Here is a 72,089-nt window from a genome sequence, read left to right on the forward strand (position 1 = left end):
GTTAATAAAACTGTTCATTGTTAATAAAACTGTTCATTGTTAATAAAACTGGAGTGATGTCAGATTGTTAATAAAACTGTTCATTGTTAATAAAACTGGAGTGATGTATGATTGTTAATAAAACGGTTCATAGACCAATTATTGTATATTGTTAATAAAACGGTTCATAGACCAATTATTGTATACTGCGTCCAGTTCTATAAGCTGCAAATAGGTTGAAATGAAGTAGTTTGAAACAACGACTTGAAATATAGGTATTTTCAACGTTCAACCAAAACCGAACGTAGTCTTGACGTCATTATATAGTTTTTTCAAAGATATGAAAAATACTTATTTTCAACGACCTAAAAGAAGAAAAAAAATCGTCTCTCAACTAAAACTGAATGTTGGACGTCGGACAAATGTTATTGAAAAGATGACTATGCAGCCCAATGTCAAAACAGTTTTAATGGGTCCAAATCGATAACCAATACGCATAAACAGTTTGTGATATTGAAAACCTAAACATAAAATGTACTATCTACACAATCATCTGAAACAATAATCATATTATTATTATTTTTTAATGAGCACTTAATAAACTGCACAAGCAGTTCGGGCGGCAGGTAGCCTATTGGTTAGAGCGTTGGTAAACGAAAGGTTGCAAGATTGAATCCCTGAGCTGACAAAGTAAAAATCAGTTAACCCACTGTTCCTAGGCCGTCATTGAACATAAACATTTGTTCTTAACTGACCTGCCTAGTTAAATAAATAAAATAAAAAACAAGCATCTAAAACACTTGTTTTGACAACTGGCAATAAATCACTGATATCTATTAGGGGGGAAATCAGGTTGTACGTGCTGTTGAAACTAACAAAAATAACAAACAAAAACATGGAAATGGGAGACATATTTTACCTCATAGGTTAGAGGACAACCGACAGAAGACAGTCAGCTACATTTTGGAGTGACGCATTGAAATTTCGGGGTCTCCAAAACGAAGAGAAACACAACACATATTTAGCATCACTCACATCAATATCACGTTGAAATCAATTGCACAAGAGGGGGAGATGAGGTTGCACGACCTGATAAAACTATCAGCTCAAAAAACACACGGAATAATGTGTACATCACTGGTTAGTGATAGCTCGCTACATTTTGAAGTGTTGCATTTTGATTCAAGTAGGTCGCCAATGCAGTAAGTGTAATGCAACAAGTTCTTGTTAATCACAAATAGTACTTTCATTTCAGAACCTGGATTTTTCCCCTGATGAGGCTAATATCCATATCACACTGAAATCAATAGAACAGGGGCAAAATATTAGGGTTCTACATTGTCAATTAAAATACGCCTTCTACAATGTTAAAAACAATCTACATTGTGACATTATTTCATTGATATCTTGAAACAACCTATTCATGTATGTATTTTCTGATGTTTAATCAGAGATCTTTTACCAGAGTATCTCTTGTCACATTGATCACAGCTAAAGGATTTTTCTCCTTTGTGTTTTTTAAGATGTACCATCAGGCAGCTTGAGCGAATAAAACTCTTCCCACATTGCTTACAGCTATGAGGCCTCTCTCCAGTGTGTGTTCTCTGGTGTGATAGTAATGTATATAATTTTGAAAAGATCTTTCCACATTCAGAGCAGCTATAAGGTTTCTCTCCAGTGTGAATTCTCTGGTGTGATTGTAATGTATATAATTTTGAGAAGGTCTTCCCACACTCAGAGCAGCAGTGAGGTTTCTCTCCAGTGTGTATTCTCAGGTGTGCTATCAGGTTGCTTGATTGAGCAAAACTCTTCCCACATTGATTACAGCTATAAGGTTTCTCTCCTGTGTGTGTTCTCTGGTGTGATTTAAAATTTCCTGAGATAGAAAAACTCTTTCCACAGTCAGAGCAGTGGTAAGCTTTCTCTCCTGTGTGTATTCTCTGGTGTATAGTCAGATGGCTAGATGAAACAAAACTCTTCCCACATTGATCACAGCTATAAGATTTCTCTCCTGTATGTGTTCTCTGGTGTATTGTCAGACGGCTAGATGAAACAAAACTTTTCCCACATTGATTACAGCAATAAGGTTTCTCTCCTGTGTGTGTTCTCTGGTGTATAGTCAGAGAGCTCGAAGTAACAAAACTCTTTTTACATTGATCACAGCTATAAGGTTTCTCTCCTGTGTGTGTTCTCTGGTGTATAGTCAGACAGCCAGATGTAACAAAACTCTTCCCACATTGAGCGCAGCTGAAAAGTTTCTCTCCAGTGTGAATTCTCTGGTGTGATTGTAATGTATATAATCTTGAAAAGGTCTTCCCACAGTCAGAGCAGCGTTGAGATTTCTTCTCTGTGGATCTCTGCTGGTGTTTTTTGAGGGTTTCTGATGTGGAGAGACTCTTCTTTGCCTCTTCAGCTTCATGATGTTGTTGAGGCTCCCAAGAGGATCCACAATAGTCATGTCTCTCTCCTGTGTGAACGACAAAGTCAGGCAGATGGTTAAAGGCCCACAACAGCAGAAATCCACTGTTTATTTGAGCTAAAAGGTGAAGCCCATGATGTTGTGCAACAGTTTACGTCTGTAAACTGTAATTTAAATGTTGTGATGAACTTATTTGACAATTGTCTTAAGACAAATCTGCCCAGATTCAAGCCTTTCTGAAGCACTCCCAGATCATCACCAATCTTCCACAAAATTTCAGTGGGTGCGAGACACTGTGGCTTGTAGGCCTCTCCCACTGTGAAATTTGGTGGAGGATCGGTGATGATCTGGGGTGCTTCAGCAAGGCTGGAATCGGGGCAGATTTGTCTTTGTGAAGGACGCATGAATCAAGCCACGTACAAGGTTGTCCTGGAAGAAAACTTGTTTCCTTCTGATCTGACAATGTTCACCAAAACTCTTGAGGATTGTTTTTTCCAGCAGGACAATAATGCTCCATGCCACACAACCAGGTCAATCAAGGTGTGGATGGAGGACCACCAGCTCAAGACCCTCTCATGGCCCAATCTCCATACCTGAACCCTCTAATATCATCCCTCTCACCAACATGTACAGCACCAAAAAAGTACCACTTATCAGTTGATTATGGACTAACAGTCTAACAGTTTGAAGGACACAACTGATGTTATTCTAGTTAAACAGTGAGAGACAAGTTGAGTTTCATACTGGGGCTAAATGGCTAATGTAATGATGCATTAAGCCATGTATATAATATATATATATAGTACCAGTAAAACGTTTGGACACACCTTCTCATTTAAGGGCTTTAAAATAAATGTTTCTTTTTTTGTTTTTTACAATTTTCTACATTGTAGAAGACATCAAAACTATGAAATAACACATGTGGAAACATGTAGTAAATAAAAGTGTTAAATCAAAATATATTTTAGATTTTTCAAAGTAGCCACCCTTTGCCTTTCATGACAGCTTTGCGCACTCTTGGCATTCTCAAGGCAAAGGGTGGCAACTTTGAAGAATCTCAGATATATTTAGATTTGTTAAACACTTTTTTTGGTTACTACATGATTCCATTTGTGTTATTTCATAGTTTTGATGTCTTCACTATTACTCTACATGGAGAAAATAGTTTTTTTTTAATAAAGAAAAACCCTGAACTGAGTCCAAACATTTTACTGGTATATGTGGATTGCTCTGGACGCCCAGAAGACCAGACTGGTCTGAAGGTAGTTTGGTATCAGTCTAATAAATTAATGGAAGTCGACAGTATTTAGAAGTTGTTAATGAATGGAAGTCTACAGTATTTAGAAGTTGTTAATGAATGGAAGTCTACAGTATTTAGAAGTTGTTAATGAATGGAAGTCTACAGTATATAGAAGTTGTTAATTAATGGAAGTCTACAGTATATAGAAGTTGTTAATGAATGGAAGTCTACAGTATATAGAAGTTGTTAATGAATGGAAGTCTACAGTATTTAGAAGTTGTTAATGAATGGAAGTCTACAGTATTTAGAAGTTGTTAATGAATGGAAGTCTACAGTATATAGAAGTTGTTAATTAATGGAAGTCTACCGTATTTAGAAGTTGTTAATGAATGGAAGTCTACCGTATTTAGAAGTTGTTAATGAATGGAAGTCTACAGTATTTAGAAGTTGTTTGGTGTCTAAAAAAACAGGTTTAATATGTCAAATAAAATAGTTTGGTTTTTTGGTTATTAATTGTTAAGCCTACAAAATGTTTAAACTTTCAGTCTGGTAGACATTAGTCGTATGGTGTATATATATATTCAGTTGACATAACAATGGTTCGTTCTATTTGGTTTTCATCAGACCCGAGGACATCTCTCCAAAAAGTACCATCCTTGTCCCCATGTGCAGTTGCAAACCGTAGTCTGGCTTTTTTTATGGCGGTTTTAGAGCAATTCAATTCAATTCAAGCAGTGGCTTCTTCCTTGCTGAGTGGCCTTTTAGCTTATGTTGATATAGGCCTCGTTTTACTGTGGATATAGATACTTTTGTACCTGTTTCCTCCAGCATCTTCACAAGGTCCTTTGCTGTTGTTCTGGGATTGATTTGAACTTTTCGCACCAAAGTACGTTCATCCATAGGAGAAAGAATGCTTCTCTTTCCGTAGCAGTATGACGGCTGCGTGGTCCCATGGTGTTTATACCTGCGTACTATTGTTTGTACAGATGAACATGGTACCTTCAGGCGTTTGGAAATTGCTCCCAAGGATGAACCAGACTTGTGGAGGTCCACAATTCTTTTCTGAGGTCTTAATGATGTCAATTAGCCTATCAGAAGCTTCTAAAGCCATGGCATCATTTTCTGGAATTTTCCGAGCTGTTTAAAGGCACAGTCAACTTAGTGCATGTGAACTTCTGGCCCACTGGAATTGTGATACAGTGAATTATAAGTGAACTAATCTGTCTGTAAACAATTGTTGGGAAAATGTAGTGTCACAAAGTAGATGTAGACTTGCCAAAACTATAGTTTGTTAACAAGCAATTTGTGGAGTGGTTGAAAAACGAGTTTTAATGATTCCAACCTAAGTGTGTGTAAACTTCCGACTTCAACTGTATATATGATACAGCACACTGGCTGGTTCGTGTGTGTGTCTGTGTGTGGATCTGGGAAGAGGGGTGTGTCTGTGTGTGGATCTGGGAAGAGGGGTGTGTCTGTGTGTGGATCTGGGAAGAGGGGTGTGTCTGTGTGTGGATCTGGGAAGAGGGGTGTGTCTGTGTGTGGATCTGGGAAGAGGGGTGTGTCTGTGTGTGGATCTGGGAAGAGGGGTGTGTCTGTGTGTGGATCTGGGAAGAGGGGTGTGTCTGTGGCAATCCACTGATGTTTGGCATGTAGCACGTTGGCAGTGCTTGCTGGGACTTGTAGTGCAGCGCATCGCGGACGGTATGGAAGCAGGCCAAACTGAATTGACAACCCAAATAATTGCACGGGTCGGATTGGGCCCGAGGTCCCTGTGTTTGTCACGCGCTCTAGATAGTCTGTTTCCCCAGTGATCTGTAATAATAATTCACAGACAGTGATGATGTCATCTCACGGGGACGTGATCCAGATAGTCTGTTACCCCAGTCATCTGTGATAATAATTCACAGACAGTGATGATGTCATCTCAAGGGGACATACAGTTTGTTGCCATCTTGCTGCAAGTGTCTTTCAGGACATCCACCTCTCCCTGGGAGAACTGCAAACTGTTCTTAAGGTCTTGGACCTCTCTGGTCAGATCGGCCCTTCTTTTGTTAGTTGAATCCACCAGTATTTGGACAAAGTCTCTTGAAGCTATTTTCCTGTTGCTGTAACAAATGCTTGTAGACATTTTTTTGTTAATGTAAAAATATCACGTACCTGTCATAGTTAAACACCGTCCTCTACATTACTCCAACCCTTCTTTAACTTTGGGCGGCATGATGGATGCAACGTAGACTAACGCTGGTACACCACACTATTCCAGCAGGCACAGCTCGTAAAGCCGATGGAAACCGCAACAAACAGCAGGGATTTAAATATCCACAAGTACAGGACTGAGGCTAACCGCATCACGGGATCCAAATTAAACAGGCTAGTAACCAAAAATGTTTTAAAAAGGAAAAACTTTTCCAGAAAGTTTCAAAACGACTTACACCTGTCTTACAGACTGTTGACCAATCAAGTTCACCTTGTCATGCTGCGTCACGTGGTTGCTAAGCTAATAGTCACGAAATCCCTTCTAAAAACCAGTCAAGAAAAATCTGCCTATTTTCCTTGAAAGTACATAATGTCACGATTTCAAAGCTTTACTATTTTACAGAGGAGTTAATTATCACACATCTCTGAAAATATGTTGTGCTTCTTGTTCACGTAGGCTAATTCATGCTAATGTTATCTAGAATGTTATTTAGAATTTTATCTAGAATGTTATTATAATGTTATCTAGAATGTTATTTAGAGTGTTATTTAGAATTTTATCTAGAATGTTATTATAATGTTATCTATAATGGTATTTAGAATGTTATCTAGAATGTTATTATAATGTTATCTATAATGGTATTTAGAATTTTATCTAGAATGTTATTATAATGTTATCTAGAATGTTATTTAGAGTGTTATTTAGAATTTTATCTAGAATGTTATTATAATGTTATCTATAATGGTATTTAGAATGTTATCTAGAATGTTATTATAATGTTATCTATAATGGTATTTAGAATGTTATTTAGAATGTTATCTATAATGGTATTTAGAATGTTATTTAGAGTGTTATTTAGAATGTTATCTAGAATGGTATTTAGAATGCTATTTAGAATGTTATCTAGAATGGTGCTGTATTGGAAAGCAGACGTTTTAAGGACTCCTGACCAATTGTGGTATTTTGTGTTTTAAAAATATATATATTACATTGATCATAACTTTTTTTTGGTACATAATGTTTCCACCATCATTTCCTATGTCCAAAGAGAGCTTATAGACATCAGAACAGTTTTCACTAACCTTGATTTGGATGAAGACTTCTACAACAGCCTATCGACCTACCACTCGTGCTCAGCCCTTATAGCCATCCTGAAGAATAGAACTTAGAAATGCCTCAAATGTTTCAACTCTATTTCGCCATTAGAAATCAAAACATGAGCTCCTATAACGCCACTGTTGGTAAATTAACACGGTATAGCCTCAATCTGGTTAAACTATAATTATGACATCATGGATGAATTCTAGAATATACTATATAGCCTAGAAAACTGGTTAAACTATCATCATGACATCATGGATGAATTCTAGAATATACTATATATCCTAGAAATCTGGTTAAACTATCATTATGACATCATGGATGAATTCTAGAATATACTATATAGCCTCAAATCTGGTTAAAACTATCATTTTGACCGTATGGATGGCCAGTCCTTGTATTTATAGTGTAGTGAATTCAGGGGGAGGCCCTGAGCTGAACTCAAACCTGGGTCCAGCGACTGTCAAATCAACACCTTATAACTGTTATGCCAAGATGTCTGAACTTCTTGACGAGGTTGCTACAATAACTTTCACTATGAATTTGAGAGTGGTTACATTTCTCCAGCCCCCATCCCTCAGTTGTTTACTAAACCAAGTCTCAGGGCAGCCATTTTGTTGCTGTTTAAAACCTAGGTTGCCCTTTTCTTTTTTTAAATCAACCAATCTGCAGTTCAACCAATAACAAAGCTGTAATTACACCACTATTTTGGTAATAAGATGATGGATGGGGCTGGAGAAATGTAACTACTCTCAAATTCATAGTCAGACCTATGGATACAAGGACTGACCATCCATGATATCAACATTATAGTTTTAACCATGTTGAGGCTATACAGTGTTGGTTTACATTGTTTCTAAACATTGGAGTAAAAAAAGCTTATTTGGGAATCTGATGTGGTACAACAGTTGAACTAAGCTCATGTGTCATAATTTAAAATTCCCAATACGGATGTAGCATTGCAGATTGTCCCTTTAACACCAAACACCACATCAGTTCAACAACTGCAGAGTTTGTGCCTCTGTTTTTAAGACAGTACTTACTAGTGTTAATCAGGGAACCGTTTCTCAAAACCATCTTATGGCTAAGTTCATCGTTAGAACCATTGGATGCCTTAAGATGCATTAGGGAAACCGGGCCCAGATATTCAGTTTCCTCCTCCTTTTTCGATGTGACAGTCATCTCCCCCTCTTTAACTCCAAAAACTGCATCCTGGTCTCTCTCTCCCTCCTCTTCTTTTACTGTAACATCTTCCTCCTCTTTCACTCTGAACACACCTTCCTCTTCTTTCACTGAAACGTCTTTCTCTTCTTCTTTCGCGGTAACAGTCTCAACCTCTACTTGTTTTTGTATTGTAACAGCCTCCTCTTCCCCCTCCTCTTTCACGAGAGCTTCTTTCTCGGTCCAGCAGACCTCCTCCTCTTTATCAGGAGAGTAGCTTAGTGAACTCATGGTCGGGGATGTTAGATAGCTTGGCTAGTGCTAACTTAAGAAGCTAGCTAGCTGACTAATAACAACGTAAATATGACATTAAATTGGATACCTAACTCGACGACAGAAGTGGGTTTAAAACACAGGAAGCATCTAAAGCTTTATTGGTTCGTCTATTATTGCTAGCAAGCTACCGAGGTGTCTGACGAACTGTTGCTGCGGTTGAAAGAAGCGTTCCGTCCACTAGATTATACGTCACACCAGCAGCATCGCCTTAAAAGTCGCAGACCGCCATCTGCTGATTGGAGTGGGTAACGCAGTTGAGTAAAATGAATATTTAATTTTCAGACAAAAAGTTAAACCGTAGGAATCATGAGTTTTTTTTACCCACCAATGAAACAACACAGTGTGGTTAAATACTTAGTAACTTAGTTGTAGTCACGATCTGGCTACATTTAATATATATAGATACACACATACACACGATCTGGTTACCTATAATATATATAGATACACACATACACATGATCTGGTTACCTATGTTATATATAGATACACACATACACACGGTCTGGCTACCTATAATATATATAGATACACACGATCTGGCTACCTATAATATATATAGATACACACGATCTGGCTACCTATAATATATATAGATACACACGATCTGGCTACCTATGAGTACAAACAGTTGTGTTTTTGCGTTATTACATATTTATTAACTTATTTCCGGATATCTTCTAAACCGCCCACAATGCACTATTTCTCAACGTCATATTGATTTACTCTGTGCTACCGAGGCCGTATGGCAGCGTCAGCCACACCCAGAGGTGTAAAGTACTTAAGTAAAAATACTTTAAAGTACTACTTAAGTCGTTTTTCTTTACTTTACTTTACTATTTATATTTTTGACAACTTTTACTTTTAAGGCACTACATTTCTAAGGAAAATTATGTACTTTTTACTCCATAAATGTTCCCTGACACCCAAAGGTACTCGTTACATTTTGATTGCATAACAGGATAGAAAAATGGTCCACGTCAAGAGAACATCCCTGGTCATCCCTACTGCCTCTTATCTGGCAGACTCACTAAACAGAGAACATACCTGGTCATCCCTACTGCCTCTTATCTGGCAGACTCACTAAACAGAGAACATACCTGGTCATCCCTACTGCCTCTTATCTGGCAGACTCACTAAACAGAGAACATACCTGGTCATCCCTACTGCCTCTTATCTGGCAGACTCACTAAACACAAATGCTTCGTTTGTAAATGATGAGTATTGGAGCCCCTGGCTATCCGTAAATAAATAAAAACAAGAAAACCGTGCCGTCTGATTTAAGGAATTTGAAATGATTTTGACTTTTACTTTTGATGCTTAAGTATATTTAACACCAAGTACTTTTAGACTTTAGCAGTAGTATTTTACTGGGTGACTTTTCCTCAAGTAGTATTTTACTGGGTGACTTTTCCTCAAGTAGTATTTTACTGGGTGACCTTTCCTCAAGTAGTATTTTACTGGGTGACTTTTCCTCAAGTAGTATTTTACTGGGTGACTTTTCCTCAAGTAGTATTTTACTGGGTGACTTTTCCTCAAGTAGTATTTTACTGGGTGACTTTTCCTCAAGTAGTATTTTACTGGGTGACTTTTCCTCAAGTAGTATTTTACTGGGTGACTTTTCCTCAAGTAGTATTTTACTGGGTGACTTTTCCTCAAGTAGTATTTTACTGGGTGACTTTTCCTCAAGTAGTATTTTACTGGGTGACTTTTCCTCAAGTAGTATTTTACTAGGTGACTTTTCCTCAAGTAGTATTTTACTGGGTGACTTTTCCTCAAGTAGTATTTTACTGGGTGACTTTTCCTCAAGTAGTATTTTACTGGGTGACTTTTCCTCAGGTAGTATTTTACTGGGTGACTTTTCCTCAAGTAGTATTTTACTGGGTGACTTTTCCTCAAGTAGTATTTTACTGGGTGACTTTTCCTCAGGTAGTATTTTACTGGGTGACTTTTCCTCAAGTAGTATTTTACTGGGTGACTTTTCCTCAAGTAGTATTTTACTTTGTGTCTTTCACTTTACATGTTCTAATAAGGTATCTTTACTTTACTCAAGTATGACAATCGGGTACTTTATCCACCACTGGCCACACCTCATGCCCTTCACAGACCGCGTGGCCAAATATTTGTATAATTTACCCAAGATAGACCAGAGCCTGTCGTTTCCAATGAGAGCAAATTAATCATAGTGGACAGAACAAGCAAGGAGGTGGGCAGAGCCCAGCAGGAGCTCGCGAGATCCTATTGGTGCGTTCCAGCAGTCATTTGCATAATAAAAGTCACTCTTTTTGGGGCAAAATGCCATAAGAAATTTGACATGATCAAAAATCCTGCAGGAATGCAAAATTGACTTGCCCGATGTTCTCGGGATGGCCGGGCAGTGATAGTTGTGCCTTTCCATCACTTGTTGTGTTGATTTCATCATGTCCATTTGGTGATGTTTTTTTCACTATAGAATCATATTGCAAATGCACATGCATTTAATTTAATTTAATTTGGTCTTGGTCTTGATTAGGCCAATTCCAAAATGTTTCTTTGTCATTAGTTAACATAATATATGAGCATAAATATGATACTGTAAGTTTGTAATATTGATTGTCACCAAAATTATTTTTATTTTTTCAAGTTGATTTCTACTTGGTACCTGGTATGTCAAATTGCAGTGTTTTTTTGTTGTTGTTGTAAATTTAAATTTAAATGTATTTGTAAATAAACTAACACACAAATGCCATGTTATCTCCATGGTGCTTGAGCTTTATTTTCTGAAAATATTTTGGATGTTCAACACCTATAGACCCAGATGATCTATTCATGAAAACAGACCCAAGTCTCCCCTGTGTGTGTGTGTGTGTCATATTAAATCAAATCAAATCAAATCAAATTTTATTTGTCACATACACATGGTTAGCAGATGTTAATGCGAGTGTAGCGAAATGCTTGTGCTTCTAGTTCCTACAAAGCAGTAATAACCAACAAGTAATCTAACTAACAATTCCAAAAATACTGTCTTATACACAAGTGTAAGGGGATAAAGAATATGTACATAAAGATATATGAATGAGTGATGGTACAGAGCAGCATAGGCAAGATACAGTAGATGGTATCGAGTACAGTATATACATATGAGATGAGTATGTAAACAAAGTGGCATAGTTAAGGTGGCTAGTGATACATGTATTACATAAAGATGCAGTAGATGATATAGAGTACAGTATATACGTATACATATGAGATGAATAATGTAGGGTATGTAAACATTATATTAGGTAGCATTGTTTAAAGTGGCTAGTGATATATTTTACATCATTTCCCATCAATTTCCATTATTAAAGTGGCTGGAGTTGAGTCAGTGTGTTGGCAGCAGCCACTCAATGTTAGTGGTTGCTGTTTAACAGTCTGATGGCCTTGAGATAGAAGCTGTTTTTCAGTCTCTCGGTCCCAGCTTTGATGCACCTGTACTGACCTTGCCTTCTGGATGAAAGCGGGGTGAACAGGCAGTGGCTCGGGTGGTTGTTGTCCTTGATGATCTTTATAGCTTCCTGTAACATCGGGTGGTGTAGATGTCCTGGAGGGCAGGTAGTTTGCCCCCGGTGATGCGTTGTGCAGACCTCACTACCCTCTGGAGAGCCTTGCGGTTGTGGGTGTTACTTACTTACCTTGCGGTTGTGGGTGTTACTTACCCTACATTATTCTTCTCATATGCATACGTATATACTGTACTCTATATCATCGACTGCATCCTTATGTAATACATGTATCACTAGCCACTTTAACTATGCCACTTTGTTTACATACTCATCTCATATGTATATACTGTACTCGATACCATCTACTGTATCTTGCCTATGCTGCTCTGTACCATCACTCATTCATATATCTTTATGTACATATTCTTTATCCCCTTACACTTGTGTATAAGACAGTATTTTTGGAATTGTTAGTTAGATTACTTGTTGGTTATTACTGCATTGTCGGAACTAGAAGCACAAGCATTTCGCTACACTCGCATTAACATCTGCTAACCATGTGTATGTGACAAATAAAATTTGATTTGATTTAATATGACACACACACACACACACACACACACACACACACACACACACACACACACACACACACACACACACACACACACACACACACACACACACGCACACACACGCACACACACACACAGGGGAGACTTGGGTCTGTTTTCATGAATAGATCATCTGGTGTTGAACATCCAAAATATTTTCAGAAAATAAAGCTCAAGCACCATGGAGATAACATGGCATTTGTGTGTTAGTTTATTTGCAAATACATTTAAATTTAAATTTACAACAACAACAAAAAAACACTGCAATTTGACATACCAGGTACCAAGTAGAAATCAACTTGAAAAAATAAAAATAATTTTGGTGCCCATCAATATTACAAACTTACAGTATCATATTTATGCTCATATATTATGTTAACTAATGACAAAGAAACGTTTTGGAATTGGCCTAATCAAACCAAATTAAATCTGTGTGGCATGATACCCTTTGGATGTATCATTTTAGAATGTCAGTGCACTAGCTAGTACACAGTGCAGGTGCAAATGATCCATGGTAGATTTAAAAACAGCACAATTCTGTGGTTCTGGTGAGAACTGGCAAAATGTTTCACAAACTCGTCCATGTTGAGGGGAGCGTGCCCTCCTGGACTCAACACGGAGAATTCTGAGCTGACTTAACCTGTCATCAACCATTGTTGTCCTGATGTGGATATTAATCTGTTTTAAAGCTGAGAAGCTTCTCTCACAAGAAGCACTGCTGACCGGTGTTACAACAGAAATCTTACAGAGTCGAAATAGCTCATGGAAGACCTTTTTAGAAGGTTCTAGAAACACAACAAAGTCGAGGAGAGGAGACGGTCTGTCCCTTCCACTTTTCTCTCTCCTATCAAGAAGCCGCTTGGTTTTGATGAACCTCGTGTTTGAGGTCCTCTAAATCTGACTCAAAGGTCTGAGCAAAGGCAAACAGAGGCTCCAAACAGAGGCTCCTCATTCAATAATGTTGTCCTCTTTGGGTTGAGAGACTGGACCCTTTGCATTATCTCACAATTCTTTTTTGAAAAACACCTCTGCATCTCAGCTGTGAGACTGTCAAGCACCTGATAAAAAAAGACAGCTCTTTGGAAGCTCTCACCATCACTTTGGTCACTATTTTTCTGTCCTACAGTGCTCATCATCAATGAGTTGTAAAATCTTAAGCTTGTTTTAGCCTGTCTTTTATACACTGTTTGTACACTTATTTTGCAGTACTCTGCAATCTCTTCAACCTCCTTCCATAGTTGTCCATAGTAACCCTCACTTCTGTAGTCCTGTAATGTGTCTAAGGACACCTACTAGATCCACAGCCCTTGCTAGTTCAAGAGAGCTTGATTGGACCATGTCAGAAGGACATTTGGCGTCACCAAGCACTTTACAAAAAGGTAACCAAAAGCCTATGAAATGGTACCATCACCAAAGTGACATTCTGAAATCAACCCTAACGAGCGATGGAGAGGAACTACAATCACTGCCCAGCCATCCCGAGTTCATCGGGCCAGTCAATTTCGCATTCCTGCAGGATTTTTGAGCACGACAAATTTGTGATGGTAAATGCCCATTGAAACATATTGCAAATGCACGTGCACTTGCAATATGATTCAACAGTGAAAAAAACATCACCAAATGGACATGATGAAGTCAACACAACGAGTGATGGAAAGGCGCAACTATCACTGCCCGGCCATCCTGTGTTCATCAGGCCAGTCAATTTTGCATTCCTGCAGGATTTTTGAGCATGCCAAATTCGTGATGGTAAATCCCCATTGAAACATATTGCAAATGCACGTGCATTTGCAATATGATTCTATAGTGAAAAAAACATCACCAAATGGGTCATGATGAAATCAACACAACGAGTGATGGAAAGGAACAACTATCACTGCCCGGCCATCCCGAGAACATCGGGCCAGTCAATTTTGCATTCCTGCAGGATTTTTGAGCATGCCAAATTCATGATGGTAAATGCCCATTGAAACATATTGTAAATGCATGTGCATTTGCAATATGATTCTATAGTGAAAAAAACATCACCAAATGGACATGATGAAATCAACACAACGAGTGATGGAAAGGAACAACTATCACTGCCCGGCCATCCTGTGTTCATCAGGCCAGTCAATTTTGCATTTCTGCAGTATTTTTGATCATGTCAAATTTCTTATGGCATTTGGCCCCAAAAAGAGTGACTTTTGACTTCCTATGAAATCATATTGCAAATGGAGAAACCATATGCCTTATGCACAAGTTTTTTAAAAATGATGATGATAAAATATGACTAAAGTATGTTGATACAGTTCTTATACATGTGTAATTGACACAAAAATCGAAAGAATTTTGAAAAACGGTCCAGAAAGCACTTTTTTAAGGGTGTGTGAAGTTTTTTCAGAATTTCTGCTATTTTTGACTTTTGACTTCCTATGAAATCATATTGCAAATGGACAAAACATATGCCTTATGCACAAGTTAAAAAAATAAAAAAATAATGATAATAAAATTGGACAAAAGTATATTCATACAGTTCTTACACATGTTTAATTGACAAAAAAAAATTGAAAGAATTTCGAAAAATGGTCCAGAAAGCACTTTTTAAAGGGGTTGACTCAAATTCAAGACTCAAATTCCGAACAGAACGCCCATCCTGGTAGATCTAAACCTAATGCAGCTTGAAGTGACTTTTAGGTGCCAGGTGTAATATCCATTACTTTGAGTGTCTTATATAATATTATTAAATGTGTTTCTTTCTGTGTTGCAGGGGCAGTCAAGAAATGGAACGGCAAGGCCACAGAACATGACATAAGCAGAGCTGTGGGAGACCACCTCAAGCCCCTGGTAGAGCCGGGGGTGGTGTTTACCACTCCACCACGCCTTCAGCAGGCTGGAAAAGTGGGATTGATATATTTGTTTCAGTTTTCAGGAATTGAATCCTTTGACATATTGTTGATTTCAACATTTTTCCTTTTCAACAAAAATGCACTGGATTCATTGAAGTCGGTTAATCTGTTTTGCAATTTGAAAATATATATCAAGAGTTAGATATATAGCACATTTCAGACATGGACAAATAAAAACAATGGAAATAAAAACGGAAATATTTACTACACAACAAAACATAAGAGGATTAATAAAGCAAAAATAGTGCAATGCCAATGTGGTAACAACTCCTTTTTTTGTTAATCAAATAAATAGTACTCTTTCAATTCAGAACCTGGATTTTTCCCCTGATGAGGCTAATATCCATATCATGCTGACATCAATAGAACAGGGGACAAACATTTAGGGTTCTACACTGTGACATCATTAAGATACTCCTACTACAATGTTAAAACATTCTACATTGTGACATCATTAAAATACTCCTACTACAATGTTAAAACATTCTACATTGTAACATTATTTCATTGATATCATGAAACAACTCCTTCATGTATTTTCTGATGTTTAATAAGAGATCGATTATCAGAGTATCTCTTGTCACATTGATCACAACTATGTGACTTCTCTCCTGTGTGTCTTCTCTGGTGCTTAGTCAAGTTACCAGACTCAGTAAATCTCTTCCCACATTGATCACAGCTATATGGTTTATCTCCTGTGTGTGTTCTCTGATGCTTAGTCAAGTTACCAGGCTCAGTAAAAGTCTTCCCACATTGATCACAGCTAAAATATTTCTCTCCTGTGTGTGTTCTCTGGTGCCTAGTCAGCTGACTAGACTGAGTAAAACTCTTCCCACATTGATCACAGCTATAAGGTTTCTCTCCTGTGTGTGTTCTCTGGTGAACTATCAGGCTGCTTAAGTGACTAAAATTCTTCCCACATTGATCACAGCTATAAGGCTTCTCTCCTGTGTGTATTCTCTGGTGTGATTTTAAATGTCCTGATATCAGAAAACGCTTCCCACAGTCTGTGCAGTGGAAAGATTTCTCTCCCATGTGTGTTCTCTGGTGTATAGTCAGCTTGCACAATGTAGTAAAACCCTTCCCACATTGATAACAGCTATAAGGTTTCTCTCCAGTGTGAATTCTCTGGTGTGCTTTTAGTGACTCTGATCTTGAGTAACTCTTCCCACAGTCAGAGCAGTGGAAAGGTTTCTCTCCTGTGTGTGTTCTCTGGTGTATAGTCAGGCGGCTAGATGTAGTAAAACTCTTCCCACATTGAGAACAGCTGTAAGGTTTCTCTCCAGTGTGAATTCTCTGGTGTGCTTTTAGTGAATCTGATCTTGCGTAACTATTCCCGCAGACAGAGCAGTGGTGAGGTTTCATTCCTGTGGGTCTCTGCTGGAATTTGAGATGTTCTGAAGTGGAGAGACTCGTCTCTGCCTCGTCAGCTTCATGATGTAATTGGGGCTCCCCAGAGGACCCACGGTAGTCTTGTCTCTCTTCTGTGTGAACGACAAAGTCAGGCAGGTGGTTAAAGGCCCACAACAGCAGAAATCCATTGTTTATTTGAGCTAAGGTAATGTTAAGATATATATATATATATATATATATATATATATATATATATATATATATAATGTTTGTGTCATTGCTGCAAATCAACTGCTTTATACTTAAAAAAAAACACCAAATTCAACCAGTAAAATGCTCTTTGGCTAGCTTTCCTACCAGCCTGTCAATGAGCGTTTAGCATTCAAGCTAACAACTTCTGCATCCAAAATAGGTATTTTGCAACTTTCACAACCAAATATGTGACCCGCCGTCTCTATTCAGTCTTATGTAGCAACCTTTTAAATTGTGTTTTTTTTATTGTTTACATTGGATAAAAGTACAGACTGAGCTTCTAAATGGCGTATCATAAACTGTAGTTGGAGGAGACATGAGAAAGTAATGACTCAGAGCTTCTAAATGGTATCATAAACTGTAGTTGGAGGAAACATGAGGAAGTAATGACTCAGAGCTTCTAAATGGTATCATAAACTGTAGTTGGAGGAAACATGAGGAAGTAATGACTGAGAGCTTCTACATGGCGTATCATAAACTGTAGTTGGAAGAAACATGAGGAAGTAATGTAGATTTTAAATTACCCTTAGAATCCCATTCAGGACAAAAGGGCATTCCAAAGGTTTCTGTGGTTTTCACACTTGCTCTACATTAATCATTGGGAAACATATATTTAGAAAAGGAATACTTTCACCAAATTGCCTAAACGGATTCTCTGAACATTATATCACCAGGTTCCCCCATTAGGCAAACCATAAACAGTATTTATCTCACCAGGTTCCCCCAAACCATGAACAGTATTTATCTCACCAGGTTCCCCCATGAGGCAAACCATTATCATTACTACATTGTCTATTGTTGTATATCTTCAGTGCTGCTCTTTGTTCACGCCCATTTATCATCTTTCACACCCTCTCGAGCCTTAGACCCGCCCATCTCTTAAAGAATTCACATTGGAACATGAGAATGTGGCCATGTGATAAAGCAGTGAGGCCTAAAAAAACAAAGATGTCAACAATAAAATACTTTATTAACTTCAAGTAGATTACAATTAGGAAAAACCTAAAACACAAGAAGGTCAAAACAATATCTAGACCTAAGCGTATATATTCTTTATTTCACCTTTATTTAACTAGGCAAGTCAGTTACAAATTCTTATTTTCAATGACGGCCTAGGAACAGTGGGTTAACTGGCCTAGGAACAGTGGGTTAACTGGCCTATAAACAGTGGGTTAACTGGCCTAGGAACAGTGGGTTAACTGGCCTAGGAACAGTGGGTTAACTGGCCTAGGAACAGTGGGTTAACTGGCCTAGGAACAGGGGAACAGTGGGTTAACTGCCTGTTCAGCGGCAGAACCACTGATTTGAACCTTGTCAGGATGGGTGATTTGAATTTGCAACCTTCTGGTTACTAGTCCAACGCTCTAACCACTAGCCTACCCTGCCACCCCAGTTTTTAAGATTAGGACTTTTGTAATGAAGAGACCATGGACATTAAATTAAAAGACCATGGACATTAAATTAAAAGACCATGGACATTACATTAAAAGACCATGGACATTACATTAAAAGACCATGGACATTACATTAAAAGACCATGGACATTACATTAAAAGACCATGGACATTACATTAAAAGACCATGGACATTACATTAAAAGACCATGGACATTACATTAAAAGACCATGGACATTACATTAAAAGACCATGGACATTACATTAAAAGACCATGGACATTACATTAAAAGACCATGGACATTACATTAAAAGACCATGGACATTACATTAAAAGACCATGGACATTACATTAAAAGACCATGGACATTACATTAAAAGACCATGGACATTACATTAAAAGACCATGGACATTACATTAAAAGACCATGGACATTACATTAAAAGACCATGGACATTACATTAAAAGACCATGGACATTACATTAAAAGACCATGGACATTAAATTAAAAGACCATGGACATTAAATTAAAAGACCATGGACATTACATTAAAAGACCATGGACATTACATTAAAAGACCATGGACATTACATTAAAAGACCATGGACATTACATTAAAAGACCATGGACATTACATTAAAAGACCATGGACATTACATTAAAAGACCATGGACATTACATTAAAAGACCATGGACATTACATTAAAAGACCATGGACATTACATTAAAAGACCATGGACATTACATTAAAAGACCATGGACATTACATTAAAAGACCATGGACATTACATTAAAAGACCATGGACATTACATTAAAAGACCATGGACATTACATTAAAAGACCATGGACATTACATTAAAAGACCATGGACATTACATTAAAAGACCATGGACATTACATTAAAAGACCATGGACATTACATTAAAAGACCATGGACATTACATTAAAAGACCATGGACATTACATTAAAAGACCATGGACATTACATTAAAAGACCATGGACATTACATTAAAAGACCATGGACATTAAATTAAAAGACCATGGACATTAAATTAAAAGACCATGGACATTACATTAAAAGACCATGGACATTACATTAAAAGACCATGGACATTACATTAAAAGACCATGGACATTAAATTAAAAGACCATGGACATTAAATTAAAAGACCATGGACATTACATTAAAAGACCATGGACATTACATTAAAAAAAATATGCTTTCAGGTTAGATGAATTTGTTCATATCATAACCAAAGTTACTCAAAGGATCTGATGGGGCGGAAGGTATCCTAGTGGTTAGAGCGTTGGGCCAGTAACCGAAAGGTTGCTAGATCCAATCCCTGAGCTGTCAAGATAAACATCTTGCCTAGTTAAATAAAGTTTTTTTTAAGTGTTGTGTATTTGTATGGTGTACCATCTCCACTAAATTATAACCTCTTGAGGTTCTGCTCACCTGAGTTGAATACCTCATTGTATGTGTAGACCAGACTATTTACCAAGTGAGTTTACATCTGTATTTTTCTTAGCTGTCTATTTACCACCACAAACTAATGCTGGCACTAACACCACACTCAACGCGTTGTATAGGGCCATAAGCAAACAAGAAAACACTCATCCAGGGGCCACTCCGGTGATTTTAATGCAAGAAAACAGAAATCTATTTGATGTTATTTCTACTTGTGCAACTGATGTTATTTCTACCTGTGCAACTAAGCTCGTATAACTCCATTGTTTGTAAACCAACACTGTATAGCCTCATTATGACATCATGGATTAATTCTAGAATATACTATATAGCCTAGAAACCTGGTTAAACTATCCTTATGACATCATGGATGAATTCTAGAATATACTATATAGCCTAAAAACCTGGTTAAACTATCATTATGACATCATGGATGGCCAGTCCTTGTATTCATAGTGTAGTGAATTCAGGGGGAGGCCCTGAGCTGAACTCAAACCTGGGTCCAGCGACTGTCAAGCCAACGCCTTATAACTGTTATTCCAAGATGTTTAAACCTATGGATACAAGGACTGACCACTGGCTATACATCAATAATTTAAAAGTGAAAATATGGATGTAGCAATTGCATATTTCCCCTTTAACACCCCTCATCAGTTCAACAACTGCAAAGTTTGTGCCTCTGTTTTTAAGACAGTACTTACTAGTGTAAATCGAGGAACGGTTTCTCAAAACCATTTTACAGCTAAGTTCATCATTACAACCATCGGACACCTTAATAAGATGCGTTAGGGAAACCGGGCCCAGATATGCAGTTTCCTCCTCTTCTTCCTCCTTTTTCTGTGTGACAGTCATCTCTCCTTCCTTCACTCCAAACACGGCATCCTCCTCTTTCTCTTCCTCCTCTTCTTTTACTGCAACTTCCTCTTTCACTCTGAACGCGTCTTCCTCTTCTTTAACGGAAACGTCTTTCTCTTCTTCTTTCACGGTAACAGTCTCACCCTCTACTTGTTTTTGTATTGTAACATCCTCCTCTTCCTCTTCCTCTTTCACAAGATCCTCTTTCTCCGTCCAGCAGACCTCTTCTTTAACAGGAGGAGAGTAGCTTAGTGAACTCATGGTCAGAGATGTTAGCTAGCTAGGCTAATGCTAACTTAACCAGCCCGCTAGCTGACTAATAACAACACCGTAAATATGAAATTAAATCGGATAACTAACCAGACGACAGAAGTGGGTTTAAAATACAGTGGCTACGCGAACCCGTCGAAAGAGCTTTATTGGTTCGTCTATTTTGTCTAGCAAGCTACGGAGTTGCCTGACTAACTGTTGCCGCTGATGAGTCGGGGTTGAAAGAAGCGTTCCGTCCACTAGATTATACGTCACACCAGCAGCATCGCCTTAGTTTCAGACCGCCATCTGCTGACTGGAGTGGGAAACGCAGTTGAGTAAAATGTATCTATTTTATTTTCAGACAAGTTGAAGGGTAGGAAGCATGATTTTTTTTTTACACACAAATGAAACAACACAGTGTGGTTAAAGAGTTAGTAACTTAGTTGTAATCACGATCTGGTTATCTATTAAGTACAAACAGTTATGTTTTTGCGTTATTACATATTTATTAATTTATGTCTACCCACAATGCACAATTTTGCAATGTCAAATTGATATACTCTGTGCTACCGAGTTCATATGGCCAGAATCCATCTCATATCTTCTCCCACTGCGTAAAGTGTGGTCGTGCAATAACTCAATTCGCTCTTGCTCTCCTTGTAGCGCCATTTTAACGCAAAACGTAGTCCACTCTGTTTGTTGCAGATTCTAGTTATGGAAACAGAAAACTGTATTGAGATCAAACGTTTCATCGATGAGAAAATGTGCAGAATGTTGGACAAAATCCATTTCACTCTATCATCTCCCACTCATCTTTCACTGGGCTTCCTCTCATCGCCATATTTGGTAGTGAGTAAAAAGTACATCCTGCTCCTCTCCTCTCTACCCCACGTCCCCTCACAGTCCCTTCAGTTTCCCCCAATGTCCCCTCACAGTCCCTTCAGTTTCCCCTAACGTCGCCTCATATCCCGTTAGATTGGCTGCTCAGCCTACCTAAATTTTCCCTCACCCATCATAGCCCTGCAATTCCCAACCAATCAGAGCGCTTCGAAATGCGCATCCGGACACTACACCCGCCCACTCAGGTCAAAGTGTTGTCGTTGTCCGAAGGGAGAAGACGCCTGTTTGTGAGGACTTTTTATTGACGACAGTAACACAAATGTCTGAATGTTGTGAGTGCATCGAAATATAAGCATTTCACTGTTGTATTCGGCGCATGTGACAAATAAACATAATACAATTAGATTTGATATCTTTCAGACATACAGTACCAGTCAAAAGTTGGACACACTCACTACTCATTCAAGGGTTTTCTTAATTTTAACTATTTTCTACATTGTAGAATAATAATTAAGACATCACAACTGTGAAATAACGCATATGGAATGTAGTAACCCAGAAAAGTAGTAACCAACAAAGTGTGAAACAAATCTTTTTTTTTTTACCAGCACCAAAAACGCTGTTTTGACAACTGGCAATAAATATAGTGGGGGGAAATCAGGTTGAAACTGCTGTTGAAACTAACAACTAAAATACCACATGGAAATGGGAGATATCTTTTGGAATTTTAAAATCTTTTATCTCACTGGTTAGATAATCTGCAGAAGACAGTCCGCTACATTTCAGAGTGATGCATTTAAATGTAGAGGTCCCCAGAACGAAGAGAAATGCAACACTTATTTGTCATCACTCATATCGAAATCACGTTGAAATCAATTGCGCGAGAGGGGGGAGATGAGGTTGCACATCCTGATTAAACGAACAGCTCTAAAACCACATGGAATCTGGGTTTAATGTGTACATCACTGGTTAGAGGACAACCTGTGGTAAACAGCTCGCTACATTTTGAAGTGTTGCATTTTGATTCAAGTGGATCACCGACGAGATAAGTGTAACGCAACACTTTTTGTTCATCACATAAATAGTACTCTTTCATTTCAGGATCTGGATTTTTCCCCTGATGAGGCTAATATCCATGTCATGATGAAATCAATAGAACAGGGGACAAACATTTATGGTTCTACATTGTGACATTTTATTGTTATCATGGAACAACTCCTTCATGGATTTTCTGATGTCTAATCAGAGATCTTTTACCAGAGTATCTCTTCCCACATTGATCACAGCTATACAATTTCTCTCCTGTGTGTGTTTTCTGGTGTGCAGTCAGCTGGCTAGATGAAACAAAACTCTTCCCACATTGATCACAGCTATAACATTTCTCTCCTGTGTGTGTTCTCTGGTGTACAGTCAGCTGGCTAGATGAAACAAAACTCTTCCCACATTGATCACAGCTATAAGGTTTCTCTCCCGTGTGAATTCTTTGGTGCGTTTTCAGGCTGCTTGGAACATTAAAACTCTTCCCACAGTCAGTGCAGCTATACGGTTTCTCTCCAGTGTGAATTCTCTGGTGTCTTTTCAGGCTGCTAAGATCAGTAAATCTCTTCCCACATTGATCACAGCTATAAGGTTTCTCTCCTGTATGGATTCTCTGATGTCTTTTGAGGTCTGCTGAAGAGGTGAATCTCTTCCCACAGTCAGAGCAGCGTTGAGGTTTCTTCCCTGTGCGTTTCCGCTTCTGTTTCTTGAGATGTTCTGATGCGGAAAAACTCTCCTCTTCAGCTTCATGATGTTGTTGAGGCTCCCCAGAGGATCCACAATCGTCATGTCTCTCTCCTGTGTGAACAACAAAAACAAAGCCAGACAGAATATTTTTTTTCACCTTAGTAGTAAAGTGGATGATTGTAGGCTAGAAATACGTTTTTAAAAATCCTAAGCAGTGTGCCAGAGAACTTTGATCACCAATATAGACCCCATTCTGTGTTTGCTAAAATTTTGCCACGAGGGCCGATGCACACACAATTTGGTTATGGATGTAGTATATCTGGTTATGAGGAAACCGCTAGTTATGGATGTAGTATATCTGGTAATGAGGAAACCACTAGCTATGGATGTAGTATATCTGGTAATGAGGAAACCACTAGCTATGAATGTAGTATATCTGCTAATGAGGAAACCACTAGTTATGGATGTAGCAAATCTGGTAATGAGGAAACCACTAGCTATGGATGTAGTATATCTAGTAATGAGGTAACCGATAGTTATGGATGTAGTATATCTGGTAATGAGGAAACCACTAGCTATGGATGTAGTATATCTGCTAATGAGGAAACCACTAGTTATGGATGTAGCATATCTGCTAATGAGGAAACCACTAGTTATGGATGTAGTATATCTGGTAATGAGGAAAAAAATCATACAACCGTAGAACTCACCGGAGCTATAATCAAACAACCGTAGAACTCACCGGAGCTATAATCAAACAACCGTAGAACTCACAGAGCTATAATCAAACAACCGTAGAACTCACCGGAGCTATAATCAAACAACCGTAGAACTCACCGGAGCTATAATCAAACAACCGTAGAACTCACCGGAGCTATAATCAAACAACCGTAGAACTCACCGGAGCTATAATCAAACAACCGTAGAACTCACCGGAGCTATAATCAAACAACCGTAGAACTCACCGGAGCTATAATCAAACAACCGTAGAACTCACCGGAGCACAATCCCTCCATGCTCAGACTGTCCGCAATAGACAGAGAGGCTGAGAGAGGCTGGACTGAGGGCTTGTATGCATGTTGTAAGGCAGGTCCTCACAAGACATCACTGGCAACAACGTTGCCTATGGGAAGAAACCCACCGTCGCTGGACCAGGCACGACTGGCAAACAGTGCTCTTCGCTGATGAGTCGCGGTTTTGTCTCACCAGGGGCGATGGTCGGATTTGCGTTTATCATCGAAGGAATGGGCGTTACACCGAGGCCTGTATTCTGGAGCAGGATCGATTTGGAGGTGGAGGGTCCGTCATGGTCTGGGGCGGTGTGTCACAGCATCATTGGACTGAGCTTGTTGTCATTGCAGACAATATCAACGCTGTGCATTACAGAGAAGACATTCTCCTCCCTCATGTGGTACCCTTCCTGCAGGCTCATCCTGACATGACCCTCCAGCATGACAATGCCACCAGCCATACTGCTCATTCTGTGTGTGATTTCCTGCAAGACAGGAATGTCAGTGTTCTGCCATGGCCAGCGAAGAGGCCAGTTCACAATCCCATTGAGCATGTCTGGGACCTGTTGGATCGGAGGGTGAGGGCTTGGGCCATTCCCCACAGAAATGTCTGGAAACTTGCAGGTGACTTGGTGGAAGAGTGCGGTAACATCTCACAGCAAGAACTGGCAGATCTGGTGCAGTCCATGAGGAGGAGATGCACTGCAGTACTTAATGCAGCTGGTGGACACACCAGATACTGACTGTTACTTTTGATTTTGACCCCCCCCCCCCCTTTGTTCAGGGACACATTATTGCATTTCTGTTAGTCACATGTCTGTGGAACTTGTTTAGTTTATCTCTCAGTTGTTGAATCTTGTTATGTTCATACAAATATTTACACATGTTAAGTTTGCTGAAAATAAACACAGTTGACAGTGAGAGGACATTTCTTTTTTTGCTGAGTTTAGTCCTTAATATATAATAATAATATATCCCATTTAGCAGACGCTTTTGTCCAAAGCGACTTACAAGTCGGCTGGGGCCACTACTTTTTGCATATGGGTGGCCCCAGTGGGAAGCGAACCCACGACGCTTGGCGTTGCAAGCGCCATGCTCTACCGACTGAGCCACACAGGATCCTTGTATCTTAACATCATTGTTTGTGGTTAATCTATTTTCTATCTAAATGAAAATTCTACCAATTTTAAAGTAACTTTTATTGCCATTGCCAACTGTGTAAAAATAACCTACATAAAGCCAACAAATAAAAACATTGCAGCCTGCAGTTAGAAAATATCCTGATAAAAATAAATCTCTTATAAATCACATTGGCTTCACATGGCCTGTCTGCTATGAACTGGAAACATTGGCTACACATGGCCTGTCTGCTATGAACTGGAAACATTGGCTTCACATGGCCTGTCTGCTATGAACTGGAAACATTGGCTACACATGGCCTGTCTGCTATGAACTGGAAACATTGGCTTCACATGGCCTGTCTGCTATGAACTGGAAACATTGGCTACACATGGCCTGTCTGCTATGAACTGGAAACATTGGCTACACCTGGCCTGTCTGCTAGGAACTGGAAACATTGGCTACACATGGCCTGTCTGCTAGGAACTGGAAACATTGGCTACACATGGCCTGTCTGCTAGGAACTGGAAACATTGGCTACACATGGCCTGTCTGCTAGGAACTGGAAACATTGGCTACACATGGCCTGTCTGCTAGGAACTGGAAACATTGGCTACACATGGCCTGTCTGCTAGGAACTGGAAACATTGGCTACACATGGCCTGTCTGCTAGGAACTGGAAACATTGGCTACACATGGCCTGTCTGCTAGGAACTGGAAACATTGGCTACACATGGCCTGTCTGCTAGGAACTGGAAACATTGGCTACACATGGCCTGTCTGCTAGGAACTGGAAACATTGGCTACACATGGCCTGTCTGCTAGGAACTGGAAACATTGGCTACAAATGGCCTGTCTGCTAGGAACTGGAAACATTGGCTACACATGGCCTGTCTGCTAGGAACTGGAAACATTGGCTACACATGGCCTGTCTGCTATGAACTGGAAACATTGGCTTCACATGGCCTGTCTGCTATGAACTGGAAACATTGGCTACACATGGCCTGTCTGCTATGAACTGGAAACATTGGCTACACATGGCCTGTCTGCTAGGAACTGGAAACATTGGCTACACATGGCCTGTCTGCTAGGAACTGGAAACATTGGCTACACATGGCCTGTCTGCTAGGAACTGGAAACATTGGCTACACATGGCCTGTCTGCTAGGAACTGGAAACATTGGCTACACATGGCCTGTCTGCTAGGAACTGGAAACATTGGCTACACATGGCCTGTCTGCTAGGAACTGGAAACATTGGCTACACATGGCCTGTCTGCTAGGAACTGGAAACATTGGCTACACATGGCCTGTCTGCTAGGAACTGGAAACATTGGCTACACATGGCCTGTCTGCTAGGAACTGGAAACATTGGCTACACATGGCCTGTCTGCTAGGAACTGGAAACATTGGCTACACATGGCCTGTCTGCTAGGAACTGGAAACATTGGCTACAAATGGCCTGTCTGCTAGGAACTGGAAACATTGGCTACACATGGCCTGTCTGCTAGGAACTGGAAACATTGGCTACACATGGCCTGTCTGCTAGGAACTGGAAACATTGGCTACACATGGCCTGTCTGCTAGGAACTGGAAACATTGGCTACACATGGCCTGTCTGCTAGGAACTGGAAACATTGGCTACAAATGGCCTGTCTGCTAGGAACTGGAAACATTGGCTACACATGGCCTGTCTGCTAGGAACTGGAAACATTGGCTACACATGGCCTGTCTGCTAGGAACTGGAAACATTGGCTACACATGGCCTGTCTGCTAGGAACTGGAAACATTGGCTACACATGGCCTGTCTGCTAGGAACTGGAAACATTGGCTACACATGACCTGTCTGCTAGGAACTGGAAACATTGGCTACACATGGCCTGTCTGCTAGGAACTGGAAACATTGGATTAACTTGGTCTGGCCCAGAAGATGGTGCTAGTGAACTCACAACATTGTATTAAATATTCTGGGCCGTCAGAGTTTCCTGCCCCAGTGAGCCCTGGACAGACAGACACAGCTGAAGGCCAAGGGATAATTAGTAATCAGGTAGGGATATTTTATGACGTTTCCATTGGATCAGATGATTCATTAAAATGTTAAAATTATCACTTGCACAGTGCTCCTTGGGATGTTTAAAGCTTGGGAAATCTTTTTGTATCCAAATCCGGCTTTAAACTTCTTCACAACATTATCTCGGACCTGCCTGGTGTGTTCCTTGTTCTTCATGATGCTCTCTGCGCTTTTAACGGACCTCTGAGACTATCACAGTGCAGGTGCATTTATACGGAGACTTGATTACACACAGGTGGATTGTATTTATCATCATTAGTCATTTAGGTCAACATTGGATCATTCAGAGATCCTCACTGAACTTCTGGAGAGAGTTTGCTGCACTGAAAGTAAAGGGGCTGAATAATTTTGCACGCCCAATTTTTCAGTTTTTGATTTGTTAAAAAAGTTTGAAATATCCAATAAATGTCGTTCCACTTCATGATTGTGTCCCACTTGTTGTTGATTCTTCACAAAAAAATACAGTTTTATATCTTTATGTTTGAAGCCTGAAATGTGGCAAAAGGTCGCAAAGTTCAAGGGGGCCGAATACTTTCGCAAGGCACTGTATATATATATAACATTACATGTGAACTTTAAAGGTGTAACTATTTCACACTGGCTTTGGTTAAAGGCAACTACAAACTCATACTAGTAGTCATCTCTCCTACTGTAGTAGTATTGTTGTCATGCCAACACCTTAAAACCGTTACGCAAGAGGACTGAACTTCTTAACGAGGTCGCTAGGTTTGGGTTAAGGTTGCTACAGTAGCTTTCTCTATGAATTTGAGTGGTTACAGTGAGGGAAAAAGTATTTGATCCCCTGCTGATTTTGTACGTTTTCCCACTGACGAAGAAATGATCAGTCTATAATTTTAATGGTAGGTTTATTTGAACAGTGAGAAACAGAATAACAACAAAAATATCCAGAAAAACGCATGTCAAAATTGTTTAAAATTGATTTGCATTTTAATGAGTGAAATAAGTATTTGACCCCTCAGCAAAACATGACTTAGTGGCAATCACAGAGGTCAGACGTTTCTTGTCGTTGGCCAACAGGTTTGCACACATCTCAGGAGGGATTTTTTTCCCACTCCTCTTTGCAGATTTTCTCCAAGTCATTAAGGTTTCGAGGATGACGTTTGGCAACTCGAACCTTCAGATCCCTCCACAGATTTTCTATGGGATTAAGGTCCAGAGACTGGCTAGGCCACTCCAGGACCTTAATGTGCTTCTTCTTGAGCCACTCCTTTGTTGCCTTGGCCGTGTGTTTTGGGTCATTGTCATGCTGGAATAGCCATCCAAGATCCATTTTCAATGCCCTGGTTGAGGGAAGGAGGTTCTCACCCAAGATTACGGTACAGGTCCCCGTCCATCGTCCCTTTGATGCGGTGAAGATGTCCTGCCCCCTTAGCAGAAAAACACCCACAAAGCATAATGTTTCCACCTCCATGTTTGACGGTGGGGATGGTGTTCTTGGGGTCATAGGCAGCATTCCTCATCCTCCAAACACGGCGAGTTGAGTTGATGCCAAAGAGCTCCATTTTGGTCTCAACTGACCACAACACTTTCACCCAGTTGTATGAATCATTCAGATGTTCATTGGCAAACTTCAGATGGGCATGTATATGTGCTTTCCTGAGCAGGGGGACCTTGCAGGAGCTGCAGGATTTCAGTGTGTTACCAATTGTTTTCTTGGTGACTATGGTCCCAGCTGCCTTGACAAGATCCTCCCGTGTAGTTCTGGGCTGATTCCTCACCTTTCTCATGATCATTGCAACTCCACGAGGTGAGATCTTGCATGGAGCCCCATGCCGAGGGAGATTGACAGCTCTTTTGCATTTCTTCCATTTGCAAATAATCACACCAACTGTTATCACCTTCTCACCAAGCTGCTTGGCGATGGTCTTGTAGCCCATTCCAGCCTTGTGTAGGTCCACAATCTTGTCCCTGATATCCTTGGAGAGCTCTTTGGTCTTGGCCATGGTGGAGAGTTTGGATTCTGATTGATTGATTACTTCTGTGGACAGGTGTCTTTTATACAGGTAACAAACTCCCTTTAAGAGTGTGTTCCTAATCTCAGTTTGTTACCTGTATAAAAAGACACCTGGGAGCCAAAAAATCTTTCTGATTGAGAGGGAGTCAAATTATTATTTCCCTCGTTAAAATGCAAATCAATTTATAACATTTTTGATATGCTTTTTTCTGTTGTTATTCTGTCTCTCACTGTTCAAATAAAATTACCATTAAAATTATAGACTGATCATTTCTTTGTCAGTGGGCAAATGTACTAACTCAGCAGGGGATCAAATGCATTTTTTCCTCACTGTACATTTCTCCAGCCGCTCAGCTGTTTACCAAACCATGTCTCATGGCTGACATTTTGTTGCTGTTTAAATCCCTTTAAAAAAAGCCACATCCATCAATCTGCAGTTCAACCAATAACAAAGCTGTAATTACACCACTGTTTTGGTAATTAGATGATGGATGGGGCTCGAGAAATGTAACTACTCTCAAATTCATAGACAGACCTATGGATGCAAGGACTGACCATCCATGATATCAACATTATAGTTTTAACCATGTTGAGGCTATACAGTGTTGATTTACATTGTTTCTAAACATTGGAGTAAAAAAAGCTTATTTGGGAATCTGATGGGGTACAGTTGAACTAAGCTCATGAGGCATGTGTTATATTCTTGAAGAATCAATGGCTATATATAAATAATTTACAAATACAGTGTTGGTTCACATTGTTTCTATAAATATATACAGTGCATTTGGAAAGTATTCAGACCCCCCTTTTCCACATTTATTACGTTACAGCCTTATTCTAAAATTGATTAAATTAAATGTTTTCCTCATTAATCTACACACAATACACTCTAATGATAACATGAAAAACTTTTTTTTTTTTGCACATTTATTAAAATAAAAAACATGAATACCTTATTGACGTAAGTATTTAGACCCTAAATTGAGATTAGGTGCCTCCTGTTTCCTGACTCTCAGAGAAACAAGATTCTCTGGTCTGATTAAACTCTTTGGCCTGAATGCCAAGCATCACGTCTAGAGGAAACCTGGCACCATCCCTACGGCGGCAGGGACTGGAGGACTAGTCAGGCTTGAGGGAACTAGTCAGCATTGAGGGTAAGATGAACAGAGCAAGTACAGAGTACAGAGAGAGATCCTTGATGAATATCTTCTCCAGAGCGCTCAGAACCTCAGACTGGGGCGAAGGTTCACCTTCCAACAGGACAACGACTCTCAGCACACAGCCAAGACAACGCAGGAGTGGCTCCGGGACAAGACTTTGTTCTATGCAGAGAACAATGGGAGACAGTCCCCAAAGGGTGCCAAGCTTGTAGTATCTTACCCAAGAAGCCAAGAAGCCTCAAGGCTGTAATTGCTGCCATAAAAGTACTGAGGAAAGGGTCTGAATACTTATTAAATGTGATTTCAGTTGTTGTTGTTTTTTGCAAAATTGCAAAAATGTCTAAAAATCTGTTTTTGTTTTGTCATTGTGTGTAGATTGATATTGGAATATATATATAAACCGTTTTAAAATAAGGCTGTAACATAACGATGGGAAAAGCCAATGGGTCTGAATCATTTAAATGTCCAGATATGGATGAGGCAGTTGTAGATTTACTCATTTATAGCCACACATCAGTTCAACAACAGCAGAGTTTGTGCCTCTGTTTTTAAGACAGTACTTACCAGTGTTAATCAGGGCCCGGTTTCCCAAAACCATTTTATGGCTAAATTCTTCGTTACCATTGGATGCCTTAAGATGCATTTGGGAAACCGGGCCCAGATATCCAGTTTCCTCCTCTTCTTTTTTGGATGTGACAGTCATCTCCCACTCCTCCTCTTTAACTCCAAAAACTGCACCCTCCTCTTTCTCTTCCTCCTCTTCTTTTACTGTAACATCCTCCTCTTTCACTCTGAATGCGTCTTCCTCTTCTTTAACTGTAACAGCCTCACCCTCCACTTGTTTTTGTATTGTAACAGCCTCTTCTTCTTTCTCCTCTTTCACGACAACGTTCAGCCACAGTCCCTCTTTCTCCGTCCAGCAGACCGCCTCTTCTTTAGCAGGAGAGTAGCTCAGTGAACTCATGGTCGGAGGTGTTAGCTAGCTATGCTAATGAATGAGCCGCAATCTAAATTGCCATGAGCTGACCAATAACATCGGAAATATGAAATTTAATCGGATAACTAACTAGACGACAGAAGTGGGTTTAAAACACAGTGTCTAATATACACGAACACCTCTAAAGAGCTTTATCCGTTCGTCTATTTTGTCTACAAGCTACCGAGGTGTCTGACTTCATGTTGCTGATGTTGAAAGAAGCGTTCCGTCCACTACATTATACGTCACACCAGCAGCATCACCTTAAAGTCTCAGACCGCCATCTGCTGACTGGAGTGGGTAACGCAGTATAGGAAAATGTAGAGTTTATATTCAGACAAAAAGTTAATCGGAAGGAAGCATGAGTTTTTACCCACCAATGTAACAACACAGTTAAAGACTTAGTAACGTAGAAGCAGTCACAATCTGGTTACCTATATGTGCAAACTGTTATGTTTTCTCGTTATTACTGTAACGACCCTGGATTTATAAGCGTGGATATCGACTCTGCCGCGTTTGTCGATAGCGTGCCCGGGCTAGAAGGTTGAGGGTTCGAGACCTGCATCCTGTTGTTTCATTACACTACACATTTATTAACTTCCGATATCTTCTAAACTACCTACAAGGCACTATTTCTCAACGTCATATTGATCTACTATATATAAACAGTAACATTGATATACTCTGTGCTACCGAGTTTGTATGCTACATTTTTACATGCTGACAAACCTGACGCGTTTGTCACGAGAATGTTAATTTTGTTCATCCAGACTCGATCAGCAGTTTGAAATATCAAAATGAACCAACTATATTAATTGTGGGACTGTTCGAAAAACAAACATTCATGGCAATTTAGATAGCTTGCTGTTGCTCGCTCAATTGATATAAACATGGAGCTGTTATTTTACCTGAAATTCACAATGTCCTCTACAATTTATCCACAGATAAAACGGTAAACCGAATTTGTTTCTAGTAATCCTACTTTAGGCTTCTTCTTCTGAGTCAAATACTAAATGTTCAGTGAATGTTGGGTGTTTTTTTATATAATTAACTTTAACAAATACTAAATGTTCCATTCATTATTCTACTAACGATGCTCACCAATGCAGCTGACCGATGTCCAGTGAGACAAGTGCCTTAGCAGAATGTTTTTTGTGATGCAGTTTCAACATTTGAGTAAATAATAAAAAATAAATTGCAGTTGAAGTCGGAAGTTTACATGCACTTAGGTAATTAAAACTAATTTTTTAATCACTCCACAAATTTCTTGCTAACAAACTATAGTTTTTGGCAAGTCAGTTAGGACATCTACTTTGTGCAGGACACATACTTTGTCCAACAATTCTTTACAGACAGATTATTTCACTTGTAATTCCCTGTATCACAATTCCAATGGGTCAGAAGTTTACATACACTATGTTGACTGTGCCTTTAAACAGCTTAGAAAATTCCAGAAAATTATGTAATATTTTAGAAGCATCTGATAGGCTAATTGACATAATTTGAGGCAATTGGAGGTGTATCTGTGGATGTATTTCAAGGCCTACCTTCAAATTCAGTGCTTCTTTGCTTGACATCATGGGAAAATCAAAAGAAATCAGCCACGACCTCAGAAAAAAGATTGTAGACCTCCACAAGTCTGGTTCATCCTTGGGAACAATTTCCAAATGCCTGAAGGTACCACGTTCATCTGTACAAACAATAGTCCGCAAGTATAAACACCATGGGACCACGCAGCTTTCTTACCGCTCAGGAAGGAGACGCGTTCTGTCTCCCAGAGATGAACATACTTTGGTGCGAAAAGTGAAAATCATTCCCAGAACAACATCAAAAGACCCAGTGAAGATGCTGGAGGAAACAGGTATAACAGTATCTATATCCACAGTAAAACAAGTCCTATATCAACATAACCTGAAAGGCCGCTCAACAAGGAAGAAGCCACTGCTCCAAAACCGCCATAAAAAAGCCAGACTATGGTTTGCAACTGCACAGATTGTACTTTTTGGAGAAATGTCCTCTGGTCTGATGAAACAAAAATAGAACTGTTTGGTCATAATGACCATCGTTATGTTTGGAGGAAAAAGGGGGAGGCTTGCAAGCCGAAGAACACCATCCCAACCGTGAAGCACGGGGGTGGCAGCATCATGTTGTGGGGGTGCTTGCTGCAGGAGGACTGGTGCACTTCACAAAATAGATGGTGTCGCGAGGAAGGAAAATTATGTGGATATATTGAAGCAACATCTCAAGACATCAGTCAGGAAGTTAAAGCTTTATCGCAAAAGGGTCTTCCAAATGGACAGTGACCCCAAGCATACTTCCAAAGTGGTGGTAAAATGGCTTAAGACAACAAAGTCAAGGTGTTGGAGTGGCCATCACAAAGCCCTGACCTCAATCCTATAGAAATTTTGTCGGCAGAACCGGAAAAGCATGTGCGACCATGGAGGCCTAAAAACCTGACTAAGTTACACCTGCTCTGTCAGGAGGAATGGTCCAAAATTCACCCAAATTATTGTGGGAAGCTTGCGAAGGCTACCCGAAACGTTTGACCCAAGTTAAACAATTTAAAGGCAATGCTACCAAATACTAATTGAGTGTATGTAAACTTCTGATCCACTGGGAGTGTGATGAAATAAATAAAAGCTGAAATAAATCATTCTCTCTACTATTATTTTGACATTTCACATTCTTAAAATAAAGTGGTGATCCCTAACTGACCTGAGACAGGGATTTTTTACTCTGATTAAATGTCAGGAAATGTGAAAAAAAACTGAGTTTAAATGTATTTGGCTAAGGAGTATGTAAACTTCTGACTTCAACTGTATATTCTTCAAGAATCAATGACTATTAGGGCTGACCCCAATTAGTCGACTAGTCAATTGTTTGGTCAATAGGCTGTTGGTCGACCCAATATGTTTTTAGTCAAACAGTCGCAAATATATTCAGACCCCTTGTGGACTTTTTCCACATTTTGTTACAGCCATATTGTGAAATTGATTCAATTGTTTTTTCCCTCATGTATCTACACACAATACACACAATACCCCACAATGACAAAGGTAAAACTGTTTTTTGAAATGTTTGCAAGTGTATATTTATATATATATAAAAAAAAGGAAATATCACATTTACATAAGTATTCAGACCCTTTACTCAGTACTTTGTTGAAGCTCCTTTGGCAGCGATTACAGCCTCTAGTCTTCTTTGGTTTGACACTACAAGCTTTGCACATCTGTATTTGAAGAGTTTCTCCCATTCTTCTCTGCAGATCTTCTCAAGCTCTGTCAGGTTGGCTGGGGAGCGTCGCTGCACAGTTATTTTCAGGTCTCTCCAGAGATGTTTGATCGGGTTCAAGCCCGGGCTCTGGCTGGGCCACTCAAGGACATGTGTTGTCTTGGCTGTGTGCTGTGTGGGTCTTCAAGGATCTCTCTGTACTTTGCTCTGTTTATCTTCCCCTCAATCCTGACTAGTCTCCCAGTCCCTGCCACTGAAAAACATCCCCATAGCATGACGCTGCCACCCCCATGCCTCACCGTAGTGATGGTGCCAGGTTTCCTCCAGACATGACCCTTGGCATTCAGGCCAAAAAGTTAAATCAACGTTTCATCAGACCAGATAATATTGTTTCTCATGGTCTGAGAGTCTTTAGGTGCCTTTTGGCAAACGCCAAGCGGGCTGTCATGTGCCTTTTACTGAAGAGTGGCTTCCGTCTGGCCTCTTTACTATAAAGGCCTGATTGGTGGAGTGCAGCATAGATGGTTGTCCTTCTGGAAGGTTCTCCCATCTCCACAGAGGAACTCTGGAGCTCTGTCAGAGTGACCACAGGGTTCTTGGTCTCCTCCCTGACCAAGGTCCTTCTCCACCAGATTGCTCAGTTTGGTCGGGCTCTAGGAAGTGTCTGGGTGGTTCCAAATTCTTCTATTTAAGAAGGATGGAGGATTGATGTTCTTGAGGTCCATAAATGCTGCAGAAATATGTTGGTACCCTTCCACAGAACTGTGCCTCGACACAATCCTGTCTCAGAGCTCTACGGACGATTCCTTCTACCTCATGGCTTGGGTTTTTGCTCTGACATGCACTCTCAACTGTGGCACCTTATATAGACAGGTGTGTGCCTTTCCAAATAATTTCCAATCAATTGACTTTACCACAGGTGGACTCCAATTAAGTTGTAGAAACATCTCAAGGATGATCAATAGAAACAAGATGCACCTGAGCTCAATTTCAGGTCTCTTAGAAAAGGATCTGAATACTTATGTAAATAAGTTTTTTCTGTTTTTATTTTTTAATACATTTCATTTCTAGAACATGTTTTCACTTTGTCATTGTGGGGTATTGTGATGTCATTATGGTGTATTCTGATGTAATTATTGGGTATTGTGTGTAGATTGATGAGGAAAAGTTTTTATTAAATCAAATTTAGAATAAGGCTGTAACGTAACAAAATATGGAAAATGTCAAGGGGTCTGAATACTTTCCGAATGCACTGCAGGTCTCTCCATTGATGGGAGATGGACATTTTAAACTGATCAATGCTCTCTTTATATAACTGACTCGTTTGACTGATTGATCCATTCTACCTTCCATCCTGAAAGGAATTTTATAATATCTGTACATTATAGGAACACCTGTAATTACAAAAGCACAATGATGAATATAAGGTAAGGTCTGGGACAAGGTAGGCATTGGGGTTAGCAGTTAGCCATTAGGGTTAGCAGTTAGCCATTAGGGTTAGCAGTTAGCCATTAGGGTTAGCAGTTAGCCATTAGGGTTAGCAGTTAGCCATTAGGGTTAGCAGTTAGCCATTAGGGTTAGCAGTGTGGTTAAGGTTATAGACTTTATGACTGTGTTACTAAGTTGAACCTCTTGAGGAGAAAGGAATCTAAAAGTAATCCGATTACATTAGTGAGTTTGGGGAATCCAACAGTTATGTTACTGATGACACTTTTAGACAGGTAACAAGTAACTAACGGATTACATTTAGAAAGTAACCTACCCAACCCTGGATACAGTATAAAGGTCTCTCCATGGGTGGGAGATGGACATTTAGTTAAGATGATCAACACTCTCTTTATATTACTGACTTGTTGACTGATTGATCCATTCATCCTTCCATCCCTCCTCAGCCTTCCTCTCCTCTGAAGACCCAGTGAGGGTGGAGCTCAGTCAGAGAGCTGTTGAGGGACTGGTTAGGAAGAACACTTCTACAGCCAGAGAGGTGAGAGGTCACACATGGTTTAGATGGTAAATATTTATACAGATATGCAATTGTTGGTCACAGATACTCTGGCATTTCTGAACACAATGCCCATCCTGGCAGATCTAAACCTAATGCAGCACATCGTGATTTTTGTGCATCCAGACCTAATGCGGCTTGGAATGATCAGAAGTCACATTTAGGTGCCAGGTGTAACTGAGGCCATAGATGCTCCATATCCATTACTTTGACTGTTTTATATAATATGACTAAATGTGTTTCTGTGTTGCAGGGGCAGTCAAGAAATGGAACGGCAAGGCCACAGAACATGACATAAGCAGAGCTGTGGGAGACCACCTCAAGCCCCTGGTAGAGCCGGGGGTGGTGTTTACCTCTCCACCACGCCTTCAGCAGGCTGGAAAAGTGGAATTGATCTGTTTGATCCATTTGTTTGTTTCAGTTTTCAGGAGTTGAATCCTTTGACGTATTGTTGATCTCAACATTTTTTCATATTCAACAAAAAATGCACTGGATTGATTAAAGTCGGAAATTGGGTTAATTTGTTTTGTAATATATTCAAATCAAACCAAGCTTTATTTATACAGCACATTTCAGACATGGACAACACAATGGGCTTCAGAGGAAAAAACAATTAATAAAAACAATGACTATAAAAATTAACATAATGGTGAGGCATGGAATAATAAAACATGTATCTGTTGTCAGGCTGAATGTTTGAAATATGAGGTGATTTGAGTCATGCTTCTTCAGTAGTGGAATAAAGACAATTAGCACTTGAATGTTGTCAAGAAATACTGGAGTGATGTAGGATTATCAATAAAATTGATTATAGACCAATTTATTATACTTCGTCCATGTGTATAGGCTGCAAGTATGTTTAAATTAAGTTGTTTTCGAGTCATTGAAAAAAAACTAAATATTTTCAACTACAACGGAGAAAACTAAATATTTTTAATAGTTCATCTTTCATTTCAATCCATAGCTGAAATCAATAGAACAGGGCAAACATTTAGGGTTTCTTCATTATGACATCATTACCCTACTCCTATTGCATTGTGACATTTGTTTCATTGATATAACGTATCTCTTGTCACATTGATCACAGCTATGATATTTCTTTCCTGTGTGTGTTCTCTGGTGTGGTTTTAAAAAGTCCTGATTAAACAAAACTCTTCCCACAGTCAGAGCTAGTGTTAAAATGTATTTCCCGTGTGTTTTCTCTGGTGCAAAGTCAGCTCTCTAGATTCAGTAAAACTCTTGTCACATTGAACAACTCCTTCATGTATGAATTGTCTGATGTTTAACCAGAGATCTTTTATCAGAGTATCTCTTGTCACATTGATCACAGCTATGAGGTTTCTCTCCTGTATGTGTTCTCTGGTGTGATTTTAAAAGTCCTGACGAAACAAAACTCTTTCCACAGTCAGAGCATTGGTAAGGTTTCTCTCCTGTGTGTATTCTCTGGTGTACTATCAGGCTGCTTAAGTGCCTAAAACTCCTCCCACATAGATGACAACTATAAGGTTTATGTCCTGTGTGTGTTCTCTGGTGTGATTTTAAATGTCCTGACAAAACAAAACACTTCCCACAATCAGAGCAACTATAAGGTTTTTCTCTTCTATGGATTCTCTGGTGTATTTTTAGGGTTGCTAAAGAGGTGCAACTCTTCCCACAATTAGAGCAGCAGTGAGGTTTCTCTCCAATGTGTTTTTTCTGGTGTACTTTTAGTGAATCTGATCTTGAGTAAGTCTTCCCACAGTCAGAGCAGTGGTGAGACTTCTTCCCTGTGTGAATTCTCTGGTGTGCCTTCAGTGAATCTGATCTTGAGTAACTCTTCCCACAGACAGAGCAGCGGTGAGATTTCTTCCCTGTGGGTTTCTGCTGGTGTTTCTTGAGGTGTTCCGATGTGGAGAGACTCTTCTCTGCCTCGTCAGCTTCATGATGTTGTTGAGGCTCCCCAGAGGATCCACGATTGTCTTGTCTCTCTCCTGTGTGAACAACAAAGTCAGACAGATGGTTAAAAGGCCACTGTTTATTTTAGCTGAAAGGTGATGCTGTTGTAGAAGGCCCACAACAGCAGAAATCCACTGTTTATTTTAGCTAAAAGGTGATCCCCATGATGTCGTACAACAATTTACATCCTTAATGAATGTTTAAGTGCTTTTACAAACTTATTTGACAATTATCTTAAAAAGACAGTCAAGTGAGCAACAATAGACATGTTTTGTATTATTGTTTCCACAGTAGTATAGTGGATGATTCCAGGCTATAAATACATTATTGCAGTTGCTGAAACCCGAAGCAGTGTGTCAGATTACTTTTGGTCTTTTATTATTTAGAAAGGGAATACTTTCACCAAATTGTCTAAATGGATTCTCTGAACATTATATCACCAGGTTCCCCCATTAGGCAAACCATGAACAGTATTTATCTCACCAGGTTCCCCCATTAGGCAAACCTTTAACAGTATTTATCTCACCAAGTTCTCCCATTAGGCAAACCATTAACAGTATTTATCTCACCAGGTTCCCCCATTAGGCAAACCTTTAACAGTATTTATCTCACCAGGTTCCCCCATTAGGCAAACCATTAACAGTATTTATCTCACCAAGTTCTCCCATTAGGCAAACCATTAACAGTATTTATCTCACCAAGTTCCTTAAGTTGCCTTTGGGAAACCGGGCCCAGAAATCCAGTTTCCTCCTCCTCCCTTTTCGATGTAACAGTCATCTCATCCTCCTCCTCTTTCACTCTGAACGCATCTTCCTCTTGTTTCACTGAAACGTCTTTCTCTTCTTCTTTCACTGTAACAGCCTCACCCTCTACTTGTTTTTCTATTGTAACATCCCCCTCTTCATCCTCCTTTTTCACTCTGAACGAGTCTTCCTCTTCTTTCACTGAAACAGCCTCACCCTCTACTTGTTTTTCTATTGTAACAGCCTCCTCTTTCACCAGAGCCTCTTTCTCCGTCCAGTAGACCACCTCTTCTTTAACGGGAGGAGAGTAGCTTAGTGAACTCATGGTCGGAGATGATAGCTAGCTAGGCTAATGCTAACTTAACTTAATAAAACGTAACTAGATGACCAATAACAACACCGTAAATATGAAATTAAATCGGATAACTTAGTAGACGACAGAAGTGGGTTTAAAACACAATGGCTCTACGAAAGCGTCTAAAGAGCTTTATTGGTTCGTCTATTTTGTCTAGCAAGCTACCGAGGTGTCTGACTAACTGTTGCTGCTGTTGAATGAAGCGTTCCGTCCACTACATTATACGTCACACCAGCAGCATCACCTTAAATTCCCAGACCGCCATCTGCTGACTGGAGAGGGTAACGCAGTTGAGTAAAATGTATCTATTTTATTTTCAGACAACATGTTAAACGGTAGGAAGCATGAGTTTTTACTCACCAATGTAACAACACTGTGGTTAAATACTTAATAACTTAGTTGTAGTCACGATCTGGTTACCTATAATATATATAATAATATAATATGTAGGTCTTATACTAGCTCGGTGGCTGACGTCAGCAACACATCATGCTCTTCACGGACTGTGTGGGCAAAGATTAAACTTTATAACTAACCCAAGATGGACCAGAACCTGTCGTTTCCAATGGGAGCAAATGAATCACAGTGGGTGGAGCCAAGGACGAGCAAGAGATCCTATTGGCGCATTCTAATATTTATTTGCATATTTCCTTTGGGGAACGCCTACTCTGTGAAGTTTACCGGTGTGAAATAACTTATTACTCCCCTAATACTCCCTTGCACTCCTTCTAAACAATGCAATTACTTTGAAACATTGGCAAAACGTCACGTCTTCAAAACGTAGTCCACTCTGTTTGTTACAGATTATAGCTATGAAACAGAAAACTGTATTGAGATCAAACGTTTCATCGATGAGAAATTAGCAGAATGTCGGCCCAAATCCATCTTGCTCTATCTTCTACCACTGGGCTTCCTCTCATCACCACATTTGTTTGTGAGTGAAAACCGTCAACCGGATGCCTCACATTTATAGGTGAAACATCTGGCTCATTGTTCTGTAGTTGTATTATTATTGGGGCGGCAGGATAGCCTAGAGGTTAGAGCGTTGTACTGCAACCCCCGAGCTGACAAGGTACAAATCTGTCGTTCTGCCCCTGAACAGGCAGTTAACCCACTGTTCCTAGGCCGTCATTGAAAATAAGAATTTGTTCTTAATAACTGACTTGCAAGTTTAAATAAAGGTAAAATAAAAAATTAGGTGGTGGGCCGAAGCTGAAAGAGTGTCAATCGGTACCAGTCGAGAGAGGATCCTGATTTTTTTGTACCGGACAGTAAAATATTGTTACGATGACTATAACATTTGTTGGCACCTGCAATTCTTGCACATCTTCTCATATATATATATATTTTTTAAACACTTGTCTGTCTGCTCAGGCAAATTTGCCGAAGTCCTAAACTTGGAACCATTCAGAAGTCCCGTACAGACCCCTGGTGATGTAGGCAGCCAATGGCCTGCTTTTATCTACGATGGAACCACAGCCTCTTGTGAAAACGTGAGCTGTTATCTGATGAAGAGAAACAGATATATCTAGGGCCCAAAGAATGAAATTAGATAAGTAAATGTTTTAGAGTGCACTGAAAATATTCAGCATGCAATAATAATTATCTTGATATATAGCCTAGCTAGCTACTATAAATATCAATTTGTGTCTCATTAGCTCGCTCTCAGTCAGTGAATCATATATTTAGATTTGTTTAACACTTTTTCGTTACTACATAATTCCATGTGTTATTTCATAGTTTTGATGTCTTCACTATTACTATTATTCTACAATGTAGAAAATAGTCTAAATAAAGAAAAACCCTGGAATTAGTGCGTGTCCAAACCTTTGACAGGTACTATATGTAAATGTGGTAAAGTTTAAAACATGTTTTTTTTAAATATAAATTTGCAAAACGAGCTACAAATCTGTTTTTGCTTTGTCATTATGGGGTATTGTGTGTAGATTGATGAGGATTTTAAAAAAAAGGTTTTAATACATTTTAGAATAAGTCTGTAACAACAAAAAGTGGAAAAAGTCAAGGGGTCTGAAAACTTTCAGTATTAATTTTCCAAAAAGTAGCACATATAAGAACGTGATGTCATTATGGGGTATTGTGATGTCATTCTGGGGTATTGTGATGTCATTATGGGGTATTGTGATGTCATTATGGGGTATTGAACGCACTGGACACATATTAGAACATATTCTCAGTCTCTAACTGTGCATCTCTGAGCTACTCAATCATTTAATGCCAAGACATCAATATTAGCTCCTTGTTCCTCAGGATTAATAATAGTTGCATAATGGTAAACCTAGAAACTTGCATCTTATATCAAATCAAATAAATGTTTATTTGTCACATGAGCCGAATACAACAGGTGTAGTAGACCTTACAGTGAAATGCTGAATACAACAGGTGTAGTAGACCTCACAGTGAAATGCTGAATACAACAGGTGTAGTAGACCTCACAGTGAAATGCTGAATACAACAGGTGTAGTAGACCTTACAGTGAAATGCTTACTTACAAGCCCTTAACCAACAATGTTAACGTGTTAAGAAGAGAAAAAAAATAAACAACAGCAGTAGAATAACAGTTGCGAGGCTATATACAGGGGGTACCGGTACAGAGTCAATGTGGAGGCTATATACAGGGGGTACCGGTACAGAGTCAATGTGGAGGCTATATACAGGGGGTACCGGTACAGAGTCAATGTGGAGGCTATATACAGAAAATTATATTTATGTATATATTTATTTATTATATTTATGATATTTCAAGAGGTCTGAAAACTTTCCAAATGCTCTCTAACGGTGCATCTCTGAGCTAAGGTTAACTCAATCATTTAATGCTAAGACATCAATATTAGCTCCTTGTTCCTCAGCCTCAATAATAGTTGCATAATGGTAAACCTAGACACTTGCATCTTATAGTATTCTGAGTGGTGACGATAGGCTCACAACCTTGGCTATACCTACTGGATTCTATTACGGACACTATAGCGTTCACATGGTAATGGAGTCAGATTGATGATTGTAGTTTATTATTATTCAACATCATTATTACACTGCAAAATGGAGACCCCGTCATCCTCAGTCGATGGGGATTTCCACCAACCTACATAATGGTTGGATCATTTCCACCAACCTACATAATGGTTGGATCATTTCTACCAACCTACATAATGGTTGGATCATTTCCACCAACCTACATAATGGTTGGATCATTTCCACTAACCTACATAATGGTTGGATCATTTCTACCAACCTACATAATGGTTGGATCATTTCTACCAACCTACATAATGGTTGGATCATTTCTACCAACCTACATAATGGTTGGATCATTTCCACCAACCTACATAATGGTTGGATCGTTTCCACCAACCTACATAATGGTTGGATCATTTCCACCAACCTACATAATGGTTGGATCATTTCCACCAACCTACATAATGGTTGGATCATTTCTACCAACCTACATAATGGTTGGATCATTTCCACCAACCTACATAATGGTTGGATCATTTCCACCAACCTACATAATGGTTGGATCATTTCCACCAACCTACATAATGGTTGGATCATTTCCACCAACCTACATAATGGTTGGATCATTTCTACCAACCTACATAATGGTTGGATCATTTCCACCAACCTACATAATGGTTGGATCATTTCCACCAACCTACATAATGGTTGGATCATTTCCACTAACCTACATAATGACTGGATAATTTCTACCAACCTACATAATGGTTGGATGATTTCTACCAACCTACATAATGGTTGGATCATTTCTACCAACCTACATAATGGTTGGATCATTTCCAAACTTAATGGTGACTCATCCAGTTGATGGGGATTTGTACACTGCTCAAAAAAATAAAGGGAACACTAACATAACACATCCTAGATCTGAATGTGTAGCCTAGAGCGATTTTCTAGGTTAGCTGGCCAGCTATTGTCGTTCTTCTAACGTAGCTAGCCAGCTAGCCCCCGAATAGCAGCACTGTAGTAACTATTACAGTACAACGGTTTGTTTTGTTTGATCGTAGCTAGCTAGCTACATAGCCGTCTTTGTATCTAAGACAATTGTGTAGCCTAGAGCGATTTTCTAGGTTAGCCAGCCAGCTATTGTCGTTCTTTTAAAGTAACGGAACGCAATCAACCTTGCTAGCTAGCCAGCTAGCCCCGAATAGCAGCACTGTAGAAACTATTACACTCGACGGAACGACTTGATTAGTGTAGTGTCAACATCGCAGCCACTACCAGCTAGCCTACTCCAGCAGTACTGTTTCATTTCAATCATTTTAGTCAATAAGATTCTTGCTACGTAAGCTTAACTTTCTGAACATTCGAGACGTGTAGTCCACTTGTCATTCCAATCTCCTTTGCATTAGCGTAGCCTCTTCTGTACCCTGTTAACTATGTGTCTATCTATCCCTGTTCTCTCCTCTCTGCACAGACCATACAAACGCTCCACACCGCGTGGCCGCGGCCACCCTAATCTGGTGGTCCCAGCGCGCACGACCCACGTGGAGTTCCTGGTCTCCGGTAGCCTCTGGAACTGCCGATCTGCGGCCAACAAGGCAGAGTTCATCTCAGCCTATGCCTCCCTCCAGTCCCTCGACTTCCTGGCACTGACGGAAACATGGATCACCACAGATAACACTGCTACTCCTACTGCTCTCTCTTCGTCCGCCCACGTGTTCTCGCACACCCCGAGAGCTTCTGGTCAGCGGGGTGGTGGCACCGGGATCCTCATCTCTCCCAAGTGGTCATTCTCTCTCTCTCCCCTTACCCATCTATCTATCGCCTCCTTTGAATTCCATGCTGTCACAGTTACCAGCCCTTTCAAGCTTAACATTCTTATCATTTATCGCCCTCCAGGTTCCCTCAGAGAGTTCATCAATGAGCTTGATGCCTTGATAAGCTCCTTTCCTGAGGACGGCTCACCTCTCACAGTCCTGGGCGACTTTAACCTCCCCACGTCTACCTTTGACTCATTCCTCTCTGCCTCCTTCTTTCCACTCCTCTCCTCTTTTGACCTCACCCTCTCACCTTCCCCCCTACTCACAAGGCAGGCAATACGCTCGACCTCATCTTTACTAGATGCTGTTCTTCCACTAACCTCACTGCAACTCCCCTCCAAGTCTCCGACCACTACCTTGTATCCTTTTCCCTCTCGCTCTCATCCAACACTTCCCACACTGCCCCTACTCGGATGGTATCGCGCCGTCCCAACCTTCGCTCTCTCTCCCCCGCTACTCTTTCCTCTTCCATCCTTTCATCTCTTCCCTCTGCTCATACCTTCTCCAACCTTTCTCCTGACTCTGCCTCCTCAACCCTCCTCTCTTCCCTTTCTGCATCCTTTGACTCTCTATGTCCCCTATCCTCCAGGCCGGCTCGGTCCTCCCCTCCCGCTCCGTGGCTCGATGACTCATTGCGAGCTCACAGAACAGAGCTCCGGGCAGCCGAGCGGAAATGGAGGAAAACTCGCCTCCCTGCGGACCTGGCATCCTTTCACTCCCTCCTCTCTACATTTTCCTCCTCTGTCTCTGCTGCTAAAGCCACTTTCTACCACTCTAAATTCCAAGCATCTGCCTCTAACCCTAGGAAGCTCTTTGCCACCTTCTCCTCCCTCCTGAATCCTCCTCCCCCTCCCCCCCTCCTCCCTCTCTGCAGATGACTTCGTCAACCATTTTGAAAAGAAGGTCGACGACATCCGATCCTCGTTTGCTAAGTCAAACGACACCGCTGGTTCTGCTCACACTGCCCTACCCTGTGCTCTGACCTCTTTCTCCCTCTCTCTCCAGATGAAATCTCGCTTCTTGTGACGGCCGGCCGCCCAACAACCTGCCCGCTCGACCCTATCCCCTCCTCTCTCCTCCAGACCATTTCCGGGGACCTTCTCCCTTACCTCACCTCGCTCATCAACTCATCCCTGACCGCTGGCTACGTCCCTTCCGTCTTCAAGAGAGCGAGAGTTGCACCCCTTCTGAAGAAACCTACACTCGATCCCTCCGATGTCAACAACGACAGACCAGTATCCCTTCTTTCTTTTCTCTCCAAAACTCTTGAACGTGCCGTCCTTGGCCAGCTCTCCCGCTATCTCTCTCAGAATGACCTTCTTGATCCAAATCAGTCAGGTTTCAAGACTAGTCATTCAACTGAGACTGCTCTTCTCTGCATCACGGAGGCGCTCCGCACTGCTAAAGCTAACTCTCTCTCCTCTGCTCTCATCCTTCTAGACCTATCGGCTGCCTTCGATACTGTGAACCATCAGATCCTCCTCTCCACCCTCTCCGAGTTGGGCATCTCCGGCGCGGCCCACGCTTGGATTGCGTCCTACCTGACAGGTCGCTCCTACCAGGTGGCGTGGCGAGAATCTGTCTCCCGCCACGCGCTCTCACCACTGGTGTCCCCCAGGGCTCTGTTCTAGGCCCTCTCCTATTCTCGCTATACACCAAGTCACTTGGCTCTGTCATAACCTCACATGGTCTCTCCTATCATTGCTATGCAGACGACACACAATTAATCTTCTCCTTTCCCCTTCTGATGACCAGGTGGCGAATCGCATCTCTGCATGTCTGGCAGACATATCAGTGTGGATGACGGATCACCACCTCAAGCTGAACCTCGGCAAGACGGAGCTGCTCTTCCTCCCGGGGAAGGACTGCCCGTTCCATGATCTCGCCATCACGGTTGACAACTCCATTGTGTCCTCCTCCCAGAGCGCTAAGAACCTTGGCGTGATCCTGGACAACACCCTGTCGTTCTCAACCAACATCATGGCGGTGGCCCGTTCCTGTAGGTTCATGCTCTACAACATCCGCAGAGTACGACCCTGCCTCACACAGGAAGCGGCGCAGGTCCTAATCCAGGCACTTGTCATCTCCCGTCTGGATTACTGCAACTCGCTGCTGGCTGGGCTCCCTGCCTGTGCCATTAAACCCCTACAACTCATCCAGAACGCCGCAGCCCGTCTGGTGTTCAACCTTCCCAAGTTCTCTCACGTCACCCCGCTCCTCCGCTCTCTCCACTGGCTTCCAGTTGAAGCTCGCATCCGCTACAAGACCATGGTGCTTGCCTACGGAGCTGTGAGGGGAACGGCACCTCAGTACCTCCAGGCTCTGATCAGGCCCTACACCCAAGCAAGGGCACTGCGTTCATCCACCTCTGGCCTGCTCGCCTCCCTACCATTGAGGAAGTACAGTTCCCGCTCAGCCCAGTCAAAACTGTTCGCTGCTCTGGCCCCCCAATGGTGGAACAAACTCCCTCACGACGCCAGGACAGCGGAGTCAATCACCACCTTCCGGAGACACCTGAAACCCCACCTCTTCAAGGAATACCTAGGATAGGATAAGTAATCCTTCTCACCACCCCCCCCCCCCCTTAATGATTTAGATGCACTATTGTAAAGTGGCTGTTCCACTGGATGTCAGAAGGTGAATTCACCAATTTGTAAGTCGCTCTGGATAAGAGCGTCTGCTAAATGACTTAAATGTAAATGTAAATGTAAATGTAATGAATGAATGAAATATTCTGAAATACTTTTTTCTTTACATAGTTGAATGTGCTGACAACAAAATCACACAAAAATTATCAATGGAAATCAAATTTATCAACCCATGGAGGTCTGGATTTGGAGTGACACTCAAAATTAAAGTGGAAAACCACACTAGAGGCTGATCCAACTTTGATGTAATGTCCTTAAAACAAGTCAAAATGAGGCTCAGTAGTGTGTGTGGCCTCCACGTGCCTGTATGACCTCCCCATAATGCCTGGGCATGCTCCTGATGAGGTGGCGGATGGTCTTCTGAGGGATCTCCTCCCAGACCTGGACTAAAGCATCCGCCAACTCCTGGACAGTCTGTGTTGCAACGTGGCGTTGGTGGATGGAGCGAGACATGATGTCCCAGATGTGCTCAATTGGATTCAGGTCTGGGGAACGGGTGGGCCAGTCCATAGCATCAATGCCTTCCTCTTGCAGGAACTGCTGACACACTCCAGCCACATGAGGTCTAGCATTGTCTTGCATTAGGAGGAACCCAGCACAGGGCGCCAATGGCGAATTTGCCAATCTTGGTGTTCTCTGGCAAATGCCAAACGTCCTGTACGGTGTTGCGCTGTAAGCACAACCCCCACCTGTGGACGTCGGGCCCTCATACCACCCTCATAGAGTCCGTTTCTGACCGTCTGAGCAGACACATGCACATTTGTGGCCTACTGGAGGTCATTTTGCAGGGCTCTGGCAGTGCTCCTCTTTGCACAAAGGCGGAGGTAGTGGTCCTGCTGCTGGGTTGTTGCCCTCCTACGGCCTCCTCCATGTCTCCTGATGTACTGGCCTGTCTCCTGGTAGCACCTCCATGCTCTGGACACTACACTGACAGACACAGGAAATCTTCTTGCCACAGATCGCATTGATGTGCCATCCTGGATGAGCTGCACTACCTGAGCCACTTGTAGACTCCGTCTCATGCTACCACTAGAGTGAAAGCACCGCCAGCATTCAAAAGTGACCAAAACATCAGCCAGGAAGCATAGGAACTGAGAAGTGGCCTGTGGTTACCATCTGCAGAACCACTCCTTTATTGGGGGTGTCTTGCTAATTGCCTATAATTTCCACCTGTTGTCTATTCCATTTGCACAACAGCATGTGAAATTTATTGTCAATCAGTGTTGCTTCCTAAGTGGACAGTTTGATTTCACAGAAGTGTGATTGACTTGGAGTTACATTGTGTTGTTTAAGTGTTCCCTTTATTTTTTGAGCAGTGTATATTACACTACAATTTCTAAATTTTCAACAAACATGTACTGGATTGGTTGAAAAGTGATAAAATTTACACAGTATGCACTATTTTGACATAGTGTAAGATATACTGAATTGATACAATTTTCAATTTCGTTTATTCAATTGGACCTTTATTGAACTAGGCAAGTCAGTTAAGAACAAATTATTATTTACAAAGATTGCCCAAAACGGCCAAACCTGGACAACGCTGAGCCCATTGTGCGCCGCCTTATGGGACTCACTATCACGGCCTGTTGTGATACAGCCTAGATTCGAACCAGGGTGTCTGTAGTGACGCCTCAAGCACATATTTTTTCGTTGGTTTTGCAAGAGTGTTGATTGGTCAGACATTGGGTTCATTTGTTTTTGCAATAAGTTCAAATAAAATCAAGCTTTATTTATATAACATTTCACATTTCAGAAATTTTGTTTCATAGAAAAAAAACTTAAATAAAATTTATATTTACTACACAACATACGATAAAAAAACTAAAGAATAACCAAAAAAATTTTAAACTCTATTTTAAACTCTCACTTTAAAAAATAAATAATAAGACATCATCCTAATAAAATACAAAAGATCTTACATTTTTTTTGTTGCTATTTTGGAGGAGCCCAAATCAGAAGAGTTATAACTTGTTCAAATCAATAACCAATATGTAGAAACAGTTTGAAAAGTTAAACATAAAATGTACTATCTACAGAAACATGTTCCACAGTAGTAATCATATCATATCATCATTTTAGACCCAAGCCACGCCCAAGACTTTGAATTACTTCCCTCTGGGTGCAGGTATTGGGCCTCAGCAGAAAAAAACAGAACGAGACAATCATTTATGCCAGGTGTGATATCCCTCCTAAATAGCTCGGGTGAATGTTCCCATTGACCCTGTAAGGCTAGTCTTTTCTTCTTTAAAAAAAAGAAAGTTGTATTTCTTACTATTATTATAGGTATGTAACTGTTATAAACGTTGTATTGTCTTGTTTTGTATTTAAACGCCACTTTAAATGTGTAAATTTAAAGTCAGTAATTTTTTTTTTTTTAATAGGTAAGTCAGTTAAGAACAAATTCTTATTTTCAATGACGGCCTAGGAACAGTGGATTAACTGCCTGTTCAGGGACAGAACGACAGATTTGTACCTTGTCAGCTCGGGGATTCGAACTTGTAACCTTTTGGTTACTAGTCCAACGCTCTAACCACTAGGCTGCCGCCCCATAAGTTAGTTAGTAAGTAAGTATATTAATTACGCTGTTGTTTTGACAACTGGCAATACATCTGTTAGGGGGGAAATCAGGCTGTATGTGCTGTTGAAACTAACACAACTAAAAAACCACACGGAAATGGGAGATATATTTTACCTCACTGGTTAGAGGACAACCTGCAGAAAACAGTCAGCTACATTTGGGAGTGATGCATTAAATTTAGGGGTCCCCAAAATGAAGAGAAATGCAACACTTATTCATCATCACTCATATCGATATCATTTGGAAATAAATTGCACGAGAGGGGGGAGAAGAGGTTGCACATCCTGTTAAAACGAACAGCTCAAACACCCCACAGAATCTGGGAATAATGTGTACATCACTGGTTAGGACAATTTGTAGAAAACAGCTAGCTACATTTTGAAGTGCTGCATTCTCATTCAAATGAGGTGCCAAGTGTAACAACTCTTTTTCTTGTTAATCCACTTTTTTGTTAATCAAATAAATAGTACTCATTACTTCTTCCCCTGATGAGGCCTGGATTCATCCCGAGGCTAATATCTATATCACGCTGAAATCAATAGAACAGGGGGTCAAACGTTTACGATTCTACATTGTGACATCATTAAAACATTCTACATTGTGACATTTTATTGATATCATGAAACAACTTCATGTATGTATTTTCAAAATTTTACCAGCATATCGCTTTCCACATTGATCACAGCTATAAGAATTATCTCCTGTGTGTGTTCTCTGGTGTGATATCAGGATGTTTGGCTAAAACTCTTCCCATATTGATTACAGCTATGAGGTTTCTCTCTTGTGTGTCCGCTGGTGAATAGTCAGATGGCTAGATGAAGTAAAACGTTTCACACATTGATCACAGCTATAAGGTTTCTCTCCTGTGTGAGATCTCCGGTGTATAGTCAGACTGCTAGATGTAACAAATTTCTTCTCACACTGATCACAGCTATAAGGTTTCTCTCCTGTGTGTGTTCTCTGATGTACCTTCAGGCAGCTTGAGTGAGTAAACCTTTTCCCACATTGATCACAGCTAAAAAGTTTCTCTCCAGTGTGAATTCTCTGGTGTAATTGTAATGTATATAATTTTGAAAAACTCTTCCCACAGTCAGAGCAGCTAAAAAGTTTCTCTCCAGTGTGAATTCTCTGGTGTGATTGTAATGTATATAATTTTGAGAAACTCTTCCCACAGTCAGCGCAGCTATAAGGTTTCTCCCCTGTGTGTGTTCTCTGGTGTGTTTTCAGGCTGCTTGGAACATTAAAACTCTTTCCACATTGATCACAGCTATAAGGTTTCTCTCCTGTATGGATTCTCTGATGTCTTTTGAGGTCTGCTGAAGAGGTAAACCTCTTCCCACAGTCAGAGCAGCAGTGAGATGTCTCTCCAGTGTGAATTCTCTGGTGTACTTTTAGTGAATCTGATCTTGAATAACTTTTCCCACAGTCAGAGCAGTGATGAAGTTTCTTCCCTGTAGGTTTCCGTTGGTGTTTCTTGGGGTGTTCTGATGTGGAGAGACTCTTCTCTGCCTCGTCAGCTTCTGCGTGGAGCAAAAAAAATAGGCGAGATTGCATTTTTTTCACAATGTATTCTGAATATTACCACAGATTATTAGAGCAAGATCGGGAGTGCTACTCAAGGAAACTCACTTTAACTTCTTGGTGACATGGGGGGCAGTATTGAGTAGCTTGGAAGAATAAGGTGCCCAGAGTAAACTACCTGCTACTCAGCCATAAAAGCTAGAATATGCATATAAATAGTATATTTTGATAGAAAACACTCTGAAGTAACTAAAACTGTTTGAAAGATGTCTGTGAGTATAACATAACTCATATGGCAGGTGAAAACCTGAGAAAAATCCAACCAGGAAGTAGAAAATCTGAGGCTTGTAGTTTTCCCAACTCAGCCCCTATTGAAGATAGTGGGATATTGGTCATCTTGCACTTCCTAAGGCTTCCACTAGATGTCAACAGTCTTTAGAACCTTGTTTGAGGCTTCTACTGTGAAGGGGGGCTGAATGAGAGAGGAATGAGTCAGGTGTCTGGCAGAGTGCCTTGGGCTCATGACGCGCAGTCATGTGAGAGTTACCTCGCGTTCCATTGCTTTTCTACAGACAAAGGAATTCTCCAGTTGGAACATTATTGAAGATGTATGTTAAAAACATCCTAAAGATTGATTGATTCTATACATCGTTTGACATGTTTCTACGGACTGTAACAGAATTTTTGTCTGCTCGTTTGGATTTGTTTCCCAAACGCCCTAACAAAAGGGGGTATTTGGACATAAATTATGAGCTTTATCAAACAAATCAAACATTTATTGTGGAACTGGGATTCCTGGGAGTGCATTCTGATGAAGATCATCAAAGGTAAGTGAATTTTTATAATGCTATTTCTGACTAATGTTGACTGCACAACATGGCAGATATCTGCTTGGCTGTTTTGGTCTCTGAGCTCCGTACTCAGATTATTGCATGGTTTGCTTTTTCCGTAAAGTTTTTAAAGAATCTGACACAGCGGTTGCATTAAGTAGAAGTTTATCTAAGGTTCCATGTATAATAGTTGTATCTCTTATCAATGTTTATTATGAGTATTTCTGCAAAATCACTGGATGTTTTGGAATCAAAACATTACTGCACTTAACGCGCCAATGTAAACTGAGATTTTTGGATATAAATATGCACATTATCGAACAAAACATACATGTAACATTTTTGTGACTCCTATCTTTGGCTGGAAAAATGGCTGTGTTTTTTTGACTTGGCAATGAGTATTTCTGTAAATTGATGTGGCTCTCTGCAAAATCGTCGCATGTTTTGGAAATACTGAACATAACACGCCAATGTAAAATAAGATTTTTGGATATTAATATGCACTTTATCGAGCAAAACATACATGTATTGTGTAACATGAACTCCTATGAGTGTCATCTGATGAAGATCATCACAGGTTAGTGATTCATTTTATCTATATTTCTGCTTTGGCTGTGTTTTTCTGTGAATTGGTGGTGACCTAACATAATCGTTTGTGGTGCTTTCGCTGTAAAGCCTTTTTGAAATCACACACTGTGGCTGGATTAACGAATTTAATCTTTAAAATGGTGTAAAATACTTGTATGCTTGAGGAATTTTAATTATGAGATTCTTGTTGTTTTGAATTTGGCGCCCTGCACTTTCACTGGCCGTTGGCTGGGTGGGACGCTACCGTTAAGCTCTGTGTCGCTATTCACTAATTCACCACCGTGGCGGAAAACTCAGGGAAGTTCTCATAGGTTGACAGAAAAAAAACAGCCTCCATTTACAGGTTACTTACAGTTCATACTACTTTTGGATTATATTGTTTGAATCACCTGCTTAATATAAAGTTTGTGCCATCATCTCAAATAAACCGCTTTAGACATAAAGAAATACTAACGACAACCAGTAAAATGCTCTGTGGCTAGCTTTTCCATCAGCCTGACAGTGAGCATTTAGCATTCAAGCTAACAAGTGCTGCATCCAAAACAGGTATTTTGCTAGCAATTATCTTATAGACTGTTCAAGCAATAATCAAAACAACAACTGTAAGCATTTTGAGAACCCCAAATAGCGTTTTTGGTTAGAAGTACAAACCTGGTAAATCTAGACTGTTGAATGGTCCCAGATGGTGAACAGTTTATTTAGTAATAACCTGGTAAATCTAGACTGTTGAATGGTCCCAGATGGTGAACAGTTTATTTAGAAGTAATAACCTGGTAAATCTAGACTGTTGAATGGTCCCAGATGGTGAACAGTTTATTTAGTAATAACCTGGTAAATCTAGACTGTTGAATGGTCCCAGATGGTGAACAGTTTATTTAGAAGTAATAATCTGGTAAATCAAGACTGTTGAATGGTCCCAGATGCTGAATAGTTTATTTAATAATAACCTGGTAAATCTAGACTGTTGAATGGTCCCAGATGGTGAACAGTTTATTTAGTAATAACCTGGTAAATCTAGACTGTTGAATGGTCCCAGATTTATTTAGTAATAACATGGTATCTGCTAAATGACAAAAAAGAAGAAAACCAAAATACATTGATATGAATAACTGGTTAAATATATAATATATACTGTATTAACTGAACAAAAAATATAACATGCAATAATTTCGGAGTTACAGTTTATATAAGAAAATCTGTCAATTGAAATAAATTCATTAGGTCCTAATCTATGGATTTAACAACTGGGAATGCAGATATACATCTGTTGGTCACTTTAAGAAAAAACAGTATGGGCGTGGATCAGAAAACCAGTCAGTATCTGGTGTGACCACCATTTGCCTCATGCAGCACGACACATCTTTGCATAGAGTTGATCAGGCTGTTGATTGAGGCCTGTGGAATGTTCCCCCACTCATCTTCAATGGCTGTGCGAAGTTGCTGGAAATTGGAGGTAACTAGGAAATGCTGTCATACACTGCAATCCAGAGCATCCCAAACATGCTCAATGGATGGCATGTCTGGTAAGTAGGCATGGAAGAACTGGGTCATTTCCAGCTTCCAGGAATTGTGTATAGATCCTTGCAACATGGGGCTGTGCATTATCATGCTGAACCATGTGATGGCGGCGGATGAACGAGCCTCAGGATCTTCAAATTGCCATCGACAAAATGCAATTGTGTTTGCTGTCCGTAGCTTATATCACGTGACATCAGCAAACGCATCCATGAAGAGCACACCTCTCCAGCATGCCAGTGGCCATTGAAGGTGACCATTTGCGGTTACGACACCAAAATGCAGACAGGTCAAGAGGTGAGGAAGATGAGTAAGAGATGGTTTCTGACAGTTTGTGCAGAAATTCTTTGGTTGTGAAAACCCACATTTTACCTTTATTTAACTAGGTTCAAGGGCAGAACGACAGATCTTGTCAGCTTGGGGATTTGAACTTACAACCTTTCGGGTTACTAGTCCAACGCTCTAACCACTAGGCTACCCTGCCTCCCCGAAGTTTCCTCAGCTGTCAGACGATCCCACAGGTGAAGAAGACGGATGTGGGTTGATCTTGGTCTGGCGTGGCTACACAAGGTCTGCGGTTGTGAAGCTGGTTAGACGTACTGCCAAATTCTCTAAATGTTTCTAAAGGGGCACCTTGTCCTGAGGACATTATTAAAAGGACACTATAAAATATGCAGTTGACACACAACAACATGCCACAGATGTCTCAAGTTTTGAAGGAGCGTGCAATTGGCATGCTGACTGCAGGAATGCCCACCAGAGCTGTTGCCAGAGAATCTAATGTTAATTTCTCAACCATAAGCCGCTTCCAACGTCGTTTTAGCGAATTTGGTAGAATTTCCAACAGGCTTCACAACCACAGACCACATGCCAGCCCAGGACCTCCACATTCGTCTGAGACCAGCCACCCAGACAACTGATGAAACTGAACTTTTTCTGTCTGTAATAAAGACATTTTGTGAGGGGAAAACGTATTCTGATTGGCTGCACGCCTGCCCAGTCAAGTGAAATCCCTAGATTAGGGCCTAATGAATTTATTTCAATTGACTTTATATGAACAGTAGCTCAGTAAAATCGTTGAAATTCGTTTATATTTTTGTTCAGTATTTAATAAGTGTCCCGAATTTATTTTTACTATGTTACGTCTAGTCTGTGAGACCAGGCTGTAAACAGAGGTAGCTGTGATCAATATGATGAACCTGTTTTCACAACATTTAAGAACCTGGTGATAGAAAACAGTGTGAATGTAATAATGACAATAGACTCAGGAGCAATTTAGCGAACTGGTAGTGTTTTCATTTGACTTAGAAAGAGTAGCACCACTGTGTGCTAGAGGTGTCCCTAACGACCCTATGTCGATTCCAGGCTGTATCACAACCAGCCGTGATCGAGAGTACCATAGGGCGGCGCACAATTGGCCCAACATAGCCCGGGTGTGGCCGTTATTGTAAATAATAACTTGTTCTTAACTGACTAGTTAACCCCCCCCCCCCCCCCAAAAAAAGGCAGCAATACAACGTCTTTGTGACGTTACACTACTCCCTCCTTTCACACGCACTGTCGTTGATCCGAGGTCCGATCACTTCAGACACCAAAGACCAAGACTTGGCCCTGATTGTAACAACAACAAAACAATGGCCGATTTGATAGTGTGACTCCTTTACCGTGTGACTTTGCCCTTTAGTTCAACAAACTGCATTGTGCTTCTGTTTTAAGACAGTAAATTACTTACTGGGGTTAATCAGATCCTCCTCCTCCTCCTCTTCTTCTTCCAATATACCAGTTATCTCTCCCTCCTCTCCAAAATCTGAATCCTCCTCTTTCTCGTCCTCTTCTTCTTTCACTGCAACATCCTCATCCTCTACTTTTGTTACTGTGACATCCTCCTCTTCCTCTTCTTCTTTCACAACAACGTTCAGCCACAGACCCTCTTTCTCCGTCCAGCAGACCTCCTCCTCTTCTTTAGCAGGAGGAGAGCAGCTCAGTGAACTCATGGTCGGAGATGCTAGCTAACAGTTAGCTATCTAGGCTAGTGAACTAAACCAGCCAGCTAGCTGACTAATAACAATGTAAATATGAAATTAAATGGGATAACTAGCTAGACGACATAAGTGAGTTTAAAACACAGTGGATAATATACATGAACGAGTCTAAAGAGCTTCGATGTTTCAGCTAGCAAGCTACCGAGGTGGCTGACCATTATCATGCAACTATAAAAGAACATGGCTGACGAGTTGTCTTATCACTAGTTACTACAGCCACAATGTCAACATTGGCTATCGTAAAAACAATATATGAAAACAAACATTACATTGTTTTGTCTTCATTTAAGTTTAGACATAAGGTTAGGTTTAAACATCTGATTTTAATAATAGAAGCTGTAGAATTGAGAATTGGGCGAGGTTTAGCCATAATTATGACTTTGTGACTGGGGTAACTAGTAACGACCGACTAGCTGTTGTTGTTTAAAGAAGAGTCCAGTTCACCACCACGTCACATTCTGGCAGACTGGCCTGAAAGACTCACAGCGCCCTCTGCTGACTGGAGTGGAAAACACAGTTGAGGGAATGTTTAATTTTATTTTCTGATTATCAGTTAATAAAACAATTTCAAAGATTGGTTTTGATTTAATTTCAATTTCTCTCTCCTTCTCTCTATGACATTTTCTCTCCCTCTCTATTTTACCCTCTTTCTCCCTCTCTCTTTGACCATCTCAATTTAAATTTATTGGCATGAGAAACATATTGCCAAAGCAAGTGAAGTAGATAATAAACAAAAGTGAAATAAACAATAACAAATGAACATTAAAAATTACACTCACAAAAGTTCCAAAAGAATAAAGACATTTCAAATGTCATATGTCTATATTCAGTGTTGTAATGATGTGCAAATAGTTAAAGTGCAAAAGGGAAAATAAATAAACATAAACAGGTTGTATTTACAATGGTGTTTGTTCTTCACTGGTTGTCCTTTTCTTGTGGCAACAGGTCACACATCTTGCTGCTGTGATGCACACTGGTATTTCACCCAATAGATATGCAAGTTTTTCAAAATTGGATTTGTTTTCAAATTCTTTGTGGGTCTGTGTAATCTGATGGAAATATGTGTCTCTTATATGGTCATACATTTGGCAAGAGGTTAGGAAGTGCAGCTCAGTTTCCACCTCATTTTTTGGGCAGTGTGCACATAGCCTGTCTTCTCTTGAGAACCAGGTCTGCCTTCGGCGGCCTTTCTTGATAGCAAGGCTATGCTCAGAGTCTGTACATAGTCAATGCTTTCCTTAATTTTGTGTCAGTCACAGTGGTCACGTATTTTGTCAATGTGTACTCTCTGTTTAGGACCAAATAGTATTCTAGTTTTCTCAGTTATTTGTTAATTCTTTCCAATATGTCAAGTAATTATCTTTTTGTTTCTCATGGTTTGGTTGGGTCTAATTGTGCTGCTGTCCTGGGGCTCTGTGGGGTGTGTTTGTGTTTGTAAACAGAGCCCCAGGACCAGCTTGCTTAGGGGACTCTTCTCCAGGTTCATATCTCTGTAGGTGATGGCTTTGTTATGGAAGGTTTGGGAATCACTTCATTTTAGGTGGTTGTAGAATTTAACGGCTCTTTTCTAGATTTTGATAATTTAGTAATCCTGCTCCGATTTGTCACCCAGAGGGTCCTAGAGATAAAATAGAGACAAAATAAAATTATTTATATATATAAATAAAATTTAAAAAAAAAATATATATATATATATATATCCTAACACGATCAAAGTGTTCAAAGCTGTCATCAAGGCAAAGGGTGGCTACTTTGAAGAATTTAAAATATATTTTGATTGTTTAACACTTTTTTCTGTTTCCTACATTATTCCATATGTGTTATTTCATAGTTATGATGCATTCTACAATGTAGAACATAGTAAAAATAAAGAAAAACCCTTGAATGAGTAACTTTTGACTTTTGACTTGTACTGTGTGTATATATATATATATATATATATATATATATATATATATATATATATATATATATATATATATATATATATATATATACAGGACTATATAGACCTGTGGCATACAGTATATTAGTATAGTCTATGTGCCTTACAGCGTATTGATCCACATATCTCAACATAAAACTAACTAGTGCATAAATGAAGATAGCTCACTCAGGCCGTTTACCATTGTCTACTTAAGGGAGTGGCTCTAAAACCTTAGGTAAAACTTAGGTAAAATCTTAGGTAAAACCTTTTGACTTAGGTAAAACCTTAGGTAAAACCATTTGACTTAGGGAAAACCTTAGGGAAAACCATTTGACTTAGGTAAAACCTTAGGTAAAACCATTTGACTTAGGTACAACCTTAGGTAAAACCATTTGACTTAGGTAAAACCTTAGGTAAAACCATTTGACTTAGGTAAAACCTTAGGGAAAACCATTTGACTTAGGTAAAACCTTAGGTTAAACCATTTGACTTAGGTACAACCTTAGGTAAAACCATTTGACTTAGGTAAAACCATTTGGCCAATTTATACTCCTAAATGTTTCAAAAACTAAAAGCATTTGATTTGGGACATATCATTCACTAAACCCTAAACCTGAGTAGCTGCTGCCTTGGCAGGAACTAATGGAGATCCATAATAAACCTCAGGAAGAGTAGCTGCTGCCTTGGCAGGAACTAATGGAGATCCATAATAAACCCCAGGAAGAGTAGCTGCTGCCTTGGCAGGAACTAATGGGGACCAATATTAAACCCCAGGAAGAGTAGCTGCTGCCTTGGCAGGAGCTAATGGGGATCCATAATAAACCCCAGGAAGATTAGCTGCTGCCTTGGCAGGAACTAATGGGGATCCATAATAAACCCCAGGAAGAGTAGCTGCTGCCTTGGCAGGAACTAATGGGGATCCATAATAAACCCCAGGAAGAGTAGCTGCTGCCTTGGCAGGAACTAATGGAGATCCATAATAAACACAAATACTTCCTATTCTTGAAGACTGTAAATCTGACAGTTTATTCCGAATCGTATTATTATCTGTAGTAGAAAGCATTGGGTTAGAAGAAGCCCCAAACAAATAAACTCATGCAACATTCATTTATGGCCAGTTTATGTAAACTGTAACATTGATATATCTTGCAATAGAAATACAAATACAACGAAGAAGAATACAGAATTACAAAGAAGAAGAATACAAAGAAATAGCAATACAAAAACAGGTCAAACAAACAAGAATACATCTGAACAAAAATATAAAATACAACATGCAACAATTTCAAAGATTTTACTGAGTTACAGTTCATAGAAGGAAATCAGCCAATTTAAATAAATTAATTCAATCACATTAGGCCCTAATCTATGGGTTTCACATGACTGGGACTACAGATATGCATCTGTTGGTCACAGATACCCTACAAAAAAGGTAGTGTTGTGGATCAGAAAACCAGTCAGTATCTGGTGTGACCACCATTTGCCTCGTGCAGCGCTACACATGTCCTTCGCATAGAGTTGATCAGGTTGTTGATTGTGGCCTGTGGAATGTTGTCCCACTCCTCTTCATTGGTTTTTTGGATGACTGCCTTGCCTGGTTCACCAATTACTTTGCAGACAGAGTTCAGTGTGTCAAATCGGAGGGCATGCTGTCCGGTCCTCTGGCAGTCTCTATGGGGGTGCCACAGGGTTCAATTCTCGGGCCGACTCTTTTCTCTGTATATATCAATGATGTTGCTCTTGCTGCGGGCGATTCCCTGATCCACCTCTACGCAGACGACACCATTCTATATACTTCCGGCCCGTCCTTGGACACTGTGCTATCTATCCTCCAAACGAGCTTCAATGCCATACAACACTCCTTCCGTGGCCTCCAACTGCTCTTAAACGCCAGTAAAACCAAATGCATGCTTTTCAACCGATTGCTGCCTGCACCCGCATGCCCGACGAGCATCACCACCCTGGATGGTTCCAACCTTGAATATGTGGACACCTATAAGTACCTAGGTGTCTGGCTAGACTGTAAACTCTCCTTCCAGACTCATATCAAACATCTCCAATCGAAAATCAAATCAAGAGTCGGCTTTCTATTCCGCAACAAAGCCTCCTTCACGCACGCCGCCAAACTTACCCTAGTAAAACTGACTATCCTACCGATCCTCGACTTCGGCGATGTCATCTATAAAATTGCCTCCAACACTCTACTCAGCAAACTGGATGCAGTTTATCACAGTGCCATCCGTTTTGTCACTAAAGCACCTTATACCACCCACCACTGCGACTTGTATGCACTAGTCGGCTGGCCCTCGCTACATATTCGTCGCCAGACCCACTGGCTCCAGGTCATCTACAAGTCCATGCTAGGTAAAGCTCCGCCTTATCTCAGTTGACTGGTCACGATGGCAACACCCACCCGTAGCACGCGCTCCAGCAGGTGTATCTCACTGATCATCCCTAAAGCCAACACCTCATTTGGCCGCCTTTCGTTCCAGTACTCTGCTGCCTGTGACTGGAACGAATTGCAAAAATCCCTGAAGTTGGAGACTTTTATCTCCCTCACCAACTTCAAACATGTGCTATCTGAGCAGCTAACCGATTGCTGCAGCTGTACATAGTCTATTGGTAAATAGCCCACCCATTTTCACCTACCTCATCCCCATACTGTTTTTATTTATTTACTTTTCTGCTCTTTTGCACACCAATATCTCTACCTGTACATGACCATCTGATCATTTATCACTCCAGTGCTAATCTGCAAAATTGTAATTATTCGCCTACCTCCTCATGCCTTTTGCACACAATGTATATAGACTCCCCTTTTTTTGTACTGTGTTATTGACTTGTTAATTGTTTACTCCATGTGTAACTCTGTGTTGTCTGTTCACACTGCTAAGCTTTATCTTGGCCAGGTCGCAGTTGCAAATGAGAACTTGTTCTCAACTAGCCGACCTGGTTAAATACCCAAGGTGAAAAAAAATAAAAAAAAATAAAAAATGGGCTGTGCGAAGTTGCTGAATATTGGTGGGAACTGGAACACAATGTTGCACACGTCCATCCAGAGCATCCCAAACATGTTCAATGGGTAACATGTCGGGTCATTACGCAGGCCTTGGAAGAACTGGGACCTCTTCAGCTTCCAGGAATTGTGTACAGATCCTTGCAACATGGGGCCGTGCATTATCATGCTGAAACATGAGGTGATGGCGGCGGATGAATGGCACGACAATGGGCCTCAGGATATAGTCACGGTATCTCTGTGCATTCAAATTGCCATCGATAAAATGCAATTGTGTTCGTTGTCCTTAGCTTAAGCCTGCACATACCATAACCCCCACCGCCACCATGGGGCACTCTGTTCACAACCGCTCGCCCACACGACGCACTGTCATTATGACATCATGGATGAATTCTAGAATATACCATATATCCTATAAACCTGGTTACACTGTCATTATGACATCATGGATGAATTCTAGAATATACCATATATCCTATAAACCTGGTTAAACTGTCATTATGACATAATGGATGAATTCTAGAATATACCACACGACACAAGCTAAGGCTTAAGCTTTTTGTTCGTATGGAAAGTTTCTGGGATCTTTTAATTCAGCTCATTAAACATGGGACCAACACATTACATGTTGCGTTTCTATTTGTTCAGTATAATATGACTAAATGTGTTTCTGTGTTGCAGGGGCAGTCAAGAAATGGAACAGCAAGGCCACAGAACAAGACATAGGCAGAGCTGTGGGAGACCACCTCAAGCCCCTGGTAGAGCCGGGGGTGGTGTTTACCACTCCACCATGCCTTCAGCAGGCTGGAAAAGTGGGATTGATCGGTTTGATCCATTTGTTTGTTTCAGTAGTTGAATCCTTTGAAAAATGCACTGTAGTTGAATAGTAGTTGAATCCAAACACAAATGCACTGGATTGATTGAAAGTGATAAACTTACACACCATGCACAATGTTCACATAAAAACAGAATTGATACTGTTTTCATACTACGATGGACCAAGATGTGTTGCTTTTACACATATTTGTTCATTGGTTTTGCAAAACGTCTGTTGATTCAAATCAAGTCAAGCTTTATTTACACGTATATTTATGCACATTTCGGACATGGAAGCAAATCAATGCGTTTCAAAGAAGAAAAAAAAATCATAAAAAAAAAAGACAAAAACTGAAATATTTACAACAATCATGAAGATATAAAAAAGCTAAAGAATAACAATACAAACTGAAAGACTAATGAACATTCTAAAGACCATTGATTAAAATAGTAAGAACAGGATGTAATGACTCCTGGCACAAACTATAAGCTTGATTTACGACATTGTTAGTAAACAATATAATTATACAAAAATAAATTGTAAGTTAGTTGCATGAATAATTATGATTACTAAATGTTACATTACAGTTATGTAATATGAAATATCAAAACCGAATATCCAACCAGAAATATAATCTAGTTTTATTTTAGTAAACAATATGATAGTAAAACAAATTGTCAGTTGGTTGCGTAAATAATTATGATTACTAAAATGTTACATGAAATGTAAATATGATGAAATACCACCCCCTTTGTTAATATGTATTGGCAATAATTAACTTAAAGTTAAAAACGTTGAAAAAAAATAAGTCTTCAATACTTTAAAAAAAATGTAGATTGAACTTCGGTCTTTCTTTCAACATCGCTAGGGGGGATATCCCCAAAGTGAAAACACAGTTTTAACGTGTCCAAATCAATCCAATATGCAGGAACAGTTTGTAATATATTCAAAACCTAAACATAAAATGTGCTATATACACAAACACAATAATAATCATATTCCTTGAATAATTTTTTAAACGAGCACCAAAAACACTGTTGTTTTAACAAAGTGGCAATAAATTACGGACATCGATCGGATAAAAATCAGGTTGTAGGTTGCTGTTGAAACCAACACAACTAAAAACCACATGGAAATGGGAGATATCTTTTACCTCACTGGTTAGAGGACAACCTGCAGAAGACAGTCAGCTACACCTTGGAGTGATGCATTTAAATTTAGGAGTCCCCAGAACGAAGAGAAATGCAACACTTACTTGGCATCACTCAAATCGATATCACACAGAATCTGGGAATAATGTGTACATCATTAATTAGAAGACAATTTGTAGAAAAACAGCTCGCTACATTTTAAAGTGTTGCATTTTGATTCAAGTGGGTCACCGATGTGGTAAGTGCAACACTTTCTTTTGTTAATCACTTTTTGTTAAATCACATAAATAGTACTCTTTCAATTCAGAGCCTGTATTTTTCCCCTAATATTCATATTATGCTGAAATCAATAGAACAGGGGGCAAACGTTTAGGATTCTACATTGTGACATCATTAGAATACTATAAGATTTCTGTCCTGTGTGAATTCTCTGGTGTGATTGTAATGTAGATGATTTTGAAAAAGTCTCCCCACAGTCAACGCAGTAGATTCTCTCATGTGTGTGTTTTTAAATGTGCTATCAGGCTGCTCGAGTAAGCAAAATTCTTCCCACATTGATTACAGTTATAAGGCTTCTCTCCTGTGTGTGTTCTCTGGTGTGATTTTAAATTTCCTGCGATAACAAAACTCTTTCCACAGTCAGAGCAACGGAAAGGTTTCTCTCCTGTGTGTGTTCTCTGGTGTATAGTCAGCTGGCTAGGTGAAGTGAAACTCTTCCCACATTGATCACAGCTATATGTTTTCTCTGCCGTGTGTATTCTCTGGTGTACTTTGAGTGAATCTGATCTTGAGTAACTCTTCCCACAGTCAGAGCAGCGGTGAGATTTATCGCCAGTGTGAATTTTCTGGTGTACTTTAAGTGAATCTGATCTTGAGTAACTCTTCCCACAGTCAGAGCAGCGATGACGTTTCTTCCCTGTGGGTTTCCGCTGGTGTTTATTGAGATGTTCTGATGTGGAGAGTCTCTTCTCAGCATCATGTTGTTGTTGAGGCTCCCCAGAGGATCCACAATAGTTACGTCTCTCTCCTGTGTGAACAACAAAGTCAGACAGACGGTTAAAGGCCATTAAACAGCAGAAATCCACTGGTTATTTTAGCTGAAAGGCGATGATTCCCAGGATGTTGTGTACAAATTCATTTAACAATTGTCTTAAGACAGTCAAGCAAGCAACAACAGCCATATTTAGTCTTGTTTTTTCCACGGAAGTATATTGGATGCTAGAAATATACAGTACAGTTGCAGAAACTTTAGGCAGTGAGCTTCTTTTAGAGACCAATATACAGTGGGGAGAACAAGTATTTGATAACATGCAAAATCGGCAGTGTTTCCGACTTACAAAGCATGTAGAGGTCTGTACTTTTTTATCACAGGTACACTTCAACTGTGAGAAACTAAAACAAAAATCCCCACTGTAGGCCCCATTCTGTGTTAGCTAAAATTACTGCACGAGGGCGATGCACATGCAATTTGGTTGCAGAAACTCCTCCCTGCTAATGAGGAAACCACTAGTTATGGATGTAGTATATCTGGTAATGAGGAAACCACTAGTTATGGATGTAGTATATCTGGTAATGAGGAAACCACTAGTTATGGATGTAGTATATCTGCTAATGAGGAAACCACTAGTTATGGATGTAGTATATCTGCTAATGAGGAAACCACTAGTTATGGATGTAGTATATCTGGTAATGAGGAAGCCACTAGTTATGGATGTAGTATATCTGGTAATGAGGAAACCACTAGTTATGGATGTAGTATATCTGGTAATGAGGAAACCACTAGTTATGGATGTAGTATATCTGCTAATGAGGAAACCACTAGTTATGGATGTAGTATATCTGGTAATGAGGAAACCACTAGTTATGGATGTAGTATATCTGCTAATGAGGAAACCACTAGTTATGGATGTAGTATATCTGGTAATGAGGAAACCACTAGTTATGGATGTAGTATATCTGGTAATGAGGAAACCACTAGTTATGGATGTAGTATATCTGGTAATGAGGAAACCACTAGTTATGGATGTAGTATATCTGGTAATGAGGAAACCACTAGTTATGGATGTAGTATATCTGCTAATGAGGAAATGTATTCTGAATATTACAGTGCAAGATCAGGATGCTACTGAAGGAAACTCACATTAAGCTCTGTGTCTATTCACTAATTCACCACCGTGGGGGAAAACTCAGGGGAGTTCTCATAGGCTGACAGCAAAAATAGCCTCCATTTACAGGTTGCTTATAAGTGCATTTCACACTACTTTTAGATTAAAATTGTAAGGATCGTTTGAATGTTCTGCTTAATATATTGTTTGTGTCATCCTCACAATTCAACTGCTTTATACTTAAAAACACCAGTAAAATGCTCTTTGGCAGCTTTTCTACCAGCCTGTCAATGAGCGTTAGCATTCAAGCTAACAACTGCTGCATCCAAAAATAGATATTTTGCAACTATCAGAAACAAAATATTATCTTAGCGACTGTTCAAGCAATAATAAAAACAACAAATTGTAAAGCCGTCTCAAATCAACTGCTTTATACTGTTGGATTCTAGCTTGAATGTAACTATTCGTGTTACCACATCAGAACTTATTGATTACTTTACATGTATAATGAATGTATGTGTTGGGGTCAATGGAGGATAAGAACGAGGCGGATGGAAAGTTACTAAGTGAGATAAGGGGGAGTGCAAAAAAATCAAAACACGTTATTGTTAAATCTCATTGCTCCAAAGCAGGGAAACTGGTTTCAGTCACTGACCGCCGTGGAGTAGGGATTCAGCCCGAGGTCAGGTCAGGTGACGTGAGAAGGAACAGTCCTGGTTTCAGTCACTGACCGCCGTGGAGTAGGGATTCAGCCCGAGGTCAGGTCAGGTGACGTGAGAAGGAACAGTCCTGGTTTCAGTCACTGACCGCCGTGGAGTAGGGATTCAGCCCGAGGTCAGGTCAGGTGACGTGAGAAGGAACAGTCCTAGTTTCAGTCACTGACCGCCGTGGAGTAGGGATTCAGCCCGAGGTCAGGTCAGGTGACGTGAGAAGGAACAGTCCTGGTTTCAGTCACTGACCGCCGTGGAGTAGGGATTCAGCCCGAGGTCAGGTCAGGTGACGTGAGAAGGAACAGTCCTGGTTTCAGTCACTGACCGCCGTGGAGTAGGGATTCAGCCCGAGGTCAGGTCAGGTGACGTGAGAAGGAACAGTCCTGGTTTCAGTCACTGACCGCCGTGGAGTAGGGATTCAGCCCGAGGTCAGGTCAGGTGACGTGAGAAGGAACAGTCCTGGTTTCAGTCACTGACCGCCGTGGAGTAGGGATTCAGCCCGAGGTCAGGTCAGGTGACGTGAGAAGGAACAGTCCTGGTTTCAGTCACTGAACGCCGTGGAGTAGGGATTCAGCCCGAGGTCAGGTCAGGTGACGTGAGAAGGAACAGTCCTGTCACAACACATATATACTTACATGCACACAAAGGTTCTAGCAGGAGGTGGGGCCATGACGACACCGGTGAGAGGAGCCAATGAAGTTCCTGCATAGCAACAGAGATGTATTGGCTGTCCTGACTAGCAAGGAGTTGACTCCGCGTAGTTGGAGGGTATAAATATAAATAAATAATAAAAAGAGCTTCTGTAAACATGGTCTTTGTAGCTGTATGACCCAGTGGGTGAATAAACTGAGTTTTCTTCGAGTCGTCGGTGAGTTTTTACTCTGTAACAATACTTATAAAACACTTCAACTTCAACCAGTAAAATGCTATGTGGCTTTGCTACCAGCCTGTCATGTTTAGCATTCAACAACGGCTGCATCCAAAATAGGTATTTTGCAACTATCAGAAACAAAATATTATCTCAGCGACTGTTCAAGCAATATTCAAAACAACGATTGTAAAGCCTATGAGATCCCCAAAAAGGGTTTTTGGTTAGAAGTAATAACCTGGTAAATCTAGACTGTTGAATGGTCCCAGATGTGAACAGTTTATTTAGAAGTAATAACCTGGTAAATCTAGACTGTTGAATGGTCCCAGATGTGAACAGTTTATTTAGAAGTAATAACCTGGTAAATCTAGACTGTTGAATGGTCCCAGATGGTGAACAGTTTATTTAGTAATAACCTGGTAAATCTAGACCGTTGAATGGTCCCAGATGGTGAAGAGTTTATTTAGTAATAACCTGGTAAATCTAGACTGCTGAATGGTCCCAGATGGTGAACAGTTTATTTAGTAATAACCTGGTAAATCTAGACTGTTGAATGGTCCCAGATGGTGAATATCAGTTGTTTCCCCCACGGTGGTCATTCTACTTGTTTATGACGTGACTCTGAGTCATCGGGTTGCCATGGGTTACATGGGGTGTTTTGGTTTCACTCTGGGTTGAGCAGACAAACAGAGAGGAGACCAAGTCTCTCCTATTTCAGTGGCTGATAATACAGGGGGCGATCCAGGATTGGTCCATTTTAGTAAATGTGAACTTACAAAGAAAAAAGACTGAGTGTACAAAAACCATTATGAATACCTTCTCGTTTCAAGACAGAATGACCAGGTGATTCCAGGTGAAAGACATGACCCTTATTGATGTAACTTGCTAAATCTCATAAAGTTATATAAGCAACTAAACTATTTGGAGGACAGATATCCCAGCTCATAGAGTTATATAAGCAACTAAACTATTTGGAGGCCAGATATCCCAGCTCATAAAGTTATATAAGTAACTAAACTATTTGGAGAACAGATATCCCAGCTCATAGAGTTATATAAGTAACTAAACTATTTGGAGGCCAGATATCCCAGCTCATAGAGTTATATAAGCAACTAAACTATTTGGAGAACAGATATCCCAGCTCATAGAGTTATATAAGCAACTAAACTATTTGGAGGACAGATATCCCAGCTCATAGAGTTATATAAGCAACTAAACTATTTGGAGAACAGATATCCAAGCTCATAGAGTTATATAAGCAACTAAACTATTTGGAGGCCAGATATCCCAGCTCATAGAGTTATATAAGCAACTAAACTATTTGGAGAACAGATATCCCAGCTCATAGAGTTATATAAGCAACTAAACTATTTGGAGGACAGATATCCCAGCTCATAGAGTTATATAAGTAACTAAACTATTTGGAGAATAGATATATAACTTTATGAGCTTGGATATCTGGCCTCCAAATAGTTTAGTTACTTGTATAACTTTATGAGCTGGGATAAGTAACTAAACTATTTGGAGGCCAGATATCCCAGCTCATAAAGTTATATAAGTAACTAAAAAATGCTACTCACAGTTTGCTGCACAAAACAAATATTAGACAGCAGGGCTGTTGATCCAGGAGAGGATGCTCTGCTGTTACCAAGCAACGCTTGATCTTGGAAGAAGCTAACCACTTAGCTACTACATTTACTGAACAAAATATAAACGCAACGTGCAATAAGGAAATCAGTCAATTGAAATAAATGAATTAGGCCCTAACCTATGGATTTTACATGACTGGGCATGGCCGAAAGAATGGGAGGGCAAAGGTCAACCCACTGGGGAGCCATGCCCAGCCAATCCGAATGAGTTTTTCCCTGAGAAAAGGGCTTAATGACCGTCATAAATATTCAACATCAAATTCTCTAAACTGATGTTGGAGGCGGCTTATTGTAGAGAAATTAACATTCAACTCTCGGGCAACAGCTGTGGTGGAAATTCCTGCAGTCAGCGTGCCAATTGCACGCTCCCTCAAAACTTGATACATCTGTGGCATTATGTTGTGTGACAAAACTGCAGATTTTAGAGTGGCCTTTCCAGAATTTGTGTGTTTCTCATTTCTTCTCCACTTTTACAGAATGTAAAGATCTAATGCCATTGAGATGGGGTTACTACACGCAGGGGAACAGGATCTAATGCCATTAAGATGGGGTTACTACACGCAGGGGAACAAGATCTAATGCCATTAAAATGGGGTTACTACACGCAGGGGAACAAGATCTAATGCCATTGAGATGGGGTTACTACACGCAGGGGAACAAGATCTAATGCCATTAAGATGGGGTTACTACACGCAGGGGAACAGGATCTAATGCCATTAAGATGGGGTTACTACACGCAGGGGAACAAGATCTAATGCCATTAAGATGGGGTTACTACACGCAGGGGAACAAGATCTAATGCCATTAAGATGGGGTTACTACACGCAGGGGAACAAGATCTAATGCCATTAAGATAGGGTTACTACACGCAGGGGAACATACAGGGTTAGATAGAGTACAGGGTTAGATGGTAGAGTGTATAGGTACAGGGTTAGATGGTAGAGTGTATAGGTACAGGGTTAGATGGTAGAGTGTATAGGTACAGGGTTAGATGGTAGAGTGTATAGGTACAGGGTTAGATGGTAGAGTTTATAGGTACAGGGTTAGATGGTAGAGTGTATAGGTACAGGGTTAGATGGTAGAGTGTATAGGTACAGGGTTAGATGGTAGAGTGTATAGGTACAGGGTTAGATGGTAGAGTGTATAGGTACAGGGTTAGATGGTAGAGTGTATAGGTACAGGGTTAGATGGTAGAGTGTATAGGTACAGGGTTAGATGGTAGAGTGTATAGGTACAGGGTTAGATGGTAGAGTGTATAGGTACAGGGTTAGATGGTAGAGTGTATAGGTACATGGTTAGATGGTAGAGTGTATAGGTACATGGTTAGATGGTAGAGTGTATAGGTACATGGTTAGATGGTAGAGTGTATAGGTACATGGTTAGATGGTAGAGTGTATAGGTACATGGTTAGATGGTAGAGTGTATAGGTACATGGTTAGATGGTAGAGTGTATAGGTACATGGTTAGATGGTAGAGTGTATAGGTACATGGTTAGATGGTAGAGTGTATAGGTACATGGTTAGATGGTAGAGTGTATAGGTACATGGTTAGATGGTAGAGTGTATAGGTACAGGGTTAGATGGTAGAGTGCATAGGTACAGGGTTAGATGGTAGAGTGTATAGGTACAGGGTTAGATGGTAGAGTGTATAGGTACAGGGTTAAATGGTAGAGTGTATGTATAGATCTAGAATGTATAGATCTAATGCCCTTAAGATGGGGTAACTACACGCAGGGGAACATACAGGGATAGATAGAGTACAGGGTTAGATGGTAGAGTGTATAGGTACAGGGTTAGATGGTAGAGTGTATAGGTACAGGGTTAGATGGTAGAGTGTATTGGTACAGGGTAAGATAGTGGTGCAATTTTAAATTTTGTCATTCCGCTTTTATTTTTGGTGACCAAAAAACACAAAACTGCCCTCTGACCGGCGACAGACAGCAAAACAACATCTAGTCTGACGAAAAGTCACATGAACTTGAATAAGGGTTAAAAGATATGGCCGTTTTGATAGTGAGAGCGCAACGTTTCCCTTTAGTTCAACAACTGCAGTGGGTGTTTCTGTTGTAAGACAGTAAGTAACTTACTGGGGTTAATCAGATCTCCAGTATCCTCCTCTTCTTCTTCCAATATGACAGTTATCTCTCCCTCCTCCTTCACTCCAAAAACGGGATCCTCCTCTTTCTCTTCTTTCACTGCAACATCCTCATCCTCTACGTTTGTTACTGTGACATCCTCCTCTTCTTTCTCCTCTTTCACGACAACGTTCAGCCACAGACCCTCTTTCTCCGTCCAGCAGACCCCATCTTCTTTAGCAGGAGGAGAGTAGCTTAGTGAACTCATGGTCGGAGGTGTTAGCTAGCTAGGCTAATGCTAACTTAACCAGCCAGCTACTATAGCTGACTAATAACAACAAAGCACATATGAAATTAAATGGGATAACTAGCTAGACGACAGACGTGAGTTTAAAACACAGTGGATAATATACATGAACGAGTCTAAAGAGCTTCAATGTTTCAGCTTGCAAGCTATCGAGGTGGCTGACCATTATCATGCAACTATAAAAGAACATGGCTGACGAGTTGGCTTATCACTAGTTACTACAGCCACAATGACAAAATTGGCAAAACATTTATGAAAACAGAAATCGACTTTTTGTTCTTCATTTGAGATTAGGGTTAGGCATAATCTTAGCAGTGTAGTTAAGGTTAGGTTTAAAAATCAGATTTTAAGAAGAAAAGTTGTATAAATGGATGGGGTTTTGCCATAATTATGACTTTATGACTGTGGTAAGAAGCGGTCCTTCCACCGTCACCACAGAACAATGAGCCAGATCATTCACCGGATGTATAAATATGAAGCATCCGCTTGGCGTTTCCACTCACTACAAAATAGTGTAATGTTTTTTATTATTTTAGAAATTCTGTGCGTGTAATGTTTACTGTTCATTTTTATTGTTTATTTCACTTGTGTATATAATCTATGTATATAATCTACTTCACTTGTTTTGGCAATGTTAACATATTGAAACGACCCTGGGTTTATAAGCGCGGATATCGACTCTGCTGCTGGAGCCCTGATCTTCGGGCAAGAAGGTCCAGGGTTCCAGACCAGCTCCCTGCCGTTTCATTACAATATGTTTCCCATGCCAATAAAGTCCCTTGAATTGAATTGAAAGCCCAGTGGTTGGCAGTGGGAAAATATGGAA

At 40.3% G+C, this 72,089-nt stretch overlaps 5 protein-coding genes and 1 long non-coding RNA gene across 6 annotated transcripts; all 6 read right to left on the reverse strand.

The window, feature by feature from the left end:
- Nucleotides 1–604: 604 nt before the first annotated feature.
- LOC135533201 (zinc finger protein 501-like) lies at nt 605–8,592 on the reverse strand. Its single transcript, XM_064960625.1, has 2 exons — nt 7,980–8,592; nt 605–2,446 (listed from the first exon to the last, which is right to left on the reverse strand). The coding sequence occupies exons 1-2, from the start codon at nt 8,386–8,388 to the stop codon at nt 1,401–1,403; spliced, it is 1,455 nt and encodes a 484-aa protein (XP_064816697.1). The 5' UTR covers nt 8,389–8,592; the 3' UTR covers nt 605–1,400.
- A 7,188-nt stretch (nt 8,593–15,780) lies between these two features.
- Nucleotides 15,781–21,197, reverse strand: LOC135533202 (zinc finger protein 664-like). Its single transcript, XM_064960626.1, has 2 exons — nt 20,573–21,197; nt 15,781–16,883 (listed from the first exon to the last, which is right to left on the reverse strand). Exons 1-2 carry the CDS (start codon nt 20,985–20,987, stop codon nt 15,913–15,915), a joined length of 1,386 nt encoding a protein of 461 aa, XP_064816698.1. The 5' UTR covers nt 20,988–21,197; the 3' UTR covers nt 15,781–15,912.
- A 1,818-nt stretch (nt 21,198–23,015) lies between these two features.
- LOC135533203 (zinc finger protein 664-like) lies at nt 23,016–32,049 on the reverse strand. The gene is made up of 2 exons (XM_064960628.1): nt 31,441–32,049; nt 23,016–23,654 (listed from the first exon to the last, which is right to left on the reverse strand). The coding sequence occupies exons 1-2, from the start codon at nt 31,838–31,840 to the stop codon at nt 23,023–23,025; spliced, it is 1,032 nt and encodes a 343-aa protein (XP_064816700.1). The 5' UTR covers nt 31,841–32,049; the 3' UTR covers nt 23,016–23,022.
- A 5,592-nt stretch (nt 32,050–37,641) lies between these two features.
- Nucleotides 37,642–40,311, reverse strand: LOC135533206 (zinc finger protein 239-like). The gene is made up of 2 exons (XM_064960630.1): nt 39,719–40,311; nt 37,642–39,055 (listed from the first exon to the last, which is right to left on the reverse strand). The coding sequence occupies exons 1-2, from the start codon at nt 40,086–40,088 to the stop codon at nt 38,346–38,348; spliced, it is 1,080 nt and encodes a 359-aa protein (XP_064816702.1). The 5' UTR covers nt 40,089–40,311; the 3' UTR covers nt 37,642–38,345.
- An 8,709-nt stretch (nt 40,312–49,020) lies between these two features.
- On the reverse strand, nt 49,021–56,808 carry LOC135533204 (gastrula zinc finger protein XlCGF17.1-like). Its single transcript, XM_064960629.1, has 2 exons — nt 56,330–56,808; nt 49,021–51,663 (listed from the first exon to the last, which is right to left on the reverse strand). Exons 1-2 carry the CDS (start codon nt 56,589–56,591, stop codon nt 50,909–50,911), a joined length of 1,017 nt encoding a protein of 338 aa, XP_064816701.1. The 5' UTR covers nt 56,592–56,808; the 3' UTR covers nt 49,021–50,908.
- A 5,829-nt stretch (nt 56,809–62,637) lies between these two features.
- LOC135533205 (uncharacterized) lies at nt 62,638–71,445 on the reverse strand. The gene is made up of 2 exons (XR_010454461.1): nt 70,969–71,445; nt 62,638–64,577 (listed from the first exon to the last, which is right to left on the reverse strand). It is a non-coding gene; the product is annotated as an uncharacterized LOC135533205 (long non-coding RNA).
- Nucleotides 71,446–72,089: the final 644 nt, after the last annotated feature.

The sequence above is a fragment of the Oncorhynchus masou genome, unplaced genomic scaffold (assembly GCF_036934945.1).
Source record: "Oncorhynchus masou masou isolate Uvic2021 unplaced genomic scaffold, UVic_Omas_1.1 unplaced_scaffold_2283, whole genome shotgun sequence".
Lineage (NCBI taxonomy): Eukaryota > Metazoa > Chordata > Actinopteri > Salmoniformes > Salmonidae > Oncorhynchus > Oncorhynchus masou.

What these genes read in the sequence shown, in the direction of transcription:
- LOC135533206 (XM_064960630.1), bottom strand. Translation starts at nt 40,088, where the DNA reads ATGAGTTCACTAAGCTACTCTCCTCCCGTTAAAGAAGAGGTGGTCTAC. An exon ending in AAGGCAACTTAAGGAACTTG is followed by an intron (nt 39,056 to 39,718) that starts GTGAGATAAATA and finishes TTGTTCACACAG; the next exon opens with GAGAGAGACAAGACAATCGT.
- LOC135533202 (XM_064960626.1), bottom strand. Translation starts at nt 20,987, where the DNA reads ATGAGTTCACTAAGCTACTCTCCTCCTGTTAAAGAAGAGGTCTGCTGG. An exon ending in CCGTTCCTCGATTTACACTA is followed by an intron (nt 16,884 to 20,572) that starts GTAAGTACTGTC and finishes TCGTTCACACAG; the next exon opens with AAGAGAGACAAGACTACCGT.
- LOC135533203 (XM_064960628.1), bottom strand. Translation starts at nt 31,840, where the DNA reads ATGAGTTCACTGAGCTACTCTCCTGCTAAAGAAGAGGCGGTCTGCTGG. An exon ending in CCGGGCCCTGATTAACACTG is followed by an intron (nt 23,655 to 31,440) that starts GTAAGTACTGTC and finishes TTGTTCACACAG; the next exon opens with GAGAGAGACATGACGATTGT.
- LOC135533201 (XM_064960625.1), bottom strand. Translation starts at nt 8,388, where the DNA reads ATGAGTTCACTAAGCTACTCTCCTGATAAAGAGGAGGAGGTCTGCTGG. An exon ending in CGGTTCCCTGATTAACACTA is followed by an intron (nt 2,447 to 7,979) that starts GTAAGTACTGTC and finishes TCGTTCACACAG; the next exon opens with GAGAGAGACATGACTATTGT.
- LOC135533204 (XM_064960629.1), bottom strand. Translation starts at nt 56,591, where the DNA reads ATGAGTTCACTGAGCTGCTCTCCTCCTGCTAAAGAAGAGGAGGAGGTC. An exon ending in GGAGGATCTGATTAACCCCA is followed by an intron (nt 51,664 to 56,329) that starts GTAAGTAATTTA and finishes TGCTCCACGCAG; the next exon opens with AAGCTGACGAGGCAGAGAAG.